At 39.8% G+C, this 58,321-nt stretch overlaps 1 protein-coding gene across 13 annotated transcripts; it reads right to left on the bottom strand.

Moving 5' to 3' along the window:
- Positions 1–11,502: 11,502 nt before the first annotated feature.
- Positions 11,503–49,034, bottom strand: LOC121138600 (pyruvate dehydrogenase (acetyl-transferring) kinase isozyme 3, mitochondrial-like). Of its 13 annotated transcripts, none has more exons than XR_005875536.1 (9): positions 48,722–49,031; positions 47,892–47,986; positions 46,107–46,190; positions 37,519–37,609; positions 25,512–25,627; positions 20,196–20,267; positions 13,987–14,171; positions 12,475–12,564; positions 11,503–11,798 (listed from the first exon to the last, which is right to left on the bottom strand). XR_005875536.1 is itself a non-coding variant. In XM_040741270.1 (8 exons), the coding sequence occupies exons 5-8, from the start codon at positions 20,261–20,263 to the stop codon at positions 11,653–11,655; spliced, it is 489 nt and encodes a 162-aa protein (XP_040597204.1). In that variant the 5' UTR covers positions 20,264–20,267; positions 25,512–25,627; positions 46,107–46,190; positions 47,892–47,986; positions 48,722–49,026; the 3' UTR covers positions 11,503–11,652. The 13 variants fall into 13 exon arrangements, 11 of the variants coding, with proteins under 11 accessions (XP_040597204.1, XP_040597210.1, XP_040597209.1 ...); XR_005875537.1 differs by lacking the exon at positions 46,107–46,190 and adding an exon at positions 39,215–39,285; XM_040741270.1 differs by lacking the exon at positions 37,519–37,609 and having other exon boundaries at positions 48,722–49,026.
- Between the last annotated feature and the right edge of the window lie 9,287 nt (positions 49,035–58,321).

Genomic DNA, 58,321 nt, shown 5'->3' with positions numbered 1-58,321 from the left:
TGGGGAACATTTAAGTGATCACATATGAAGACGAGCCATAGAAGTAAATTTTCCCAACCAGAAGAAGTTGATGCCTGTGAAACTCCAAGAAGCTTACCGAAAACCAAATAGAATGGACCAAAAATAGTCCCCTCATGACATAATTATCAAAACACCAAACATACAGAATAAAGAATGAATATTAAAAGCAGTAAAGGGAAAAGGCCAAGTAACATATAAAGACAAAAGTATCAGAATTACACCCAACTTCTCCATGGACATTATGAAAGCCAGAAAGTCCTGGTTAGATATTCTAGAAACATTATGAGACCACAGATTTCAGACAAGACTACTATACCCAGAAAAACTTTCAATTGCTATAGATGGATAAAACAAGATATTCAATGACAAATGCAGACTTATGCAATATATATCAACAAAGCCAGCCCTAATGAAAGTACTAGAAGGAAAAACTCTAACCCAATGAGGTTAACTACACTCAAAATAAGAAGTCAATAGATAATCTAACTTGACCAGAAATCAGAAATAGCACAAAAACACACACATAAAGCAACGACCAAAAACAGATCCAAAGCAAACAAGAATCAACAATCAATGGTCATTAATATTCCTGAATATCAATGGTTTTAACTCATACATAAAAAGACACAGGCTAACAGAATGGATATGAAGATAGAATCAATCCTTCTGCTGCATACAAGAAACACACCTCAATTTCAAAGACAGATGCTACCTCAATTTCAAAGACAGATTAAGGGTTGGGTTTCTCATCAAATGGACATAAGAAGCAAGAAGGTGTAGCTATCCTAATATCTAACAAAATTGGCTTCTACTAAAATTAATCAAAAGTTAGGAAGAAGGTCATTTCATATTCATCATAGGAAAAATGGATCAGGAAGTAGTCTCAATTCTGGACATATATGCCCCAAATATAAAGGCACCCATATTCATAAAAGAAACATTACTTCAATACAAATCACACATTAAATTCCACACAATCATGGTGGGAAACTTCAATACTCAACTCCCAATACTGGACAGGTCCAACAGACAGAAACTTAACAATGAAACAATGGAAAAAACAAAAGTTATCACACAATTGACTTTAACAGAAATCTGTTGAACATTCCACTCAAACAAGACAGAATGTATCTTCTTCTCAGCTCCACATAGAACCTTCTCTAAAATCGACCACATACATGGCATTAAAGCAAACATCAACAGATACAAAAAATTTAAATAACCCCCTGTTCCCTGTTGGAATATCATGGCTTAAAATTAGAATTCATTATCAACACAAATTGCAGAAACCCCCAAAATTATGGAAATTGAACAATGCTCAATGCATCACTCCTGGGTAAAGGAAGATATAAAGAAAGAAATAAAAGACTTCCTGGAATTGAATAAAAATTAAGGCACAACATAACCAAAACTTTGGGACACTTTTTAAGCAGTTGTAAGAGGAAAATTCATAGCACTAAGTGTCTACGTGAAGAAACTGGAGAATTGCCACACTAGACAATTAACAGAGCATCTGAAAGTTCTAGAACAAAAAGGAGCAAACTCATTCAGGAAGAGTAGATACTGGGAAATAATCAAAATGAGAGCGTAAACCAATAAAGTAGAAACAAAAAAAACAATGCAAATAATCAATGAAACAAAGATTTGGTTCTTTGAAAACATCAACAAGATAGACAAACCTTTATCAAACCTAACTAAAACAGGGAGGGAGAACATGCTAATTAACAAAATCATCAATGAAAAAGGGGACATAACAACAGACATTGGGGAAATCAAAAGAATCATCAGGACACACTTTGAAAATCTGTACACCACTAAATTGGAAAGTCTAAAGGAAACAGATAATTTTCTGGATAGATACCAATTTCAAAAATGAAGTCAAGAAGACATAATCAATTTAAACAGATCTATATCCTCTAAAGAAATAGAAGCATGGTAGATCTTTCCATTTTCTGGTATCTTCTTTGATTTCTTTCTTCAAAGACACAAAGTTCTTGATATACAGGTCTTTCACTTCGTTGGTTAACATTATCCCCAGATATTTGATGCTGTTTTTGGCTATTGTAAAAGGTGATGTATCTCTGATTTCTTTCTCAGTCACTTCATCATCTGTATATAATAGGGCCACTGATTCTTTTGAGTTTACCTTGTATCCTGCCACATTGCTGAAGGTGTTTATCAGCTCTAGGAGTAACCTTGCAGAGTTTTTTGGGTCACTTATGTAAACTATCATATCATCTGCAAATAGTGAAAGTTTGACTTCTTCTTTTCCTATTTGTATCCCTTTTATCTCCTTTTGTTGTCTTATTGCTGTAGCTAGAACTTCAAGTACAATATTGAAGAGATATGGAGAGAGTGGAGAGCCTTGTCTTGTTCCTGATTTTTTTTGCATCTATACACATTTATGCATTAATGCACATGTATGCATTTGTAACCAAATGCATAATTATACACATCAATGCATCTATATACATGTTTACATTTATGCACATGTATGCACTTATATCCATATATAAAGTTATATATATGTATGCATATACATGTTTACAGCTATACAAGTGTAAGCAACTTACTCATGTAGCATTTATACCTATATATAAATTTATATACTTGCTTACATTTGTACATGTATACACATATTTTATACACAAATGAGAATTTATGCAATGTATATATTTCTACACATACATATATCTATACACATACATGCATTCATACACATGTATATTTCTAAACACATATAAATTTAAATACATGTCCATTTATATTGTTGAACAGTTGATAATGGATAATGCCCAGGGAAAACTAATTTCTCCATCTCTCAATGCTTGCAAATTTTCAGTAGAGTCTAACAGCATAGCATCTTGTGGTAGAACTTAGTGTAACTCAGTGTTACCAAAGGCATTTCTTCCTGCTGTCCACAGGTCTCTAGGTAGAACATCTGCTTCAGCAGAACCCAGTGGACTTGAGGCCCATGAGTTCTCTTTTGTCTACAGTGGGGCTAAGCAGACTTTCATCTAACACAGGCTTTGAAAGTAGCTCCTGGGGACCAGTCCTCAACCACCAAATGCCATGAGTGAGACAGTTCAACCCATCCACTTGCTTCCAAAGTTTCCTTTCCTTTCATTTTTTTTTCAAATTTAAGGCTATTTTTATTAAAATACATACAATATATGCTTCTATTCTTTTTTTTCGTTAGTTTTTTTTTAATTTTAAATAGCTTGTTTTACATGTCAATCCCAGTTCCCTCTCCCTCCCCTCCTCCCGCACTCCCCTTCCACCCTCCCTCCCACCCTATTGCCACATACTTCCACATAGGGGATGTCTAGAGTCTATCATTTTACTCTTGGTAGGGTCAAGGCACTCCCCTAAGAGTCCAGGCTGAGAGAGCATCTCTCTTTGTGCTATAGGCACATGAAGACAGATTGTATACCAGGAATAGACACTGATCCACAGCTCAGAGCCCCATAGGTTGTCCAGGCCTTCTCACTGACACTCACATTTGGGGGTCCAGATCAGTCCCATTCTGGCCTCCCCACTGTCGGTCTGGGGTCTAAGAGCACTCCCCTGTTCAGATCAGCTGTCTCTGCTGGTTTTGCCAGCCCATTCTTTGCCAATTTGCTCATCATTCCTCTCTCTCTGTCACTGGGTTCCTTGGGTTCAGTTCAGTGCTTAGATGTGTGTTTGCCTCTGCTTCCATCAGTCCCAGGATGAAGGCTCCCGGATAGTTATAGACATCAAGTTCATTATCAGGAATGGGCATTCGAGGTGGTCCTTCCACTATTGCTTAGCTTGTCTTGTTCCTGATTTTAGAGGAATTGCTTTGAGTTTCTCTCCATTTAGTTTGATGTTAGCTGTTGGTTTACTGAATATTGCTTTTATTATATTCAGGTACGTTCCTGTTATCCCTGATCTCTCTAGGACCTTTATCATGAAGGGGTGCTGGATTTTGTCAAAGGCTTTTTCAGCATCTAGTGAGATGATCATGTGGTTTTTCTTTCGCAGATTGTTAATATGGTGGATTACATTGATAGATTTTCTAATGTTGAACCATCCCTGCATTCCTGGAATGAAGCCTACTTGATCATGGTGGATGATTTTTCTGATGTGTTCTTGAATCCGGTTTGCAAGTATTTTATTGAGTATTTTTGCATCAATGTTCATGAGGGAAATTGGTCTATAGTTCTCTTTCTTAGTTGTGTCTTTGTGTGGCTTGGGTATCAAGGTAATTGTAGCCTCGTAGAAAGAGTTTGGCAGTGAGCCTCCTGCTTCTATTGTGTGGAATACTTTGAGGAGTATTGGAATGAGCTCTTCTTTGAATTTCTGGTAGAATTCTGCACTGAAGCCATCTGGGCCTGGGCTTTTTTTGTTTGGGAGGCTTTTGATGACTGCTTCTATTTCATTAGGGGTTATAGGTCTGTTTAGATTGTTTATCTGTTCTTGATTTAGTTTTGGCAAGTGATATCTATCCAGGAAATTGTCCATTTCCTTTAAATTTTCAAATTTTGTGGAGTACAGATTTTCAAAGTATGCCCTGATGATTCTCTTGATTTCCTCAGAGTCCGTTGTTATGTCCCCTTTTTCATCCCTGATTTTGTTAATTAGCATGTTCTCTCTCTGTCTTTGGTTAGTTTGGACAGAGGTTTGCTATTTTGTTGATTTTCTCAAAGAACCAACTCTTTGTTTCATTGATTCTTCTCAGTGTTTTCCTGGTTTCTACTTGATTGATTTCAGCCCTCAATTTGATTATTTCCTGGCATCTGCTCCTCCTGGGGAGTTTTCTTCTTTTTGTTCTAGAACATTCAGCTGTGCTATTAATTCTCTAGTATGACTGTTCTCCAGTTTTTTCATGTAGGCACTTAGTGCTATAAACTTTCCTCTCAGCACTGCTTTCAAAGTGTCCCATAAGTTTGTGTATGTTGTGTCTTCATTCTCATTGAAATCGAGGAAGTCTTTAATTTCTTTTTTTATTTGTTCCTTTACCCAGGGATGGTGCAATTGTGCATTGTTCAATCTCCATGAGTTTGCAGGGTTTCTGCGATTTGTGTTATTGTTGAATTCTAATGTTAATGCATGGTGGTCTGATAAGATGCAGGGGTTATTCCAATTTTTTGTATCTGTGGAGATTTGCTATGTTTCCTATTATGTGGTCAATTTTAGAGAAGGTTCCATGTGGTGCCGAGAAGAAGGTATATCCCTTTGTATTTGGGTGGAGTGTTCTATAGATGTCTGTTAAACCCAGTTGGGTCATAACTTCTATTAATTCTTTTGTTTCTTTGTTAAGTTTCTGTCTGGAGGTCCTGTCTAGCGGTGAGAGCGGAGTGTTGAAGTCTCCTACTATTAGTGTGTGAGATTTTATGTGCATTTTGAGCTTTAGTAAAGTTTCTTTCACGAATGTAGGTGCCTTTGTATTTGGGGCGTAGATGTTTAAAATCGAGACTTCGTCTTGATGTATTTTTCCTTTGATGAATATGAAGTGCCCTTCTTCATCTCTTTTGATTGATTTTAATTTGAAGTCTAATTTGTTAGATATTAGGATTGCTACGCCCGCTTGTTTCTTGGGGCCGTTTGATTGGAAGATCTTTTCCCAGCCCTTTACTCTGAGATAACATCTGTATTTGGTGTTGAGATGTGTTTCTTGTATGCAGCAGAAGGAAGGGTTCTGTGTTCGTATCCATTCTGCTAGTCTGTGTCTTTTTATAGGCAAGTTGATGCCATTGACATTGAGGGATATTAATGACCATTGATTGGTGATCCTTGTTTGTGCTTGATTTATTGTTAGTGAAGTTATTTTGTGTAGTTTCTCCTCCCTTTTTCTTTTGGTGTTTTGTAAAGTATGATTATATATTGCCTGTGTCTTTGTGAATGTAGTTATCTTCCTTGGCTCTAGGTTTTCCTTCTAGCATTTTCTGTAGAGCTGGATTCATGGATACCTATTGTTTAAATCTTGCTTTGTAATGGAATATTTTGTTTTCTCCATCTATGATAATTGAGAACTTTGCTGGATATAGTAGTCTGGGCTGGCATCCTTGTTCCCTTAGCGTTTGTAGGACATCTGACCAGGATCTTCTGGCTTTCATCGTTTCCATTGAGAAGTCAGGTGTAATTCGGATAGGTCTGCCTTTGTATGTTACTTGGCCTTTTTCTTTAGCTGCTCTTAATATTTTCTCTTTACTCTGTAGGTTTGATGTTTTGATTATTATATGGCGAGGTGACTTCTTTTTCTGGTCAAGCCTATTTGGTGTTCTGTAAGATTCTTGTACTTTCATAGGCATATCTTGCTTTAGGTTAGGGAAGTTTTCTTCTATGATTTTGTTGAATATGTTTTCTGTACCTTTAAGTTGAAGTTCTTCACCTTCTTCTATACCTATTATTCTCAGGTTTGGGTTCTTCATGGTGTCCCATATTTCCTGGATATTTTGTGTTAAGGATTTGTTGGTTTTGAGATTTTCTTTGGTTGACGACTCTATATACTCTAATGAGTCTTCAACCCCCTGAGATTCTCTCTTCTATCTCTTGTATTCTATTGGTGATACTTGCATCTGTAGTTCCAGACCGTTTACCAAGCTTTTCTATTTCCAGCATCCCTTCATTCTGTGTTTTCTTTATCGTTTCTATTTCAGCTTTCAATCCTTCAACTGTTTGAGCTGTTTCCTTAGTTTTCTTGGTTGTTTTTTCTTGGTGCTCTTTAGATTCTTTGAGAGATTTGTTTATTTCTTGAATTTTTCCCCCATTTCATGGATTTTTTTGTTTTTTCTTCTAATTCTTTAAGGGATTTCCTCGTTTCTTCTTTGAGGGTCTCCATCATCTTCATGAAATAATTTTTAAGGTCTGTCTCCTCTTCTTCATCTATGTAGTGCTTTTAGCGTCTTGCTGCGTGTTGGATCCCTGGATTCTGGTGGGGTCATGTTGGTGGTTCTATTGCTGAGTGATCTCTTATTCTGTCTTCTTCCCATCTCTTCTTCCAGTGGGTGCTGGTGGGGTCTTTCTGTCTCCACTGGCCTCCTTCCTTACTGCATCTGAAGCTGGGGGTGCTGAAGCTGGACTCCCTGGGGTTGGGGTCTTGGAGGGGCTGATGTCTTTCCTGTGTGGGCAGCTCTTCTGGAAGCCGGGAGCGGCCCCGAAGATGGAGGGGATGGGTGATGGGAGGGTGGTCCCCGCTGGAGACCCAATCTCACCTGAAGCTGGGCTCCCTGGGGTTGGGGTCATGGAGGGGCTGATCTCTTTCCTGTGTGGGTGGCTCTTCTGGAAGCCGGGAGCGGCCCTGAAGATCGAGGGGATGGGTGATGGGGGGCGGTCCTCCCACAGGAGACCCAATCTCACTTGAACCTGGACTCCCTGGTGTTGGGGTCTTGGAGGAGCTGATCACTTTCCTGTGTGGGCAGCTCTTCTGGAAGCTGGGAGCAGCCCCGAAGATGGAGGGGGATAGGTAATGGGAGGGCAGTCCCCGCTGGAGACCCAATCTCACCTGAAGATGGGCTCCCTGGGGTTGGGGTCTTGGAGGGGCTGATGTCTGTCCTGTGTGGGCGGCTCTTCTGGAAGCCAGGAGTGGCCCCGAAGATGGAGGGGGATGGGTGATGGGAGGGCAGTCCCAGCTGGAGACCCAATCTCACCTGAAGATGGGCTCCCTGGGGTTGGGGTCTTGGAGGGGCTGATGTCTGTCCTGTGTGGGCGGGTCTTCTGGATGCAGGGAGCAACCCAGAAGATCGCGGGGGATGGGTGATGGGCGGGCAGTCCTCCCCGCAGGAGACCCAATCTCACCTGAAGCTGGACTCCCTGGGGTTTGGGAGAGAGGAGTGATGAGCAAATTGGCAAAGAATGGGCTGGCAAAACCAGCAGAGACAGCTGATCAGAACAGGGGAGTGCTCTTGGACCCCAGACTGACAGTGGGGAGGCCAGCATGGGACTGATCTGGACCCCCAAATGTGAGTGTCAGTGAGAAGGCCTGGGCAACCTATGGGGCCCTGAGCTTTGGATCAGTGTCTATCCCTGGTATACAAACTGTCTTCATGTGCCTATAGCACAAAGAGAGATGCTCTGTCAGCCTGGACTCTTAGTGGAGTGCCTTGACCCTACCAAGAGTAAAATGACAGACTCTAGATATCCCCTATGTGGAAAGATTTGGCAATAGGGTGGGGGGAAGGGAGTGCGGGAAGAGGGGAGGGAGAGGGAACTGGGATTGACATGTAAAACAAGCTATTTAAAATTAAATTAAAAAATGATAAAAAAAGAAATAGAAGCAGTCACAAAAAGTATTCCAATAAATAAAAGTCCAGGGCCAGGAGGTTTCAGTGCAGTATTCTACCAACATTGAAGAAAAAGCTAATACCAATACACTTCAAATTGATCCACACAATAGAAGCAGAAGGATCACTGCCAAAACCTTTTTATGATGCTACAATTACATAAGTAGCCAAACCACACAAAGACACAAACAAGACAGGGAATTACACACCAATCTCCCTCATGAATATTGATGCAAAAATACCCAATAAAATACTGGAAAATTGAATCCAATAACACATCAGAAAAATCATACACCATGATCAAGTATGCTTCAACCCAGGGATGCAGGGAAGTTTCAACATAAGAAAATCTATCAAGGTAATCCACCATATAAACAATCTGAAAAAGAAAAAAACCATGATCATCTCACTAGATGCTGAAAAATCCTTTGACAAAATCCAAAACCCCTTCATGATAAAGGTCTTGGAGAGATCAGGAATAACAGGAACATACCTAAACATAATAAAAGCAATATGTAGCAAACTAACAGCAAGCATCAAACTAAATGGAGAGAAACTAAAGGTGATTCCTCTAAAATCAGGAACAAGACAAAGATGTTTACTTTCTCCATATCTCTTCAATATTGTACTTAAAATTCTAGCTAGAGCAATAAGACAACCAAAGCAGATCAAGGGAATACGAATTGGAAAGGAAGAAGACAAACTTTCGTAATTTGCAGACTATATGATATTCTATGTAAGTTAACCAAAGAATTCTACCAGGAAACACTTATAGCTGAAAGACACCTTCAGCAAAGTGGCAGGACACAAAATTAACTAGCAAAATCAGTAGCGCTACTCTACATAGACAATAAAAGGGAAGAGAAAGAATTCAGAGAAACATCACCCTTTACAATACCCACAAACACCATAAAATATCTTGTGTAACTCTAACCAAACAGGTGAAAGACCTACATAACAAGAACTTTGAGTCTTTAAAGAAAGAAATTAAATAAGATACCAGAAAGGGAGAGAGATGGAACTGAACATGACATGGATAAAATGTTAAATAAAAATATGGGGAAAACTAAGAGAAAAAAGAAATCTATGTTCAGTTTGTTTGTATGTGTGGCATTTTTTTGTTTCAGGGAGTGGTTGTAGAGTTTGATCTGGTTTTTGTTTTTGTCCTTGTTTTATCCTACTCAAAGATTCTCTGAATAGCTCAGGAATGAATATTGGAAGCCCCGAACTGTCTCAATCTGCCTGTATTCTTTAAATGCTCTACCATCACAGAAGACAAAAAAATACATTTTGGTGGAAAACTTTAAATTTCTCAAAATTCAAGTTTTTCTCACAAACTCTGAGATTATGCATACTTTAAATACTAGGAAGTAGGACAATTAAGTAAAATACAGGGGGAAATATTGAACAGAATTTCTAAGAATTTCATCACTACTTCACATAAAACTATAGAACTCTGTTTTGATGGACAAAATAATTTCAGTAAATATGGAGAATATACATGCAAGTTATAGTGTTACAAAAAGCATAGGAGATTTACAAACAAACCTAAAGAGCTCCAGCCACAGAAACCTCTGTTTTCCACTTTCCATGACTAATCCATTTAAGGATAAATCAAAATGAGATTTGCAGTTGTAGGAAAAAATAAATTATGATATAATGTGAGTCCATGAGTGTGTAGGGTTGATTAAGAATTTTGGAGGTGAACTATAATGTGACAGAATGTTAGATCATAACTGTTGCCAGGCCACCCAGATGGAATTCTGACTTCTAAGATCATGGGACCAAGAGGCATAGAGCAGCTGAGATGAAGTGTTATCTTTGGATATTTAACCCTCTTAAGTTAAGTGTCATGTACATTCTTTATTGACAGCATATGTAGATAGTGATTCTCTTAATGAGGCCATGAGGAGTGTGTGGGGGGAGTAAGAGCTGGGAAGAAGAGAGGGGGAGAAGAGGAGGAGAGAGTAGGTCATGGGGGAACAGGACGGTTGAGTGGGGGTAGAATAGGGGAAGAACAGGATGATAAATACCATAACATTGGGGAAGTCATAGGTTTGAAGAGAGATCTGGCACCAGTGAGAACTCTAGTGATCTAAATGGATGACACCAACTGGCTAGCTAAGCCATAGTGGAGAGACCACCTCGAATGCCCATTACTGATAATGAACTCGATGTCGATATCCATCCTGGAGCCTTCATCCAGTGACTGATGGAAGCAGAGGAAAACACCCACAGTTAAACACTGAACTGAACCATAGGAACCCAGTGACACAGAGAGAGGAGTGGTGAGCAAATTGACAAAGAATGGGTTGGCAAAACCAGCAGAGACAGCTGATCTGAACAGGGGAGATCACTTGGAACGAAATGACAGACTCTAGATATCCCCCAAGGAGGGCTTTACCCTCCCTGGGGAATGGAGTGGGGGGCTGAGGGGGATGGTGGGGGGAGTGGGTGTGGAGGGGAGGGAGAGGGAGCTGGGACTGACATGGGAAGCAAGCTTGTTCCTAATTTAAATATATAATAAAAGTGTAAAAAATAAAAATAAAATGAAAAAATAAAAAAGAGCCAAGTCCTTGAATTCTCCAAAGCCTTTGAGGCACTGTAGCATTGCTTAATCTCTTTGTGTTATAGAAGTTGTTAAGTTTTATGAAAACTATCACTCATCAAATTCCACAGGTTCTCAGCTATAACCTCCCTAAAAATTAGTCAGACTTTATCTTGTAAAGATAATAAAAGAGTGTTTTCCAAGAAAAATGTCAAACATGTACCAGTGTAAACCACAGTATAATAAACCCCCATGTACTCATCAAAGCCTAATCTGTTCTTCAAAGAGGCCCAGTCTTTCTTCATTCCCCATCCTGTCTAATTTTGAAGCAAACCCTTTATTTCATACCACGTACAGACATTTATTATCTCCTGAAGCTGTACCTCTAAAGCTACGACTAAAAACATCACCACCATATCAAAGTCACACCTAAAAACTTGACTTTAGGACTAGTTAATTGCAGTGTGTGGTATTTTTTATTTGCAATTTCTTAAAAAAGATTTTTTTAGTGTTTTTCGTGTGTATGAGTGTTTTGCTAGCATGTATGTCTGTGTATCTGGTGCCTCCAGAGGTCAGAAGAGGGTATTGAAATAGACAGTTGTGAGCTACTATGTGAGTGCTGGGAAAAGAATCTGGGTCCTCTGCAAAAAAACCGAGTGCTCTTAACAGCTGAGCCATCTTTTCAGCTCACATTTTTAATAATAAAATTTATTTAACAAATTTAAGTGTCTAAAATTTATCAAGCAGAGAAAGAATATTTATAGATCATCTATCTCAGGCACTCCAAGGTTCTATACACATTATCAAACAAGTAAAAAAGCATTCCCTGGCCTTACATCAATACAGTTCAAGAGAAAAGACACAAGTGAAATAACATGAGTAAATATCTTCTGACCAAACAGCGACCTCAGCAGCCCCAGGAAAACATAGTGCACAGGCAGTCCTTAACAGTGGCTGCTGAAAAGCAGCTCCTTGATGGAAACCTGGAAGAGGTATAGACATGTAAACTTATCAGCTGAGTGTGAAGGGAGATGAGGAGCAGAGTAGGAAATGCAATCTGGGAAGGAACAGGTTGGGAATATGAATCTGCACAAAGTAACAACTTAAGTACTGGAACCTGGTGGGTTACAGCCAGTTGAGTTTTCCTGATACAGCATTTATTTTAAATGAATGATGTGGATGGAACCTGTTGTTCAAACTCCAAGTCCTCAGTTAACCAGTATCTGGCCTGTTCTACCCTGGGACTATTGGCATAGTGTCCATCTAGCTAAGCCCACTTGCTGTACAGCTTCTAACACCAGGAGTATACAACAGAAAGACATGCAGATTTGGCAAATGTGAACTCAGTCCCATTTTATAAAAAAGGAAATGGTTAAAAAATGATGGCAAGTCAAAATTTAGAACATCCTGAAATGTTCACTGTTTAAGAAAGAACCAAAACTACAATCCTGACCAATGAATACAAATTGGTATCTAAGCATTAGAAGTTAGTCATCCTTTCCTGATCTAGACATATTTCATATTTGGACTAAGTGGTTTAGACCTAACACGGCCTGATGAGCCACCGACTACAGCAACATAACTCTACAGTTGAGCTGCCTCAAACAAACCACAATGTTATTTCTGCCATGCTCAGTGACACTGGGTTGGTATCCTTACCTTTCACCACATCAGCTACATTGCAGGTGGGATCGATACTCCCTATGTGCTTAGGATGAGCAGGATTAGTGTCACCACCAAACAGAAGTGCTAAATGAACACAGAAAGACAAGGAAGGAGATTGAAACACAGCAAGCTGCGATGGTTGAGCACAGAAATAAATTTCTAATTGTCAAAAGGATCTTTTGTTTTAAGAATCATTTCAGCATCCACAATGATTTAAAGTAATGAAATGCAGTTTATGGGTGAGCAAATACAATAGCCAAAAGCGGGAAGGATATACTTTAGGTCCCATCAGTTGCAGTCAGTAGATCCTAAAGCAGTGACACCTCAGGTGCCCAATCTTTGCTCCCTCAGTGGATGGAAACTAGATCAGACATTTCCATGCTTGGCAGGTTATCTCCCTGCTCAAGACTACAGCAGTCATTTATTCCAATCACTAAATATTCACATGCAGTTTGGGCCATTTGTGAAGAACCTTCACAGGCAACACTGCAAATGCCCCCATCATGGAGGTTCTTTTCCAATTCTGTGTATACAAACAATATTTGTTCAAATATTTGCAAAAAAGTACTCCATTTTACTGCACACAATACTTGCAAACTTTTATTCCTAAATAAAAACCTAAAGAATCTAAAAAGAAAAAGGCAACTCAAGCCAAATTTTTATTAGTATACTTTATATTAAATCAACACTTGGAAAGTTGCCACAATCTCAGCAGATTAGCTTTTTGGTATTTAGGTTCCCCCCTTTTTTCTATAAATTTGTTCTCTAAAAATTACATGAATACATACTTAAAAGTTCTATAACATTTGTTTATCTAAATAAATCAAATGATTTTTAAAAAATGAACCAAAAAGTGAGTAAAACAAACAAAACATGCTTTGTCCATTCTCTGCTTTAGCAAGGATGACTCTAAATATATGGATCCTTTTTCTTAGAATTAAAAAACAATCAACCAAGGTGTCAACACTAGAAATCAGTCAAGAAGTTCTTTATGTTGAAAAGAATTTTAGATTTTTTCCTCATCTATCACCATGAGGAACAGACTAAATTCTCAATGTGGCATCGTGGACTGATAATCTTGCTTCCTCAAATTTTCCTATTACTGTGGAATAAAGGGAATTGCTTATATATCCAATATGCCAATTCATCATTCCCAGTTTTGATGTTTTTAAAACTAAAAAAGAAAATGCTCCCAGGTATATTAAATCATTGAAAAATTGATGTGGCTGCCATTAAAACCAGCTCCTTATCTCCACAGAAATAAGCAGCAGAGCCCTTGAAAGCCAGGCAGTGGTCCTGCCTCTATTGTCTTCCAGAGACAGCTTTGAATCAAGAATATTGATTAACAGATTTTTATAATAGGAAGGGTTCACTTAAGAAAAATTGAGCTAGAAATGAAATTTCTACAACCAGAAGTCTAAATTAAAAGTGAAGCAAGGGGAAAACTTTTCAGAAAAATCAATATGGTTAGCTTTTTAAAACAGGACCCAGCATAACCCAACTTACTGTGTTGGTTAATAAGCATGCAGAAAGAAATGCGGTTGGTATAAAAATGATCCAGGAAATATTGGATGTTACTGCTAACAAATGGATCAAACCCAAACTTTTCCTTGTATTCAATCATGCCTTGGGCCATTGTAGGAACAACATCATTGTGTCTGTTTCTGATATTAATCAGAACATGGAGAAAGCTGTGTAGGAAGGAAACAAAATGCGGTAAGTCTATTTCATAGGCGGAAACACACTTCCCACCTCTGTCTACTTATCTACTGACACTCTTTATAACTATAAACATTACTTTTACTAGGTAGCAAAAGGAAGTAGTCATAAACATTAAAACCTAACCCAAGCTTTGGTTTGAAACTTACTACCAAAAATTCTTTCAGAGATACACAAAATAGTAAAAAGTTCTAGTAAAGTCAAAGCCAGGCGGTGGTAGTGCATGCCTTTAACCCCAGCACTTGGGAGGCAGAGGCAGGTGGATCTCTGTGAGTTCCAGCCTGGTCTACAGAGCTAGTTCCAGGGCAGCCAGGACTATTACACAGAGAAACCCTATATTGAAAAATAAAAAGTTCAAATAAATTTTTAGAAATGCACTTACATTTTGGAGTTCTATAACTTTTTTTGACCAAAGAATTACAGAACATATCAATGTTTCTCCTGACGACCCAAGGACAGTCCTGGCAGAGTCTCTAAGGACTTACAAATGGGGTCCTAAAGCAAGAGCTTCTTCTCTGAATACTGAATGCCAAAGTTTTTATAAGCAAAAATTTGAAATAATCTACTTCCAGCAGTAAAACATGATGAAATGTATATATAAAAAAAACCTCATTGAAAACATCCGGGCAGTGGTGGTATACATCTTTAGTCCCAACACTCGGGAGGCAGAGGCAGGCAGATCTCTGTGAGTTCCTGGCCAGCCTGGTCTACAAGAGCGAGTGCCAGAACAGCTAGGGCTACATAGAGAAACCCTGTCTCAGAAAAACAAAAAGAAAGAAAGAAAATGAAAAAATCTCAATGAAAATAAACTTACTTGCTGGGAGTAGTGGCACATACCCACAGTTCTGAATACTCAGGAGGCAGAAGCAAGAGGGTACTTGAGCCAAGGGGTTTAAAACTAGCCTGGACAATACACAGAAGACACTCATCTTGAAACAAAACACACAAATCATTTTCAAGTATTCTGGCACATTATTGAAAAGATGTATAGTGAAGGGCTGAAGAGATGGCCCAGTGGTCAAGAGCACACTGGCTGATCTTCCAGAGGAACCAGTTTGCACATTGTGGTGGCTTGAATAAAAATGCCATGCAAAGACTCATGTTTGAATGCTTAGGGAATAGCGCTATTAGAAGGCGTGGCCTTGTTGGAGGAAGCGTGTCACTGGACATAGGCTTTGGGGTTTCAGATGTTCAAATCAGGCCTAGTGTCTCTCTCTTCCTGCTGCCTGCTGATCAGATGTAGAACTCTCAGTTCCGTCTCCAGCACCATGTCTGCTGGCACACTGCCATACTTCCTCCCATGACAATCATGGACTAAACCTCTGAAACTCTAAGCAAATCTCAATTACATCTTTTCCTTTATAAGAGTTGCTGTGCCGGGCGGTGGTGGTGCACACCTTTAATCCCAGCACTTGGGAGGCAGAGGCAGGCGGATCTCTGTGAGGTTCGAGGCCGGGCTGGACCGATAGCCTCTGAAACAATATAGAGAAACCCTGTCTCGTAAAAACCAAAAAAAAAAAGTTGCTGCAATCTGAGTGTTTCTTCACACCAACAGAACGTTAACTAAGACACACACGGTGGCTCACAACCCTTTTCAAGTCCAGTCGCAGGGCAGCTGACACCCTCTTCTGGATTCCCTGGATGCCAGTCACACATGTGGTACACATTTTGTAGACAAAACACCAATACACATAAAATTAAAAAATGTAAAAACATGCATAGAAAAATGTGCAATACAGTGACTTTAAGAACAGGAAAAGAGTTGAGCATTGGTGGCACATGTCTTTAATCCCAGCACTCAGGAGGCAGAGGCAGGCGATCTCTGTGAGTTCGACACCAGCCTGGTCTACAGAGTGAGTACCAGGACAGCCTCCAAAGCAATACAGAGAAATCCTGTCTTGAAATTCAAAAAGAAAAAAAAAACAGAAAAATTAAGTCAAGCAATTAAACCAAATAAAATTATGGATCCAGGCTCAGAGGTTAAGCAGCTGTTTACCAAAATTTAGCATATTAAGAATATAGCAATGTGGGGTCTGGAGAGATGGCTCAGCAGGTAAGAGAACTGATGGCTCTTCCAGAGGACCCAAACTCAATTTCCCAGCACCCACATGGCAGCTCACAACTGTCTGTGGCTCTAGTTCCACACAGACTCACATACAGGAAAAAACACCAATGCACATGGAGTAAGAATGAATTTTAAAAAGAATGCAGCAATGCAAGTTAGTAAGGAAATGATTAAACTGATTAGACCACAGGTCCAATCATATAGCACTTTCAAGCTTAAGCCCCAATTAAATGAAAAACCTTAGAGTGAGACTGGGGAGATGGCTTAAGGGTAAAGTGATGAGGGTCTACACCCTCATAAAGACAGGTGTAGCAGCGCATCTCAGTAAGCCAGAGCCAGAGGAGTGGAGGTCCTGGGGGATCGCTGGCCAGCCAGTCTAGTCCAAACATCAAGTCCCCTGTTGAGTGAGGGAGCCTGTCTGAAAAAATTAGGTGAGAGCAATCAAGGAAGACTCTTGATGCCAACCCCTGACCTCCACATGAAAATGCACACATATATGTACACATGTATACACATAAACCACACACACAATACTTTCTTTTTAAAAATGAAAATGATAGTGAAATCACAGAAACAATAAAAGAAGATCAGCTGAATTAAATACGCAACTTGGAAATAAAGAAGGTTATTCTAAGCTTATTAGCAAGGGCAGAAGCACAACACAAAGAAACAAAGATGACTGCAGAATTTCCGAAGCACACATAGGAATAAAAGAAGCTAAAAGAGTCCTTATACTTAGTGGAGATGAACATCCTATTGAGAAACTAAGAAAAGGATCTAATATTCGTGGGGAAATCTATGAAAAAGCAAGCACAAATGTCAATCAATTTAGTAGCAAAAAAGTGAAGTAACCTAAAACAATGTGAAACTGTTCTTTTTTTATTTGGATGACAAATAATAACCAGTGGAGGTTGTATGTGGGCGCTAAATAGAACATTTGCTAAGGGCAACTTAACCAAATATATCTAAGTCCAAAGAAGGTAATTCCACTTCTAGGATCAATGCTGCAGAAGCAACTGAACAAGGTGAACAGCTGTTTTTAAAAACTGCTTTCAAATACATACATGCATACACCATACATAAAGAACAAGGGGTGGAGACATGAGAGAAAGAAAAAAATCTATTTTTAGAGCACTGTTTGAGCCAGCAAGATAGCTCAGTGGATATATGCCCTTGCTGTATAAGCCTGGTGACTTGAGTTTGGATCCCTGGAACCCATGGAAAGGGAAGGCAAAGACCAACACCCAAGGCTATCCTCTGATCTACACACACACAACATGACAAATACCTATACACATGTACCATATACACATACATACATATATACATATGAATAAGTATTTTTAAAAACTACAAATGAGTCTAAAATTCAACACTAGTGGAGAAAATTGCATAACCTATCTGTAGAAGAATTAATAATATATGCCAGGCAGTGGTGGCATATGTCTTTAATCCCAGGACTCAGGAGGAAGAGGCAGGCAGATCTCTGTCAATTCAAGGCCAGCCTGGTCTACAGAGTGAGTGCCTGGACAGTCAAGGCTACAAAGAAAAAATTGTCTCAAAAAGCGTGTGTGTGTGTGTGTGTGTGTGTGTGTGTGTGTGTGTGCATAAGTAAGTGCTGGCTACGTGCTACATAACATTTCAACAACAGACTCTGTTCACAACAGTGTCCTCCAAAGATTATGCCCCCTGGTAAGGCTACAGTCCTCTTAAGTTAGTATAAGTATACTCCATAGTGTTCACACAAACAAATTTTCCTCATGAAGCATTTCTCTAAAGGTATCTGTCATTAAGTGATATATGACTGTATTGTGAAACTATTAATAATGGCCAAGAACTATTGTAGACACTTATTTTTGTAAAAATTGTTGTGTAGTAGTGGCACATGTTTTTATACCAGCACTCTGGAGGCAGAAGCAGGTGGATCTCTGTGAGTTTAAGGCCAGCCTGGTCTACAGAATGAGTTCCAGGACAGCTAGGGCTACACAGAGAAATTCCATCTCAAAAACAAACAAACAAACAAACTAAGCCGGCGGTGGTGCATGCCTTTAATCCCAGCACTCCAGAGGCAGAGGCAGAGACAGACGGATCTGGGTGAATTCGAGACCAGCCTGGTCTACAAGAGCTAGTTCCAGGACAGACTCAAAAGCCACAGAGAAACTCTGTCTTGAAAAACCAAAAAAAAAAGAACTAAACAAACAAAAACAATAGACTTCACACTCATGCAATATGAATGCTTAGGGTAGAAGGGTAGAAGAAATGATGCAGCTAACATCTTTAGTCCTAGCACTCAGGAGGCATAGAAAGGCAGATCTCTGAGTGCAAAACCAGCCTGAACCACACAGTGAGGCCCTGTCTCAAAAAACAAAACAAAACAAAAAGCCCAAGTTCACAATTATTCACAAGAAATATTACAATGGATAATTTTTCTTAATATACCTCTTTCCAATGTATCTATTTATAAATTAAAATAAAACAATTCATTATAGTGCAGAAACATCTTTACTTGAAGGGAAGAGGCTTACTTTAATGGATTAATTCTCAGAATACCTCCCTATCCTCCCAGGCTTTTCTATCTCCTTCATGATGATCAATGTGATTTACATAGATGACCCCCCCAGGTAGTGGGCCCATGTAACTTCTCTCTGAACAGGACACTATCTCACCTTTCACTTCTTCCTTTACTAACATTGAACTTTTCATATTTCACAGATCCATCACAGAAAATACAACTAAACCTTCTCCTGGCTAGAACTAGCTGTTTTGGCAGTGCGGTACAATGAAAGAACCAGTATACTAAGGAAAAGGAACCACAACTTATAGGTGCTCTCCTATGCAGTGTCACATCCTGGAGAACATGCTTCTAAACTTCTGAACTCCATATTTCCTTGTTTGTGAATTCGAGACCTGGTGGAAAAAAATGTTCCAAGGTTGTTTGTGTAGTATAGCGTTTCCCTAGTTCTTTTCATGGAACAGTCCAAGTCAAGTGTCTGTCTTACAATTATATGGATTAAGTCTATACTTACAATAAAAGAAAGTTCTCAGCACAACAGATTACCATGAGCATTCACTGTATATACCCAAAACAGGAAGAAATTATGGTGGAGATACTTAATTTCTCTTGAGGGAAAACCCCTACTCACAGCTATGGTTTGCTGGAAAACAGAAATACTTTCCAGTAACATGAGAATTCAGTAGTCTTTGTGCATAGTGACATCAACAGAATTTAGGTTTTGTATAAATACACACACACACACACACACACACACACACACACACATTCACTTACTTTTATGCTTCTCCAAAACAAAATCACTACAGTTTCCTGAGACGTACTCTTAGTACCCCATTATGAAGTATGTTTTAAATCAATGGATTAGGTAGATAATTCATGTATACTTCATGGATATAAGGACGCTATTGCATTCTTTAAACTACCACTAGATGGAACATTCACTACAATGCTTCTATTAAGCTGGTGTCCACTTCACCCTGACTAAATATATTAAGAATTATGTCATAGAATTATGTCATAAAGTATTAACTAAAGTTTTATTATTCTTTGTATACTGTGCCAAATTAATGAAACAAATCCAATAATGTCATCACCCCCAACAAAATTAAAACGTTTGTGTGAATTCTAGTTTTCTGTGTTCTCGGATGTATGTGTAGTATGTGTGGGTGTATGCATGCTAGAATGTGAGTACACAAATTCTCATGCACATACATGTTGAGGGTCAGGTTAGGTCAGTTGTCTACCTTATTTGTCAAAACAGGGCCTCTCACTTGTGCAGGTATGTTAGGTACTAACAAGTGAGCCATCTCCCCAGCCCTGAATTACAATTCTTGCGTCCCAAAGCACGAGTTCCATTAATTGAAATATTCTTTTGCCTAGATAGTTTTACTTTCAGGTAAACTGCACCATACTTACTTATCTAAAACCCGTGGATCTTCTGGGCTCTTGTTTTCATATTCTAAAAGTTCAAGGAAGCTCTGCATGTACCTAAAACAGAAGAGTCACCACATTAGCTGCCTGTCTACCATCCTTTCCCTTTTCATAAGAGTACCCCATGTTTTCACCCAAGCTTTACCCCATCCCATACACAGCTCAAGTGTGTCGGGCTAATTTGATCCCTCCAAAGCATGTAAGCAGCTCCATTTTTCTCTGGGAGATCTTTTTCTCTTGTCAGTAATGACTCATCAGTCCCAAGTTCCTATGAATTGTGTGCATCCCTGAACACAGAGACTGATTCAGGAATAGGCCTCATGCCTCGAGTCAGGCTGAAAGAAGTACACAGAAGACTTGCTGGAGGTCTCTGAGAAAGAAACTGACTTCTCTTGTTAAGTGTGCCATATGAACAGAAAATCTGTAATGCTAAAGGCAGTGTGCCACCTGGAGGGAAGCTCACCTGAAAACAAAGCCAACACTATAAAACCATAGCTTTGATAGCTTCATGGTCTCTGATTCAAACTAACAGGAAATGTTCATCCTATGACTGGCCTTTCTAGTTGTACAAGCAAGGTTCAGCTGCATCATCTGCTATTACAAATGCATCCTAACTAATATTCCAAGTGTACTGTTTGCTTACTCAAAAAGTACATTTATTTATTTATTTTTATTTTATGTACACTGATGTTTTGCCTGCATGTATGTCTGTGTGAGGGTGTCAGATCTTCAAATTACTGACAGCTGTGAGCTACCATGTGGGTGCTGGGTAAATTAGGTCCTTTGGAGAACAGCCAATGCTCTTAATCATGGAGCCAACTCTCCAGAAACTCATAATTTTTTTGAGACAAGATCTCCCTATGTAGCCTTGGCTGACATAGAACACAACATGTAGTCCAGGATGACTTTGAATTCATAGAAATCCACCTGCTACTGCCTCCTGAATTCAGGGATTAAAGGCATGCACCACCACACCTGGCAAAAAGAACCTAACATTTTAAGAAATGCCATTTTGATCCTGAAGTATACAGCAAGAATACAAAAAGGTTCCTTCTCAGAGTAAAATTAACTTCATCAATATGTATTAGAGAAATACATGTTAGGTCAGAAAAAGATTCTGGATTGATCATGATACTTCTCAAAAAGGGTCAATATAAGATAAAATGTGAAAAAAGAAAAAATGTGTACGTTATAATTCTTGAGGCTTAATAACCTGTGCCACACATGAGCAAAGTTGGGCTGGCCTCTAGTCCTTTCCAAAGGGAGCAATCCTCTAAAGAGTAAAGCTATACATGTAAACGAAGCCACCATTATACTAAGATTCCCAGTGTGAAAAGAGAGCAGAAAGACTACAGGGAGCAGTGGCATAGTCACTGTCCCACATACAGCACACCTATAAAGCAAATGACAGTAACACAAATATATGATCCTAAACTACATTCTTAAATCAAGACAGAATTTTTAAAAAACAGGAGCACTATTAAGACAATTAGTAAAATTATAACAAGTGTTACCTATTAGGAAGTATTATCAGTGATAAACAAGAGTTATCTACAGAGGGGCTGGAGAGATGGCTCAGTGGTTAAGAGCACTGGGTCCTCTTCCAAAGGACCTGGGTTCAATTCCCAGCAACCACATGGCAACTCACAACTGTCTGTAACTCCAGTTCCAGGGGATCTGACACCTTCACACCAATGCACCTAAAATAAAGTTAAATACATTATATAAAAAAGAATGGGAGTCATTAGTTCTTATTTTTTCTTTTAGTGATAACTGTTCTTTTCTTTTGGTTTTCGAGACAGAGTTTCTCTGTGTAGCTTTGGAACCTATCCTGGCACTCGCTCTGTAGACCAGGCTGGCCTTGAACTCACAGAGATCCACCTGCCTCTGCCTCCAGAGTGCTGGGATTAAAGGTGTGCGCCACCACTGCCTGGTTAGCAAGGGTGTTTTTCTTTTAGAGATTGTATTTATTATGTATATAGTGTTCTGTCTGTATCCCTGCAGGCCAGAAGAGGGCACCAGATCTCATTATAGATGGTTGTGAGCCACCATGTGGTTTCTAGGAATTGAACTCAGGACCTCTGGAAGAGCAGACAGCATTCTTAACCTCTGAGCCATCTCTCCAGCCCAGTAAGGGAGCTTTTAAAGAAAAAAAATGATCACATCAAATCTTTGAAAACAGTAACTGTGGGTTCTAAGGATTAAAAATAAGGGTGGAATTTATTGGAGGTTGAACAGTTACTGGCAAGATGGCCTTACAGAAGAACTTTCTTTGTAAGGCTGGAGTGACCTTTGTACAAGCTTGTAGACCCAGACTCTTGTGCTAGTCACTAACAGGCAACCATGCAAAGGAAATCCTCCTTAGTAACTCCCTGACAACTTTCACATTTCTTTCATGCATGTGTATGTCATATAATATACACACATACATGTATACATGTATTAATATTTCTCTTCCCCTTCAAGGTGGGAAAGAGAACATGAATTATAAAAGAGAAGGTTCCTAACCTTTCAAACTTACAGAGTGGCAGGAGTATCTTTTGTTAGTTAAAAGCAGCATCTATTGCTCGCATTTGAGTTATTCTAATGATGTCACTTAGGGTGGGGCCTTTACACAGTGTCATCATGATCCTGATCAAAATAACGAGCAAGTGACTGGGGAGATGGAACTTTGGGTCTAATCCCCAACCTCTCTGGAGGCATGAGGGCCTGGAATGAAACTCCATAAAAACTCCTGAATTAGGATATTCTGAAATCTTTGTGTTGAGCACCTGGAAGCACCAACAGAGCACACTCAAAGAAAGCATGGACGTTACAAAGCTTCAGCAGCATCTTGTCTGATACATATTTCTACCATTTTTGCTGGTTCTGAATTGTAGCCTTTGCAATCTACCTGTAAATATAAACAGTGCCTTCCTGAATTCTGTGACTCACTTGAGCAAATTATCAAACCTCAGAAGAGGGTCATGGAAACTCAATGTACAGTCAGTCAGTCAAAAGTATGGGCATGGCACCTGAGATGTAGTGTCAGTCCTGGAGAGCTGAGCCCCTAAACTGTGGGCTCTGTGCTGACTTCTCATACTTAGTATTAGGATTGAACAGAGTTTCTGAACACTCAGCTAATGTCTGGAGAAGCAGAGAATTGGCTAATGTTGGAAAACATTTCAGAGACAGCAATTCACTTTGTAGCTCCTGAAGTAACTGCTACATAACAATGGAAACTGCCTTATTCCTACCACCTCCTGGATCAAAGGACTTGACCTTGCCTACTTAGGATCTTCAACAGAGTGGTCCCTGACAGTGACTTCCACTTTCTACAGCAAAATTTTCAATGGTCCCTGACAGTGACTTGCACTTTCTACAGCAAAATTTCCAATGATGGTTTAGAAGCAATAAAGAAGTCTCATAAACAAATACTTGTTGTTCCTTCCTTCTAAAAAAAAAGTTGTGAGTTCAGAGCAGAATGTAACTATGGTATCAAATTCACAGTCATTCTTTCTCTGATATTTCCTGCAACCTAAAAACTGTATCCTCATAGTCAGGAGCTTTTTGCTTCTTTTCTGGACAGGGGGTCAGACATGAACTTCTAAGACCATCTAAAACTGTGGGTAGTGGAGGAAGTCCCCAGTAAATGTGTAAGTATCAGATGAAGTCCTGAATGAATACATGTTGTTGACACAAGTGTGGCCACGTCAAGGATGCCAATGCTTCAGACCCATGGAAATGGCAGTGTCATCCCCTGCTCCATGTGTGGATGTTTACAGTGTATACAGAAAATCCCCACTGAAGTTTCTTCATCCCAGATATTTACACCCTAAGACTGTTCCCCTACAGAGATCTCCTACCTAGAACAGCTAAACTTGAGCTAAACTCCTGTAAACAATAAATACAGCTCTTGATTCAGGGATGATAGTGATGCAACTCTATCAGAATGCACAGCTTACTTGATTCCAGCTTTTCTGTATGTGTGTCTATCATTTCTGCATTCCCAGTCACTAAGTTAGGTCAATCCCTAGAGCATGCAAGGCCATAGCATAAAATAGTGCCCAGAAGAACTTCCTATTTTTGACAAATGGCCATTGTATGTCCATTCTATATCAGTAGCCAGGCCACCACACTCTCTGAATTCAAGCTAGTTTCCCAGTTCCTGGGGTTTTCTTATGATGTTTTCCTGCTTCTCTGTACCATCAAGGACACCCATCAAGGAACAGTACAAGACCACAGCCAGCATTTCCTGCCCCTGCTCCTCCCGATTAGCAGCGTGTATGCCACATGGTCCCTACAGTCCTCCAGCTTTCTCCAGACACTTTCACCATGCTTTCATAGCAGAGTAGACCAAACATGCAAGCCCTGCCGAAAAACCCCCCACCTTTTCTTACAGCCGCCCGCTCAGTGATCTCACTCAGGGAGGAAAGTCAACACAAACTCCACGCCCTCTGCTAGAGAACACGTGCTTTACGATCAGACCTATAAGATCTTTCATAGGGCAGATGCAACAGCATAGCATGGAACTGATATTTTCCCATACGAGGTTCCCCTGTAAATGATTTGACTATTCAAACATTTCCTTCATGGAAGATACAAAAGAGGCAATTTCTCCCTATCCAAAGGAGAGCAAATGGGCTAGGCATGTAGCTCAATTGATGGAGTGCTTTCCTAGCACTCTATACTGCCAAAGCTGTGCTTCAATCCCCAGTAACTAGACATGGCATGGGATTCTAACACTCAGGAGGCAAGAGAATCTCAAATGCAAGGTCACCTAGGCTACAAACTGAATTCAAGGCCAGTCTGAGATACATGAAACACTGCCTCAATTTTTTTTGATGAAAGTGGATCCACTGATACCTGGCCACTGCAATGACATTCCTTTATATTATTTCCTAATTTTTTTCCAATGAAGCAACCATATCTATAACAAGAGAAAAAACCAAAAAGTTAAGACAATATCTTATGGTTTAAGATATTTTCATTAAACAGTTTTAAAATGAAACCTTTTTTTTGAAACAGGGTTTCTCTGTGTAACAGCTCTGGCTGTCCTGGAACTTGTTTTAGTAGACCAGACTGGCCTCACACTCACAGAGATCCAGCCTGCCTCTGCTTCCCAAGTGCTGGGATTATATGTGTGCACCACCAACTGGCCAGTTTTAAAATGAATAGTTAAAAGAAATCTTTTAAATGCAAGGAAAACTCAGCTATCCTGGATGACTCATTCTCAGAAAGGCAGTATCTACACTTGTGTGGAAAACGGTTCCAATGCCAAAATGCTCCAAGCATTGTTGGGTGATCACAACATTTACTTACCAACTCTGAACAAGTTATCTGGCAAAAGATTAACTTCTCTCATTGTGTTAGCCAGTAGTACAGGAAGCTCCTTGCGCAGAAACATATATGAAGTTTTTCCACATGCATTATCTCTCCTATTAAGAGATGAAAAAGTTCTATAAGATTAACCCAGAGAAACATAAAATGTTCTTGTGTTAACAGAATTACTACTGGTCAGGAAAATAAAATTAAGTAATGTAACAATTTCTAGATAAATTTTTATTCTCTGAAACAGCAAGTTTAAGAAAACCATTTAATTAGAAGATAAAAAGAGACATTTATTCCAAGAGGCAACTTTGAAAGCCATTTTTTTCTTAATACAAATATGTACCTAGTGTTAACTGGCCACAATATAAAAGTGACCTGGGATATAATGAGTTTGTTTTCAAATAAACACTGTGTAAAAATTTCCAAGTACAGAAAGAGTACAACATGTAAATCTGCTCCTGCTCATAGTGGTTTTCTGGGAGGCAACATGATTCATTCATTCTGTAAATATTCTTCCAATGTTTCTTTAGGAAACACACTGCTCTGCCATCCTGGAATCAGAATTTCTGTGATTCCACACAAAGGACTCTAAGGCACGGGACTACTATGTCTCAAAGAAATAGCTTACAATGTACTCCCAGGTGAATGATCCACTATGAAAAGTCCAAGAAGGAAAAACATATACAGAAGTTCAGTGAAGTAGCATGTGAACTCACTCCCATGTGGAATAGCAGAAATTGAGACTACAATGATGGCTTCTAGAGGTTGGGGACAACAGGGATGGAGTGAGATTTTATCAATAGTTACTAAGCTGAAGTTAGAAGAAATAAGTTCTGGTATAATGCTGTACAATATGGCTAACACTTGTGCACCATACCTTTCAAAAAACTGGAAGGATATTGAAAGTTTGTCAGGAGAAAGGATCCAATGTTAAAGGAGATAAATATGCTTAGCCCGATGTTAACATTATACATACTTCATTAATATAAATAGATCAGATATCAGATAAAGATAAAAGTAACAGGAAACACATGGTCAGAGAATATTCTGGAGCTGGTTGTGCATTCACATAAACAAGGCAGGGTGATAGAAGAGGCATCTGGTGTAGGAGGAAGTCTGATGCCGCCATTAAACATGTGACTTACTAAGTCTATGCCGCCATTAAACATGTGACTTACTAGAGGCGCATACAGATGAGGTAATAAAAGGGCGGTTTACCACACCGCTAACCACACCCACTTTAGGCAGGACTAAAGACGTATACGGCTGGACGTAAAGACGTATACGTACGTAGGCGGAACTACGTCACTAGCCAAGCCCACTTTTGGGCATGGCTAGGGGCGTTACGGGGGAAGGCATAAAAGACAGCGCACAGGAAGTCTCGCTCTCTTTTCCTGGAGTTCGGCTTCCGGTCCAGTCGCTAGCTGAGATCTGCTGGGCTTCTCGGGGTTTGGTATCTTGTGAGTAATTTTCTACATTAAATACTTAGCTTCACTTTCAGTAATTGTGTGTCGCGTATCGTTACAGCGTCCGTAAAGCCAACAGTTTGGTGTCGGAGCGGGATTGGAATCGGGACCCAGGCGGCTTCTCTCGGCCTGACCAGGCACACGTGGACTCTCCTTTCGCTAAGTTCCTCACCACTTCGCTCGGCAAGGCACGATTCCTGCCGCCAGGAACCAGCACCTTCTACCTGCCGGTAAGGTTAGGCGGAATTCCAAGGTTTCTCTCGCGGCCACGTGCTGTTTTACTGGCGGCCAGCTGACTCCGGCCACGTGCTCTTTCGCTGGCAGCCTGTTGATTTCGGCCTGAATTACTCCATTGGTAACAAACGTAACTGCTTTATACAATGTCAACAGCTAACACTATGATGCAGGATGTTAAGAATTTTCTTGTTTTTTGTATGGATGGGATTTTAGAAAGGGTTGAGGACCTACCTGAAAGGTGCTTCCTACCCATGATGGTGATTATTAGCTTCATAATCAATATAATTTTGTTAATGAAATGGCTCAAAAATAGGAATAAACTTATACAGGTCATACAGTCATCGCAGGATAGTTTTGAAATCTTAATACAAAGGATTCAGGAAATGCAAAATTCATTGCAGGAGAGTAAGAAAGGGTTGGTAGAAAATATTCAGGATATTAAAAATGATAATGTAGGTCTGACGAACAGGTTTAAAGAGACGGAACACAAAATTGAATTATTTTCAGGAAAAATGTGTTCCATAGATAGAATTGAAAAATTGGAACATAATGTGGAAACATTTAACGACAAACACGGTTCCATGTTTGATGATTTCACTAGCAAATTACAAAGACTGGAACATAAAATTGAAATGCTAGCAGAAAAGAATTGTTCCATGTCTGAGAGCAATGATAAACTAACTGATAGAATATCATTTGTAGAAGGCAGTTTACATGCTATTGAGGTACTTGCTAAGGATGAGAATATTAGAAATTTGGAATCACATGTAAATGATGAATGTAAAAAAATGAAAGATTCCATGACATCCTTAGAAAATCATTTGTCCCAAGAACTTCAAGAGCTCAGAGAAACAATGATGAATAGACTGCAGGATTTAGAAGACGCTCAATCTGATACTTCAGAATCAGAAATACAGGCAACAGGTCAGGACAGGAGTTTCCCAAAGCTTCTCAAATGCCGGAATGATTTCCCTAAGGTTGCTATGCGTTCCCCTATGGTTTTTCCAGTATCTGTATCAGAAAAACCAGCAACGAAAAAACAATCAAATGGTCCCATTGCTTATCACTGGGAGCCTATACAGATGAAGGATCTAAAAAATATTAAGGAGGCCATTGTCATGTATGGTCTTCATTCTCCCTTTGTCAGAGAGCTCCTAACCTCATGGGCTACTGTAAATAAAGTAACCCCAAAAGACTGGGCCCAATTAGCCTCTGCAGTGCTCGAAAATTCTTGCCAAATTCAATGGAGAGCTTTGTGGAGGCAAGAAGCAAAAGCAATTGAGATTCAGGAATTGCAGAACGGTCATGAAGTACCCCAAGACAAGATTCTTGGGGAGGGTCCTTACGCTGACACGCAGGTTCAATCTGCATATGACGAGCACATGTTGTCTTTGTGCCGTACAGCTGCTTTAAATGCCTTGGATAAGGTTTGTGAAACAGGAGAGATAATGCAACCCTACACCAAGGTATTACAGGGCCCAAGGGAAAGGTTCACTGAATTTTTAGAGAGATTATCCAGAGCAGTAGAGGTACAGGTAGCGAACCCAGAATCCAGGCGTCTTCTTATAGAATCTTTGGCGTATGAGAACGCGAATCCTCAATGCAGGCAGGTAATTTGGCCATTAAAAATAAGATCAGCGCCATTGGAGGAATGGGTCCTGCATACAGCGAACCTGGAATGTAAAAGTCAGGATACAGGAGCTTGGGTAGGTGAAGCTATTTCTACAGGCTTGAGGAGGCACCAGGATGCCAAATACCCTACCTGTGATGATATAGAGGCATGGGTAGGGAAGGCAATCTCAAAGAATTTAAATAGGCGTAAAGATGCAAAATGCTTTAACTGTGGTAGAATAGGACATCTTAGTAGGAACTGTAGACAACGCATTCCTAGAAATAATGCTTTTACCAGGAATGTATCAAACAGAAGGCCTAAGCCTCCTGGTCTATGCAGGAGGTGTGGGAAGGGGCGCCATTGGACTGATGAATGCTTTTCCACAATAGACAGACAAGGTAGATCTTTACAGCAGGGAAACGGGCTTCCGGGGCTCCATGGAGCCCCGAAGAGGAAGATTATCCGGTCATTCCCAGTGACAGTGGAGGACAGCCTCTCCCAGGACAATTAGAAGATCCACTGCCCATTGTAAATAATACGGCACTGGATAATACATTAGCTCCAGAGGATGAATCAATTACATCAGGAGGAGATACAAAACATATATTTTGGCAAACTTCTATACAATATCATAGACCCAAACTTCCGGTTAAGGTAAATAATAGGGTGATTTACGGATTACTGGACACCGGAAGTGACGTCACTATCCTTAATCAGCAGTCCTGGCCACAAAACTGGGCTTTAAAAGAGGTTAATGTTCAATTCTTAGGGATCGGAACCCTATCTGAAGTTAAACAGAGCGTTAGATGGATTGACTTTATTGGGCCAGAAGGACAGAGAGGAAGGTTAAAGCCATATGTTGCAGATATTGCTATAAACCTCTGGGGTCGTGATCTACTCCAGCAATGGAATACGCAGATTAAAATTCCTCCTGTATCAGCTAGGAATTATAGACAAGCTCTTAGTGGTAGTAAGAATATAGTAAGACAGTACAGAAAACAGATGCCAAATGTACAGGCTGTGCAGAAGCAAGATGCTAGTGCCAAACCTACAGAGCAACCAAAAGCTCTACCATTAAAATGGCTGACAGATGAACCCGTCTGGGTGGGTCAATGGCCTATGACATCTGAGAAGTTAGAGGCTTTGGAGAAGTTAGTTCAGGAACAGCTAGATGCTGGACATATTGAGGAATCAACTAGTGCGTGGAATTCGCCTGTTTTTGTTGTCAAGAAGAAGTCTGGTAAGTGGAGAATGGTTACTGATCTTAGAGCCATCAACAAGGTAATTCAGCCTATGGGGTCTCTACAACCTGGGATGCCGTTACCTTCTCTAATTCCTAAGGATTGGCCAATTATAGTTATAGACTTAAAAGATTGTTTCTTCACCATACCGTTACAAGAAAACGACAGAGAAAAGTTTGCCTTCACAGTACCTACCTATAATAATTCCCGTCCGGTACAGAGATTCCAGTGGAAGGTACTACCTCAAGGTATGTTAAACAGTCCAACTTTGTGTCAATATTTTGTGAATAAACCTCTAGAAATAATTCGTAAAAAATTTCCACATTCGTTAATATATCATTATATGGATGACATATTATTGTCTGATTCAAATAAGGATACTTTGGAAAAGATGTTTGAGGCAGTAAAGGAAATTTTGCCTCGCTGGGGATTACAAATTGCCCCAGAAAAAATACAAAGAGGAGATTCTATTAACTATTTAGGTTATAAAATAGATGCTCAGAAAATTAGACCACAGAAAGTACAGATCAGAAGAGATCGTTACCGGACTCTTAATGATCTTCAAAAACTATTAGGAGAAATCTCTCAATTACAGACGATTATTGGTGTAGAAGGGCATGATTTAAAACACCTGAAAATGGCTTTAAAAGGAGATAAAGACCTAAACAGCCCACGAGTACTATCAGCTGAGGCTGAAAAAGAATTAGAATGGGTAGAAAAGAGAATATTAGAAGCACATGTGGACCGTGTGGATCCAAATCTGGACTGTATTCTGGTTATTTTACCATCTAGAGAATACCCCTCAGGAATATTAATGCAGAGGGACGACATCATTCTAGAATGGGTATTTCTGCCACATAAACAGAATAAAAAATTGAAAACATATATAGAAAAGATCTCTGATTTGATATTAAAAGGTAAATTAAGGCTTCGTCAACTGACTGGGAAAGACCCAGCTGAAATTATTGTACCTTTAACGAATGAGGAAATTTCCTCCTTATGGAAGGATAATGAGTATTGGCAAATAGCTTGCAGTGACTTTTTGGGAAGTATTAGTAATAACTATCCCAAAACAGAGAGAATCAAATTCATAAAGAAAACAATTTGGATTCTTCCACGTATCGTGAGGCAAACACCTATTTCTGGAGTTCTTACCTTCTACACGGATGCAAACAAATCAGGTAAAGCAGGGTATAAATCAGGAAATATAAGTAAAGTAGTTCAAAGCCCTTACAACTCCGTACAAAAGGCAGAGTTATATGCCATTCTCATGGTACTTAAAGACTTTACAGAGCCTCTCAATATAGTCACGGATTCTCAGTATGCAGAAAGAGTTGTCCTGCACATTGAGACTGCAGAATTTGTTCCTGATAATACAGAATTAACCTCATTGTTTTTACAATTGCAGGAAATCATCAGAAACAGGACTCATCCTATATATATAACACACATCAGATCCCATACAGGTCTGCCAGGTCCTCTGGCACAAGGCAATGATGAAATTGATCGTTTATTAGTAGGTAATGTGTTGGAAGCTTCAGAATTTCATAAGAAACACCATGTTAACAGCAAAGGTTTAAAGAAGGATTTTTCTATCACCTGGCAACAAGCCAAAGAAATAGTAAGAAATTGTCCCAGTTGCTCATTGTACAATCAAACTCCATTACCAGCAGGTTGTAATCCTAAAGGTGTTCACAGAAATGAACTTTTGCAAATGGATGTATTTCACTTCCCAGAATTTGGCAGTTTGAAATATGTACACCATACTATAGACACGTTCTCAGGCTTCCAATGGGCTACTGCCCTCAGCTCTGAAAAAGCTGACTCTGTTATTACACACCTCTTAGAGGTAATGGCTGTTATGGGTATACCTAAAACAATAAAAACTGACAATGGTCCAGCATATGTCTCCAGTAAATTGGAACAATTCTTCAAATATTATAATATAAAACATGTAACTGGTATACCTTACAATCCCACAGGACAAGCAATAATTGAAAGGTCTAACCGAACCTTAAAAGAGATGCTTCATAAACAGCCAGGGAAAACAAAGACACCTAGACACAGGTTACACAATGCTTTACTAACGTTGAATTTTCTTAATGCTGATGAAAAAGGACAAACTGCAGCAGAAAGACACTGGACTACAGAGAAGACTTCTGAACTGAACCAACCGGTGTATTTTAAGGATGTTATGACCTCAGTCTGGAAACCAGGATATGTGTTACGTTGGGGAAGGGGTTATGCTTTTGTTTCCACAGGAGAAGAAAAGGTTTGGGTTCCATCAAAATTAATTAAAATTCGATCAGAACAGAAAACATCTCAGGAGGAGGAAGATAACAGCCCATCTACAAATTCATAGTCCACCATGGGTAAAGTGACCTCCTAAAAGGAAAGAGAAGTGTTTTGTTTTTGTATTCACAGGTAAACTCAGCAAAGAATACTGGACATATGGATTCCTGTAGAAGAATGAATAGCTACCCTGAGGACCATCAAACAAACAGTATCTCACTGTGTGGTATCAAAGTCTAAATCTCTCTATATTGCTTTTTCATAGTACCCTTTTATCTTTATTTCTTCACATACCTCAGTTCCCATTCATTTAACTGAAGCTGGCTTTGGAGTTGGATTGGCTCTCCTACTCTAAACCCAAGCATATTATTTAAATACAATTCAGAATTTCTGTATTATATCAAAGAGCCATTGATATAAGACAGAAGAAATAAAATGAGGGACTGTTATCTGTGGATTTCTTTTTCTGAACAGTCTAATTTCCTCCAGGTTTTCCATCTTCCCTATTGTCACCTCTTCTGTATGCATACATATGAAAGTTAAAATATTTCTTTGTTAACAGTAATGTTTGAGTTTTCCAGAGAACAAGGGATTTCCTGACAGCAATCTTCAACTGCTTCCGAAAGAGAATGAGGATCCACTTCCTTGACTTCACCTGATTCGACTGGAGGCATCTGAATTGCCCCACATCATTGACTCCACCTGACAAGCACTATCCTGAAACTGGCTTGAAACTACATCACTCGACACAACTCCAGACCAAGGAACGGAAATAGCACATCTTCTACAATCTGACCAGAGCTTCAAGATAAGAGCTTCAATCAACACTAGAACCCCAGTCAGGAACTTCAATCAAGCATCTCCTGCCATACTGAGACTGTCTGATCTACTCAGATTTTGTTATACTAACATTTTCTTTTCACAGGTCCCCATGAGATTATCATCGTCCCATCTCAGCAGGAAGTAGTTTTGAGAATTCCACGCCCCCTCTCCCTACTATTGATATTATAAGATTACACCTGTTAGTGTTAGTTTTCAATTATTTTAGAGTTGGGATTGGAAGGAGGTGTTCATATTTGGGTGTTTCTTTAAGATAAGTTTAGGTTTAGATAGAATAGATGTTTGATACATTTTGTTCATGGACACAAGTTAGTTGTCCTTTTTTAGACTAAAAGGGGAATTGTAGGAGGAAGTCTGATGCCGCCATTAAACATGTGACTTACTAAGTCTATGCCGCCATTAAACATGTGACTTACTAGAGGCGCATACAGATGAGGTAATAAAAGGGCGGTTTACCACACCACTAACCACACCCACTTTAGGCAGGACTAAAGACGTATACGGCTGGACGTAAAGACGTATACGTACGTAGGCGGAACTACGTCACTAGCCAAGCCCACTTTTGGGCATGGCTAGGGGCGTTACGGGGAAGGCATAAAAGACAGCGCACAGGAAGTCTCGCTCTCTTTTCCTGGAGTTCGGCTTCCGGTCCAGTCGCTAGCTGAGATCTGCTGGGCTTCTCTGGGTTTGGTATCTTGTGAGTAATTTTCTACATTAAATACTTAGCTTCACTTTCAGCAATTGTGTGTCACGTATTGTTACAGCGTCCAGTAAAGCCTAAAATCTGGCATCTAAAAGAGGGAACCTGAGCCCTTTCCAAACTGTCTTGTGGTCAGAGCAGACCCCTAACCCTGTTACAAACTTACGACTGGGAACAGGTGTGAAATAAAGGATATGAGTTTTGGAGACAGAAATACCCTCTGGTCCCAAGTCAGCCACCTTGGGGTAGTGAAACATTGGCTAGGCTTTACCATGCCTTTGAGCTTTAGCTGCCCTAATCTGTAAGGCAGGGGTCAGGCTTTGTGAAAGCAACATTAATAGCATGTAACCCTGGTCCTCCACCCTGTGACACTTGAGAGCCTATCCCATCTCCCTGGCACTTGATGTTCCTCACTCCCTGGAAGCTGTTCTGGCATGAGCCAAGACCAAGCCCAAGAAAGGGAAACACTGCTTCCCTCCAAGCTTTTCTCTTCCAAACTCTCCTAATTTTTCCCCTATATAAAAAGGGCAGCAACTGAGAGGTTCATGCATAATATTTTCTAATGCTTTCACTGGCCTTCTGGTTTCTCCCTTTCTACAAAATAAAGCTGGAAACAAAAATACCCACTCTTGAAAGTCATCTGTGGATCTTTTCTTCCTCCAATCTGGATCCTGTTTCCATATTTAAACAAGTTAGAATGAAGATTGCTCTTAAATCATTATTTTCTTCATTCTAAGAGAGTATATTAAAGGTCTTTGGTAGGTAAATCTTTAATGGATGATTCTTTCACTTTCCCCTTAGCACTCTGATGCATATGTTAGTCCCCAAACACCCACCCAAAATGAGAAGGGAAGGCATGTAATACTCCAGAAATGAGCATCCAACAACTACTTTCTAGAGGTGAATCTGGTAGTTTTGCTTCAAATATACATTATTCCTATTAATCTATATAATTTAATTTTAATCTCCTTTGAGGTATTATCTAAGTTAAAATATAAATCTGGGTCTTCACAGGCCAGAAATAATAGTCTAGAATCTGGTAAAATACACTGTCAACAGCACTTGTTAAAGCACACAGAAAATGTCACTGTGGGCTGACAAAGACGAGCCTTCACTCAAGCTTCTTCTGAAACCTCTCTCTCAACAGCCCAGACTTTACACTATGCTGACCTGCTTTGAACAACTGAAACAAGAACCTTGCTATGCCATTTTAGCAAAAGTCCTCTGCCCTTGGTGTCTGGTTTCCTTTGGTATTGATCAAATTCCTCACCCCCTATTTTAGGTATCTAAACATTCCAGGCAGTTTTGAGAATGAGACTAGTTGATCTAGTAAGAATCTTCCCAGACACTGACCCTCTGCCCACACATACATACAGGCAGACACTGTTCCTGAGCTGTAAATCTCCACTTGTCTGTGGTGCATTTGGAGCTGAGCCCAATCTCTCTCCTCTACTATAAAACCTCACTGCAGTGGTTACTCTGGAATAAAGTTTTCCCTATTACCTGTCTTACTTTTCTATTACTGTGAAAATAAACATCATGACCAATGCAACTTATAAAAAACAGCATTTCATTCAGTGCTTGTGGTTTAAAATGGTTAGAGTCCATGACCATCATAGCAGTGAATATGGCAGCAGGTAGGCAGGCAGGCATGGCTTTGGGGCAATAGCTGAGAGCTCACATCTGGATCTACAAGCTCAAGGCAGAATGAGAGAGCCACTGAGAATAGCATGGGCTTTTAAAACTTCAAAGCCTGTCCCCAGTGACACACCACTTCCAACAAGGGCCATTCTCATTCAAACCTCCACACCACCTTTAACAAAGATTATTAATAATTTCTTAACAGGGAAAAGAAAGTTCTGGAACAGGGAAGAAGTAAAATACCCTTGATGAGGAAACTGAGAGTATCAGTATGAACTAAAAACTTCAAAAACCTGAGATTTATTTTAGGGGGTGGTAACTAGTAAAAATTTACTGCTTAAACTTCCCAGTCTAAGCTGGGCGGTGGTGGTGCACGCCTTTAATCCCAGCACTCGGGAGGCAGAGGCAGGCGGATCTCTGTGAGTTCGAGGCCAGGCTAGACTGACAGCCTCCAAAACAATACAGAGAACCCCTGTCTCGTAAAACCAAAAAAAAATCTTCCCAGTCTACAGCTGTTTAAGAGCAAGAGATTAGAAGCACAGGCGTAGGATACAGAAAAGTCTGTGATATGCAAGAGCTAGCTTCATACAGAAAATGTTGCGCCATGAATTTATGACAGAGCCATAAACAACATCTACTGAGTACCTACCATATACCAGGCCTTGTGTGGCACATTTGAGCAACCTAATGATTAAATGCCATCATTTCTATTTTGTAGAAAAGGGCATTAAGTGTGTTAGGATTAAGCAGTTCTCCCAAGTCCACATGGTTGACAGATTCCCCCAAATCAAGACCTGGGTGTAAATCTAAATACTATTTCTCCTATTACCAGAGACAATTCAACAAACTAACAAGTGGGATCAGAAGAACTATTTCAACTTAAAAAATGGCAGAGGCACTAACCTGACAGTTCTGAAATGATAAAGAAATTTCTAGAATTATTCCATTTTCTAACTGTTTATCAGAACAAATTTAGAGAAACCTAAATTACTTACGGAGACAATGTTTGCTATAAAGAATTACATGTGGAAAAATGGCACATTATGTTCAACTGAAAAAGAGCAGAGGTTTTTGATTTTTTGGTTTGTTTTTATTTTTTTAAGACAAGGTTTCTGTGTCTTGGAACTCACTCTGTGGACCAGGCTGTCCTCAAACTCAGAGACCTGCCTGCCTCTGCCTCCAAAGTGTTGGGATTAAAGGCATGTGCCACTACCACCCAGCATAAAAGAAACAATAAGCAGATGTTTAAAAGCTCAATTTCTTTCATTTTATCCATGGGTTTGTCCCTAAGTTTGCTTAGCTAAGAGATGTAAACCATCTAGGCTTCATACAAGAAATGGGAGTATCTACTTCATATGATGTTGAAAATCATAGCTACCCCTGTCACTAACTATAGTTAGTCTGACAGTGTACAGAAATGTAAGTTCACTTGCCCTTCTAAGAAAAAAACATTTCATAGTTTGAAAGAAGCCATCAAAATATTATGTCAATAACTGACTGAGGATTGGGACAATCCCTCCATTACTCAGGACTTCTACAATCTCATGTGTAACACATGGGAGACTATAGATTAGTGTTTCTCAACCTGTGGGTCATGCCTCCTTTGGGGTCAAGCAACCCTTTCATTGGGGTCACCTAAGACTATCAGAAAACACAGACATTTACATTACAATTCATAACAGTAGCAAAATTAAAGTTATGAAGTAGCAATGAAAATAATGTTATGGTTGGGAGGGGGTCATCACAACATGAGGATCTGTATTACAGGGTTGCAGCATTAGGAAGGATGGGAACCACTGCTATAGATGGTCTTTAAGCTCAAGTTTCCACTGAATATAAAAGGGGAAGATTTAAGTTTGTTTCCCTATGGTTTCCCATTATAGCATACACTCAGTTTGACTACTAATGGAAATTCTTAGATAACCCTGGAAAGAAAATAAAGTCGAAGAGAGAAGGTGTAAGTACACACGTCCATATGTGTTCTTCTGTGTCTTCTCCATCCAGAACATGTCTGATGACACTTTAAATAAAGGGCAATTGGAGGAATACCTCGTACATTCCTAAAAGAGAACCTTTATTTTAAAACCTTTAAAAAAGAGGCAGGGACAGCAGAAAAAATATTATAAAGTCACACAATTCACAAATTTTACATAAATATGTATTTGTTCTAACTTCTTGTTTATATATGACTCCCTCAAAGGAAATAACTATCCTTAGCAATTTTCTAATGCTTTTCAATTCTTGTTTCATTCCAAACCCCAAATCATCAACTATGCTGAAAAGACTCCACAGTAACTTAAGTGTTAACATTCAGCGCCCATGGGCTCTGTCCCCTTAAGTTAATTTTTAAACCCCTGGGCTTGAGCAAAAAAACTCCTGGAGCACATTGTAATCACCCATTTTACTCAAAAGAGACAGAGCAGTTTAAAGGCTCTCCCAAGTTGATTCCTCTTGACCAGCTATGACTGAGAACCATGAACCACAAACTAGCATCTAATTATATACAACTAAATGAATTCCTCAGGCTCAAATAACCACTATTATGCATTCAAAATTATTCTAACTACCTATACATTTTAGTCTATCTTCATGTTTGAGTTTTATTTTTCCAGCTTCATACAAAACTGACCACAGAAATCTTTAGTCTGCATGCCTCTCCTCTCTCCCCTTTCTCTTTTAGATGACCCCAAATGGAAAGCATAAAAACTGAACAAATTTTCATTAAGAAAATCGGCCATACTTTACAATGAGTATGGCTGCTTTTCTTAATGTGTGACAAGTGATGGCGATGCACTTGTTGAAGTTTTTGCCACACTTTCACTCATACCCAATCCAGAACCATCATTCTAAGCTATGAAGAAAAGGTAGGATGACTAGACAAACAGAAACCCAGTTCTACCCCTACTGCACATGATATTCTACCTGCTCAGAAATTGTTTCCTAATTTGTAAAGTGGGCTTGGCTTTTGTGAGACTCAAATGGCACCACATTTTATACCACGTGTTGGTGGCATCTACTGAATCTTTTCCAGTTATCATATAAGCCTACTTTAATTTTCTACTGGAACGTTTCAGTGAAGCCAAGCTCAGACTTCAAACAGAAAGAAGACTAAGTACACTGGCCAGAGACAGCTACAGTGGGTAAATAGCACTAGCCAAAGATGGGTAGTGTCCAGAAAGGACAATTTCTAGAGAATAAGGGATTCAGTGTGTGGCAAGCAGCCTTCTCCAAGTAGGGGTTGCTCCAAAAAGTTATCGCCTTGAGTACATTATTGACAAGTAGAGGAATAGCAACAGAACAATGGACACTTCTCTTTCTATTTAACTGACAGAATCAGGAAAAAATTAACTCAACCAGTATAAAACCAGTAGGGTTATCAAGAAATACCTGCTACCAAACTAAAGCACACATTTCTCCATTCCTAGAGCATATCCAAGAAAAATTCAGAGAGAAGCCTGAGATGCCTACAATCATACAGGAGCTCACACATGCTCATATCCATCAAAATATTTAACAGTTGTTGGAAAAAGATAGATATGCCACAAATTTCAAAGGGCTCTATTGTTTTCTGACTAGCACATGAGGCAATATCAAACTTCATGGTGTGGGTAAATGTAAAAGAGGTGATCATTTATTCCCAAACAGTAAGACGATTGTATACTAACCTCCAAGCAGAAATAAGAAACAAGACATCACAGGTGTAAAGCAAATGTTATGGTAGAATCCCAGATTAACTCTGAATGGAAGTAAAATCATAGCTGTCAGAAATAAAGCACCAAAGTGTTCAATTAAAGAGAATATATCAATATTCACCTGAGTAAAATAATTTGTTTACTACAATTTTATGCCATTCATTATGACACAAGGTACAACCTTAGAGAAAAGATGAACCAATGATCAAGACCAAGGTTCTCATTAAGACATAAGAAGGAGTCTGGCATGGTGGCACACCCATCTTTAATCCCAGCACTCAGAAGGGCAGGAAGATCTCAGTGAGTTCCAGGACAGCCAGAGCTATACAATGAAACCCTATCTTGGAAAAACAAGAGAAAGGAAGGATACCTAACATGGCCCAACTCAGCTCTGCTAGGAAAAGACATATAAAGGGAGATTAGCCCTAAAAGCATATAAAAAGATAGCTCAATGCTAGTTTCAATGTCAATTTACATGACAAAGATGGAAAGCATGAGAATAACAGGTGGCCTACCCCCAGTCTCATTGGCATATTTTTGATGCTGTGCTAGTCATCATGTTCTTTATTGACTACCAACACAAAAACATATAAGGAATTCATTCATGCAAATGATGGAAAACCCAGATTCAAGTTATTTAATGTTGAAACACTTTCTGCAGAACAAAAATGCAGGTAATATGCCCAATCAGGCAAAAAAAAAAAACCTTGTAGTTCCTACGTTAGGCATTACAATTAAAATCACAAAACCTCATTTTGGCAACCCTGTAGAGAAACAAGTACACGTAAATTTTACTGACAGTTTTGTAAATTAAACCTATAAAATCTTTCCAAGTCATTCATATGGAAATCCTATTCAGTAACAAGACACTCCATAAGTAAACTACAGGATTATCTAGAAAAGTTTGGGCCACCCAAAATGTCACATTCCAGATAAGGAGTGTTAGCAGGATACAGGACAAACAGCTTTATCACTTAAACACAGCTTAAGAGCAATGTTGCTCACTCTTTAAAGAGGAAGCTGAATTGCCTTAGACCAGGGGCTGTCAAACCTGTTTTAAAGAACCAAACAATAAGCACTTTTGACTTTGTAAACCATACACACAGCCATAGGCAACAACTCAACTCTGTTGTTGTCAAGGAAACCAAAGATACAGACTTAATAAATGAGCATATCTATGCTCCAGTAAAGCTTTATTTAGAAAAAGGGGGCAAGACTCAGAGTTAACACAAAGAACAATTTCTAGTGTAAACAATGGGCTCTTAGTGATGATGATGGCTTATTAGTTGTAACAATGGATATTGGTAGCTCCTCAAGGCCCCATACTGGTACAGGACTTTGAAGGCAGCAAAGGCTGTGTGTTTGGGAGATACAAGGGCACTCTCTAGACTTTCTGTATTTGCAGAATTTTGCTGTGACTCTAAAGATACTCTACTAACTAAAAAACAATGAGAAAAAAACAGGCTCTGATCAAAGAAATTCTTAGACAAATGTATTCCAAAATTTTTTACCCAACTCTGAGATAGAATTATCACTAAAGCAAAATAATTTAATACACATATAATATAAAGAAAAGTGAAAGTGGTTATATTTTAATCAGCCATAAAGAAAAGTGAGATCATGATATTTGTAGGAAATGGATACAACTGGAAATTACATTAAGAGAAAGAAAAAATAATGTTTTCCCTGTATGCAGATGCTAGGGGTGTGTGTAAGTCATGAAACTATAAAGGGGACCATGAGGAGGAGAGAGAAAAAGATGGGTGATAGATAGAACACATGTGACATGAAAGATGGAGAAGGGACAGAGGCTAGCAGGGTTAAGGTAGTGGGAAGAAGAACAGTACAACAGGATATATATGAAAATGGTACAAAAAATTTGTTACCTTTGATAATGATAATAATAAACTAATAGGGCACATGAAATATACTCAAGTACTGTAAAAGGAGCAAAGTCGGAACAACAATTTTAGATGCTTTAAGATGTCCCAAAGCCTAATAAATTAGGTCCTATGGAAACCTAGCCTTATCAGATCACAAAGGCCTAAAGGCTAGTTCTTTAAACAATGACCAGCGTGCAACAAGCTAAGTACAATATCCAGACCCTAAACTATCTTCTTCCCTTCCCTTTTAATTCTAAATAGTTGTCTTCTGTCTCTAAACAAGTTCGTCTAATTCTTGGCAATCCCTCATAGCATCAGACCTTTTGTACTTACATAAAAGATCTGCTGTGCACTTGTAAAGGAGCAGAATAAACACATTCAGAAAGGATGAAATTGTTTCCCCATTTCCTAACACAATCTTTGACTAACACCTTTCAGCTTTTCCAGGAGTGAAATCACTGTTCTGTCCACTGGTAATCAAACTTTGAAGAGCAAGATGACTTAAAAACCTGAAACTTGGCAGAGAGTAGGCATTTGGCACCGAAGTCAATGTCCCAGTGGGTAACAGTCTTAAAATACTTTCAAAAGCCAACAGAAGGCACCTGGGCCCTTAAACCTCAAGAATAGCAAGAACATGGGAACTGGCTGCTGCCTTCCAGCAGCTAACCCTGCAGGATTCGCAGAGCCGATGTGTTTAGGGTAGATATCAAAGCATGCAGTTCTATGAAAAGCTAGAGGAGGTTTGTACAACTGCTTTCTGGTGGTCTTATTTGGGAGATGCTGTATTTTTATGTGGAGAAATTATAGGCAAGTGATGGAATGTGTAATGACCTCCATGTCATTTACGGAGCTTCCATGCTTTCTGTGTAGAGAGGAAACTGAGCTGAGGAAGCCGAGAAGTTACACAGAAGAAAGCATCCACACTCTGGAAAGGGGGGAGTTAAGACAAGATAAAGGGAAAAGGAACAAAAATACCTTTATTACAAGTGAAGCTACGTAAACGTAACTGAGAAATAAACAGAAGTGTGCAGGGAGAGGACAAAAGTGGCTAATGAGAGGACCAGAAATAGACAGAGTGAGACTAAAGATGAAAAACAAGTCCTAATGAAAATGTAAACTGTTTCCTACCAACTCACTCAGCATTCAGAAGAATGTATCTTTAATTACTGCATGACAGTCCAAATTGGCCTTTTTTAAATCACAAGACAAAAAAGTCGTAAGGCAAAATCACTAAGAGGATTTTGACTCAAAGAAACAATACTTAAGGGACAGAACTGAAGGATTGTACAAATGGTCTAAGAACCACCATAATATTAACAGCCATTCAGACAATACATTAGTCCAAAATACAGAGACTTTACAAAAAAAGAAAATAGGATAAAAACGTGTAAGAGTTATATTAAGCCAGGTGTGGTGGCACATGCCTTTAATTCCAGCACTTGGTAGACAGGGGCAGGGGGATCTCTATGAGTTCGAGGCCAGCCTGATCTAAAAAATGAGTTCCAGGACAGCCAGAAGTGTTACACAGAGAAACCCTGTCTCAAACTCCCTTCCCCAAAAGCTATATTAAGAAGTAAAACCAATAAATGTTCTTTTGTATATAAAATATGGTATTACAGTGTTCTTACTAAGAAATTAACATCCTATTTGACGTCACACTGTCCAATGAAATATGAACTACACATATAATTTGAAATTTCTTCACAGCTATGTTAGTATAAAATAGTTAAGACTATTAATATTGTTTATCCTGACATGTGTAAGTATTTTAATATATAATCAATATGAATGCTGTAGAGTATATCTCAGTGGTAGAGCACTGGCCTAGTATACACAAAGCTCCAGATTCAATCTTCAGCACCTCAAAAAAGAGATATTTCACTGGTTTCATGTTAATTACTTGATATCTGTTATGTATCATACATGTATAGCATATCACAATTTAGAAGCTATATAACTAGATGCCATAAAGTTTATACTTGTCAAGGTAAATTCTTATTTCCAAATTATTTTAAACATACTTGAAATTAACTGAGGGCTGCAATAAGCCAGTCAGTAAAACACTTACCTCACAACTATGAGAACCAGAGTTCCATCCCCAGAAACACACACCTTTAATCTCGCACTTGGGAGGCAGAGGCAGGCCCTGTGAATTTGAGGCCAGCCTGGTCTACAGAGCTAGCTCCAGGACAGGCAGGGCAGTACAGAGAAACCCTGTCTTGAAAACAAAAGCAACAACAAAAAAGTCAGGCATGGTGGCTTACACTTGTAATTCTCATGCTGGAGGGAGAGAGACAGTCAGATTACTGGCTCTCTGCCATACCTGGTGAATTGCAGGCAAGTGAAAGACCCTGTCTCAAAGAACAAAGTTGTTAATTCCTAAGGAAGGAGAGCTAAAGTTGTCCTTTGGCCTCCACACCATATACACACATGCATCTAAACACTCCCACACAACACAATTTTAAAGTGAACTTAATCAAGTCTGTTAAAGTGCAATTAGGTCGATTAAGTTTCTCAGCCACTCTAGCCACATTTCAACTGCTCAAGAGGTCCATGTGGCTAGCAGGCAGTGACCATAATTGGACAAAGGAAAATTTAGTCTAAAGATATGAGGTGGAGGCTGGATGGCTTGGCAGTTAAGAGCACTTGTTGCTCTTGCAAAGGACCCAGGTTCTATTTCAAGCACCCACACAGTGGTTCACAACCATCCTTAACTCCAGTTTCAGAGGATCTGACCCCTCATTTGACCTCTGAGGGTACCAAGCACATTGTAAGCAAGCAAAATACTTACACACATAAAATAATCTTTAAAAATTACAGAAATTAAGTAACTAAGTATTAGTTAAAATAATATGGTAAAATAAAGTAATAAATTATGTGACAGGGAGAAAAATAAAGGCATTAAAAACAATAGGGAAAAATCACAGATACGACCATTATGTATGACAGATCTATTGATTTGTACCAATAAGTATATTCCTGATAAAACTACCATATAAATAAAAAGTTATTACAAAGAAAAACCAACTTTAGAGAAATACTTAAAGCAAAATAATTCAGAAAAACAAAATAAGAATGCAAACAGGAAGATAGGGAACTAGATCTCAACATCAAATAAGGCTGGAATCCAGACCAAAAAGCATTGAACTAGATGCTAAAAGCAAAAATTTACCATGAGGACATGACAGTTAATAAGCACTAAGGATCACATTAACAACATATGACAAAAACCTAAGACATATATGGGAAAATAGAATCAAATTTGAAGACTTTAACTTTTCTTATTTGATCAACAACAATTTCTGTGAGTTTTTAACAATGTATAAAAATCCTAAATAACAATATGGTATATATATATAATAATTCTGTAACCTGGGAAGAGAAAACAGCCTTATTTCTGCTGCTCAAGGAACACTCACAAGAAATGACCACACACAGTGCAAACATCAGAAAGTCAGAGAACCTAGAAAACATTCTACAATCATTCAACAAACTGAAAACAATTAATATACAGAATAAACCTACAATGGAAGTTTCAACACTCTCAAGCTAACCTTCATTAATAAAAGAATAAACATCTTCCAGGATACAGAAAAGATGGGGGTAAGGTTCAAATACACATATCAGCAGCTAAAGCACTGATTAGCCAGCCTTAAGCTTTAAGAACTGAAATAAAGTGGCTGGAGAAATTGCTCAGCAGTTAAGAGCATTGGCTGCTCTTCCAGAGGACCTAGGTTCAATTCCCAGCACCTACATAGTGGTTCACAACAGTCTGTAACTGCCATTCCAAGTGATCTGAATTCCCTTTCTGGCCTCTGTGTTCACCAGGCAAGCAAGGGGTGAACAAGCATACATGCAGGTAAAACATCTACATAAAATTAAAATAGAATTAAAAATAGAAAAAACCTGAAACAAAAGGCAATGACAAAAAGAAACTAGTACTCGACTTGTTTTAAAAAAGAAAAGAAAAAGTACAAACCGATACAAGGATGTCAGAGACATATTAAAGGCTAGGTAAGCATGAACTGGAAGATCAAAGCCATGAAACTATTAAATAAATTTAACCAAATAAACCAGAAGAGGGTGGAAGCCAGACATGGTACCTCATGCCAGTAATTTCAGCACTCAAAAACTGGAAACAAAGGAATCACTAAGCATCCAAGGCCAGTTTGACCTACATGGTGAGTTCTAGCAAAATAAAATTCTATCTAAAATAAAGGTTTGGGGAAGGGTGGAGAATAAAAATGAAAATCAAGAAATAAAGGAAAACCATTAAGACACTACTATCAAAGCTGCATGTAATCGTCACCTGCAATCCCAGCACTCAGAAGACCACGGAGGAGGACTGTGAGTTCAAGACTCGCCTGGAGTACAAAGTGAGACTGTGTCCAAAATAAATAAATAAACAAACAAACAAACAAATAGTCTGGGCATGGTGGCACATATCTTTAGTCCTAGCACTTAAAAGGCAAAGGCAGGCAAACCTGAGTTTAAGTCAGCCTTGTCTACACAGAGGTTTCCAGACTCTGTCTCAATAAATAAATAAGGTACTACTAAGCTCCAATTCAATGGTCACACAGACAGCTCTGGTTCAATTAAATGGAACATAAAAGCAAACCAAAAGTCATGAATCTAGGAAAGGGACTGTGGTGTGGGGGTTGATAGGGATGGGAGAAGGCAATAAGAATGTGTTATATACAGAGACCAATACCATAGATTCCCATGGAAGGTTTAATAGGAATATACCAAATCTTGAAAGAAAGTTAACTCAAAAGAATAGTGTTACTGGATAAAAAGTAAAAATTGTCTTTCTGAAACAAACCTAACTTTGATAAGTAAAGTAAACCTAACAGCCTGCATATGCAAACATATACAAATATAAATGACCCAAGAGTTCATCAAACTATCCCTTCTACTTTTATTTTTACAATCTTCCATAATGAAAAGCCAAGAAAAAGTTTCTATGTAAACATGATTCTCACCTATTAAGTGTGACAACCATGTAGCAAAACCTGTACAGGAAAACAGGCACTCTGTCTCAGAAACTTCCAGTAGGTAGACATCTCCTATGAAAAGGAATTTGCTCACAATTATCAAAAACTGCAAATGTGCATCCTTCCTGATGTAGCAAGGTCACCTTTAGGAATTTGTCTTCTATCTCTACTCAGACATGCGTGAAATTACAATGAACACAATTCACTGTAGTTCTTGTCATAGCAAACACTAGAAACATCCCACAAGCCATCAACTGTGAGTTGTCTAATTATACTATGCCCATGTGAATTCTCAAAAGTCACAGAAAGGAAAAGAAAGTTTACATGTACATATAAGGTAAGTTCTTTTGTATTAAGTTTAAAAAGCAATACAAATTAAAGTATAAGCTGCAACTTATACAAAGATTGCAAGACTAGTTAACAGAAGTTTTTTTTAAAGCCTTTTCTGCCTTGGTCCTTTTGCATTTTTTAAATCTGGAACCATGTAACTGTCACTGTGAGCTGAAAAAGAACATATAATGATATCTGTTGTCTGTTTTTTTAAAATCCTGCACTTGGAAACGATACTCCATTTAGAATACTTGTTATTCTTGCAGACTGAATTTCCAGTAAAGATATAAGTCAAGAAATTCTTACTTTAAAAAGTTTAAACAAATACTCCACACAGATGAAAGGGGGACAGCAGATCAGTCAGAAGTGCAACTCGGTTAAGTTTTTAACCCAGATGATACTTTACAATGACCCTGGGGTCTTCTAAAAATACCAGTGCCCTCCATCCCACCCGTACACAACTAACACCAGAAATTCAGAGCATGAGGCCCTGGCCCCAAACCACTGACCTCAATGCTTTTAAAATGGTGAACATTTATTTCTAGATACGCCCACTACAAATTATCCACCACAACACTATTCCCTACTGTAACTTACCTACTCAAATAACATCCTTGCCAAGATGCCTATTAACATGGGAGATACTAGTTGCCAGAGAAGTAAATTAACTGCAATTTCAGGCACACTATACCAACTATCACAAACACTGAATGTGGGAGTGACCAAGATACCTTGTGTTCTTTTTACTGAGAATTTGTCTCAATTTACCCTAACAAAGGTTTCCTATGTTCACAATAATCTCTATACCCTAAGTTAGAATAACATACCTACTTATAACAATAGCAACATTTTCATTCTAAGCTGTTAAGTCAGGACCTGCCTCAAACCTCTAAAACTTTACAAGCAGGGTGGGGCTAGAAAGTGCAGCGAGTAAAGGCATTTTCTGCCAAGCCTGACCACCAGAGTTTGATCTCTGGGACCCACACAGTAGGAGAGAACTAACTCCAAGTTGTCCTCTGACCTCTACAGCCACACCATGACACGTGTAACCACACAAACCCAAATATATACACAAATAAATGTTTAAGAATAAAATTTACAAGTAGCAAGAAAGAGGCAGAGAGAGTAGGGTTCAACTACTGAAAAGCTTTTGAAAATGAAACTTAGGATTTAAAGACCAACTTCTGCCTCATCTTAGACCATCATCTAACTTTGGCAGCTTGATTTCTAAAATGTAATTTGGCATCGCCTTAAATGTTTAACCTAAACCTCTCTTTCTATCCTGTATGTTTCCCCCAATTATAGACAACATCACATTCTGTATAGCTGGTCTTCCCAGAAGGTTCTACCAATTTTTCACTTTTTATACACAACTGACACCATCCCATGACATTTTTAAGTCAAAAGATTTAAACAGAGCTTGGCTTTGAGAGCCTAAGTCACCTTGATTTTCCTTCGGCAATGCTGAGTTCCATTTTTGTTTTATTTTCAGGTGTTTCACAACCGCATTCAGCCTGCTGGCGTTGGAATGGCATCCTCTGGGGAAACAGGATTGATTAGTTAATGGAAGGTGGTGGAATCTATTCCCATCTAAGTTAGGCCTCAGACTTTATTTGGGTCCTCTCCCTTCTCACCCCAACCCATGTAAACCAAGTACTATCTAAGCTGCCAACAGAGTGCCAGGGACACCAAGCAAAGGTGCTCACCCTTAGGCTGGAGCTGTCCTAGAACCCCTGCTCTGTGGCCAGGAGCCCACAGGTCAGCTCTTGCCCAACATCTAAGGCATTTGCAGGCCACGACTGAGACTGTTCTAAGTCCTGCCACTCCAGGCAACCCAACACCTCACAGCAGAAAAGGAACAAAACGCCACTGCAGGATTTACTCAACCTCAAGGTGTTTCTAAACACGTCTTACCCAACCATTAAAAACTCTAAAAATAAAAAACGTTTAAGAGATCTTTCGAAGTTTTCAGGACAGGGCGGTTTGAGTCAAGTTAGATCTAACGAAAGGTTGGACGGCTGAGGAGTTTCAACTGGGATGAGAGTCCTTGGAGGAAGCTGGGTGCCTGGGTGTCAGGCCCTGCCCTCCACCTCCTGAAACCCGAAACCTCAGCTCCAGGAGCATCCCAAGCTTGAATCCCCATCACCCACCAGGCGGTTCCCATGGACTTTGCATTGAGGCTGAAGAGCCCAGCAGGCGGGATGGAGGGGGAATGGCGACTCCCTCACTCCCTCGGGCCTTGGGGGCAGCTGGCCCCAAGGCGTCACACTCACCGAAGTCCAGGAACTGTTTGATTGACAGCGGCGATGGAGAGAAGCGGGAGTAGCGCTCGATGTGTTTGGGGACCGGCTGCTTGAGCAGCCGAAAGAAGAGCCGCATCCTCACCCCGGCAATGCGCAGAACCGCCGAGACGTCCCAGACTGCTGCAGGGAGGCAGCGCCGGCGGAGGTTCACCTCCACCTGGGGCTCGGCCTTGGAGCCACCAGCGCAGTCGCCGCCTCAGCACCTAAACAAGCACCAGAGGCAGTAAGGCGGCTGTGGCCCGCTGCCCGCGGGTTCTTGAGCTCCGCCCAGAAGAGGCGGGGCCTGCCGCCGCACGTACGCGGCGCTCGTGGGCTGTGAGGGGCGCGAGGGGCACGCGCACGCCGCTGATTGGCTGCCGCCGCCGCCAAAGCTTTCTTAAAGCCCCGGTAACACGCCCAAACCTCCCGCCCTCGCTCGTGGGTCTTACCCTGTTCTCCGCAAACCTGGCTGTTGTCTTTCCCTCCCCGGATCTGGTCTTCCAAGACCAAAATGTACTTGGAGACCTGGAGGACGCCGGGAGCCCACGCCCTGAAACACGATATTTAGCAAAGCCCTAGACCTTTCCAACCCCAGGCCCCTCTCCCGGAAGGCCCTCCTAGGATCAGCTGACTGCTTGGCTTTAAGTTGTTCCTTGCAGTCCAATGCTTTTTCAAATTCTTTTCCTCTTAACTACATGGTTTGTTTCATTCCCTCCAACAATACTGGTACCTTAGCACAGAATTAAATGGAAGTAACTCTTTGCTCCCTGCTCCCCAGTCTCCCCACCCCCAGCTACTGGTCAGGACCTCTGGTCCCTGTCTGCCCACCTTCACACTAGTGAATATATTTGGACCGATTGTTACCAAAACAAGGATTGTTAGGTCACTGGCTGCAGTTCCCTGCCCTATACGTCTAATTACCACTTTAAGCCAATAACTGAGCAAGATTCTTAGGTCACTAACTCTATTCATGCCACTCTCCCTACTACCACCATTGGAGGAATCCATTACAAATAAAGGTCATTAACACTCGATGTCCATGTTTCCTAAATCCTCTCACCCCAAAACGGTTTGATGGGATTAATCATATTTCATTGCCCCGTCCCACCCCCACATACACATCCATTGGAAAGGTTCAAATTAGAGATACTAATGATTCTTTCACAATTTCTCACCACCATAGAACCCTGACACAGTTTCACCACTATTTGGGGGCAGGTATCTGCTATGTTTACACTGCTGGATTTTCTTTGCATGATAGTGAACTTGAATTCATGGCTCAGCATATAAAATCTGTATTTCCTAGTGGCTATATGAAATACTGCTGGCTTTAACCATTACCACCAAACATTGGCTTAATTTTTGATAACGTGTAAACATCAGCTACAAAAAAAGATTTAAAAAACTTTCTTCTTAATCTGATTATTAGTGTTGTGGTTGAAGTTCTACCCAAGCCCCCATCCCTGTAAACCCTGCTGCATCTCAGAAAATCTGCCAAATGATGACCCCTTCCCCAGAGACGCTCAAGACCACTCCCACAGCGTATTTAAACTGCCCTTCAGAAACCAGACTCGTAGTTTTCCAGTCTCCCTTTCCTGTCTCCTCTGTAAAGAGTGTCCGAGTCCTGAAAATTGGAAAAATGTGAAAGAAGCCTGTATGATGGAAACTGGTGCTGGTTCATGGCTCAGTGACTCAGCCCTTAACTTGACCCTATCATAAGCATGCTGTGTGACCTAAGACTGGTCTCCTAGCCTTTCTGTCTCTCGGTTATTTTAAAGTCAGGTGGAGATGTATGTATTCTCTCCCTAGTATTTGTGACAATTAAATAAAACAAATCACATCTAATACAAATATAAGACACTTTTGTACATGATAACAGTTAATCTAGAAACTAAACCAGTTGATTTCAGTGGTGGTTAGATCTCTTAAGTTTGAATCATCTCAAAGTTTTTCCAGCTTGTTGTGCACAATAAGGTCTTACACAAGCTCTCCGTGGTTCTTAATGAAATCTCTATCCCATTCACAGCAACAGCACCTGGAAGCTTGTTAAAAATGCAAATTTTTGGATTCTATCACTGTATTACTGAAACCATCACCTTGTAGGTGAGGCTTAAGGACTCTCCCACAAATTCTTTGATACTCCTGTCTTCAACAGATACAGATCAATCCTCCTTCCCTGAAGTGGGCTAGATTTTGCAGTAGCTTCTAACAAGTAGATTATGGTCAGAAGTGATGAGATTACACTTCGTGGTTAGGTTAGAAAACTACTAGGTCCCACAAAATACCTGACCAGCATGCCTCAAAACTTCAAGGTCATTAAAAGCAAGGAAAATTGGAGAAACTCTAGGAGATTATGACTACTAAATATAATATACTCTCCTGGATGGAATTCTGGGGTTAAAAAATAACAGGTTTAAAAACTAAGGTATCCTGGACTCTAGACCAAATATGTTTAATAATCATATATTTTGGTTCATGAGTTGTAATCAAGGTACCAGCACATCCAACATCCTTTTCCCTCTCCTCTTTTTCTTCTCCCATCCCCTGCCCTCCTCCTTTCCTCATTTCTCATTTTTCCTACTCCCACTCCCCTATCTTCTGCTCTGCCTCACAGTTTGGAAGCAGATGGTCCTACTGGAAAACCAAGATATGGAATAGCTCTGGCCAGAGACTATACATCTCTCCTAACAAATGTCTTAGATTACAGTTAATCACTTAAACCTAAAGGGAAGTCTTCCCTGTCTGAGAAGTCCATCCCTTCCCCCTGCTACGTGGTTTCCTTATGAACAATACTTCCCATTCTAACCTTCACAACACTGTGCTATACCATTATTAATGCTACCTTCCATACTAGACAGTGTTTTGCCCAAGCACCTGCCATTATTTAAAGTCACAACAAGTATTCATCAAACAAAAATGAACAAAACTGGAGCTAGAGAAATGGCTCAGTGGTTAAGAGCACTTTCGTATCTTCCCAAGGACTCAAGTTCTGATCCCAGCACCCACATCAGATGACCCACCTATAACTCTATCTCTAGAAGACCAGATGCCCTCTTGTGGCCTCTGCAGGTACCTGCACACACATTTTTATAATCTCTATAAAATTCATTGTCTCTTTCATTGGTAACTACAATCACTCTTGTACCCTTCTCCATGAATTGTATTTATGCTTTGGAGATAAAAAATACTTCATGCTAGTTGCAATAATGAGAGATACAGGTCAACTTGAAAACTAATGAGCTTGATTCTGATTCCTAGTTATAGTTCTTGGTTCAAGACAAGACACTGTTATGGGGTGCCAACATAGAGTATACAGACACAGTCTTTTGCCAATTGGGTTTTTGTTTTGTTCATGGGTTTTGTTTTGTTTGTTTTTCAAGACCGGTTTCTCCGTAACCCTGGTTGTCCCAGAACTCACTGTGTAGACCAGGCTAGCCTTGAACTCAGAAATCCACCTGACTCTGCCTCCTGAATGCTGGGACTAAAGGCGTTTGCCACCACACCCGGCTAGAGAAAAGGAATTTTTTAGATCATTTTTTATTTTAATTTTAAATAGCTTGTTTTACATGTCAATCCCAGTTCCCTCTCCCTCCCCTCCTCCTGCACTCCCCTTCCTCCCCACCCTCCCACCCTATTGCCAAATCCTTCCACATAGGGGATATCTAGAGTCTGTCATTTTACTCTGGGTAGGGTCCAGGCACTCCCCTAAGAGTCCAGGCTGAGAGAGCATCCCTCTTTGTGCTATAGGCACACGAAGACTGTTTGTATACCAGGGATAGACACTGATCCACAGCTCAGGGCCCCATAGGTTGCCCAGGCCTTCTCACTGACACTCACATTTGGGGGGTCCAGATCAGTCCCATGCTGGCCTCCCCACTGTCGGTCTGGGGTCCAAGAGCTCTCCCCTGTTCAGATCAGCTGTCTCTGCTGGTTTTGCCAGCCCATTCTTTGCCAATTTGCTCATCACTCCTCTCTCTCTGTCACTGGGCTCCTTGGGTTCAGTTCAGTGATTAATTGTGTGTTTGCCTCTGCTTCCATCAGTCACAGGATGAAGGCTCCCGGATGGTTATAGACATCAAGTTCATTATCAGGAATGGGCATTCGAGGTGGTCCCTCCACTATCGCTTAGCTTGCCAATTGGTGTTATCCCTTTAGATCACTCGAGGTCACTCTCGTGCCTGATCTGGCTTCAATCCTATGATTCCCTCTTCCCCCTATTCTACCCGCACCCCCTCAACTTCCTGTTCCCCCATGACCAACTCTCTTCCTCTACACCCCTCTCTTCTTCCCAGGTCCCACTCCCCCCAACCCCTCGCCGTGTTCCCCATCCATTCAGAGGATCTTGTCTCCATCCTCTTCTCTTGGGTACTATGCATATATGCATATCTTTTAGGTTCTTTCCTGTTTCCCTGACTCTTAATCTGTGGAAGTGCAGACTGGCACTATCCTGATCCATGTCTAAAATCCATATATGAGTGAGTACATACCGTGTTTGTCTTTTTGTGACTGGGTTACCTCACTCAGGATGGTTTCTTCCAGTGCTATCCATTTCCCTGCGAATTTCAAGATTCCATTGTTTTTTTCTGCTGAGTAATACTCCATTGTGTAAATGTACCACATTTTCTCTATCCACTCTTCAGTTGAGGGGCATCTAGGTTGCTTCCAGGTTCTGGCTATTACAAACAATGCTGCTATGAACATAGTGGAGCAGATGCCCTTGTTGTATGAACCTGCCTCATTTGGATAAATGCCTAAGAGTGGAATTGCTGGGTCTAGTGGTAGATTAATTCCCATTTTCCTGAGGAATCTCCATACTGATTTCTAAAGAGGCTGTATGAGTCAGCACTCCCACCAGCAGTGGAGGAGTGTTCCTCTCTCTCCACATCCTCTCCAGCATAAATTGTCTTTGGTGTTTTTGATTCTAGCCATTCTGACAGGAGTAAGATGGTATCTCAGAGTTGTTTTGATTTGCATTTCCCTGATGGCTAAGGATGTTGAGCACTTTCTTAAGTGTCTCTTGGCCATTTTAGCCTCCTCTACTGAGAATTCTCTATTTAGCTCTGTACCCCACATTTAATTGGATCCTTTGGTGTTTTGGAGACTTGTTTCTTGAGTTCTTTGTAAATTTCGCAGATTAGCCCTCTGTCAGATGTACGGTTAGTGAATATCTTTTCCCATTCTGTGGCCTGCCTTTTTGTCTTTTTGACTGTGTCCTTTGCCTTACAGAAGCTTTTTAGTTTCAGAAGGTCCCATTTGTTAATTGTCGATCTCAGTGCCTGTGCCACTGGTGTTATGTTTAGGAAGTGGTCTCCTGTACCAACTCGTTGAAGAGTATCTCCCACATTCTTTTCTAAAAGTTTCAGTGTGGCTGGATTTATGTTGAGATTTTTGATCCATTTGGACTTAAGTTTTGTACAAGGCGATAAACATGGATCTATCTGCAGTCTTCTGCATACCAGTACCCAGTTATGCCAGCACCATTTGTTGAAGATGCTTTGTTTTTTCCATTGTACAGTTTTAGCTTCTTTGTCAAAAATCAAGTGTTCATAGGTGTGTGGGTTAAAATTAGGGCTTTCGATTCGGTTCCATTGGTCTACCTGCCTATTTTTGTGCCAATACCAAGCTGTTTTCAGGACTATAGCTCTATAATAGAGCTTGAAGTCAGGTATGGTGATGCCTCCTGAAGTTCCTTTATTGTATAGGGATGTTTTGGCTATCCTGGGCTTTTTGTTTTTCCATATAAAGTTGATTAATGTTCTTTCCAGGTCCTTGAAGAATTGTGATGGAATTTTGATAGGGATTGCATTGAATCTGTAGACTGCTTTTGGCAAGATTGCCATTTTTATTATGTTGATCCTACCAATCCAAGAGCATGGGAGATCTTTCCATTTTCTGGTATCTTCTTGGATTTCTTTCTTTAAAGACACAATGTTCTTGATATACAGGTCTTTAACTTCCTTGGTTAACATTATCCCCAGATATTTGATGCTGTTTTTGGCTATTGTAAAGGGTGATGTTTCTCTGATTTCTTTCTCAGTCACTTCATCATCTGTATATAATAGGGCCACTGATTTTTTTGAGTTTACCTTGTATCCTGTCACATTGCTGAAGGCGTTTATCAGTTCTAGGAGTAATCTTGCGGAGTTTTTTAGGTCACTTATGTAAACTATCATATCATCTGCAAATAGTGAAAGTTTGACTTCTTCTTTTCCTATTTGTATCCCCTTTATCTCCTTTTGTTGTCTTATTGCTGTAGCTAGAACTTCAAGTACAATATTGAAGAGATATGGAGAGAGTGGACAGCCATGTCTTGTTCCTGATTTTAGAGGAATTGCTTTGAGTTTCTCTCCATTTAGTTTGATGTTAGCTGTTGGTTTACTGTATATTGCTTTTATTATATTCAGGTACGTTCCTGTTATCCCTGATCTCTCTAGGACCTTTATCATGAAGGGGTGCTGGATTTTGTCAAAGGCTTTTTCAGCATCTAGTGAGATGATCATGTGGTTTTTCTTTCGCAGATTGTTAATATGGTGGATTACATTGATAGATTTTCTAATGTTGAACCATCCCTGCATTCCTGGGATGAAGCCTACTTGTTCATGGTGGATGATTTTTCTGATGTGTTCTTGAATCCGGTTTGCAAGTATTTTATTGAGTATTTTTGCATCAATGTTCATGAGGGAAATTGGTCTATAGTTCTCTTCTTAGTTGTGTCTTTGTGTGGCTTGGGTATCAAGGTAATTGTAGCCTCGTAGAAAGAGTTTGGCAGTGAGCCTCCTGCTTCTATTGTGTGGCATACTTTGAGGAGTATTGGAATTAGCTCTTCTTTGAATTTCTGGTAGAATTCTGCACTGAAGCCATCTGGGCCTGGGCTTTTTTTGTTTGGGAGACTTTTGATGACTGCTTCTATTTCATTAGGGGTTATAGGTCTGTTTAGATTGTTTATCTGTTCTTGATTTAGTTTTGGCAAGTGATATCTATCCAGGAAATTGTCCATTTCCTTTAAATTTTCAAATTTTGTGGAGTACAGATTTTCAAAGTATGCCCTGATGATTCTCTGGATTTCCTCAGAGTCTGTTGTTATGTCCCATTTTTCATCCCTGATTTTGTTAATTTGCATGCTCTCCCTCTGTCTTTTGGTTAGTTTGGACAGAGGTTTATCTATTTTGTTGATTTTCTCAAAGAACCATCTCTTTGTTTCATTGATTCTTCTCAGTGTTTTTCTGGTTTCTACTTGATTGATTTCAGCCCTCAATTTGATTATTTCCTGGCGTCTGCTCCTCCTGGGGCAGTTTGCTTCTTTTTGTTCTAGAACATTCAGCTGTGCTATTAATTCTCTAGTATGACTGTTCTCCAGTTTTTTCATGTGGGCACTTAGTGCTATAAACTTTCCTCTCAGCACTGCTTTCAAAGTGTCCCATAAGTTTGTGTATGTTGTGTCTTCATTCTCATTGAAATCGAGGAAGTCTTTAATTTCTTTTTTTATTTGTTCCTTTACCCAAGGATGGTGCAATTGTGCATTGTTCAATCTCCATGAGTTTGTAGGGTTTCTGAGATTTGTGTTATTGTTGAATTCTAATGTTAATGCATGGTGGTCTGATAAGATGCAGGGGGTTATTCCAATTTTTTTGTATCTGTGGAGATTTGCTATGTTTTCTATTATGTGGTCAAATTTAGAGAAGGTTCCATGTGGTGCCGAGAAGAAGGTATATCCCTTTGTATTTGGGTGGAATGTTCTATAGATGTCTGTTAAATCCAGTTGGGTCAAAACTTCTATTAGTTCTTTTGTTTCTTTGTTAAGTTTCTGTCTGGAGGTCCTGTCTAGCGGTGAGAGCGGAGTGTTGAAGTCTCCTATTAGTGTGTGAGATTTTATGTGCATTTTGAGCTTTAGTAATGTTTCTTTCACGAATGTAGCTGCCTTTGTATTTGGGGCGTAGATGTTTAAAATTGAGACTTCGTCTTGATGTAGTTTTCCTTTGATGAATATGAAGTGTCCTTCTTCATCTCTTTTGATTGATTTTAATTTGAAGTCTAATTTGTTAGATATTAGGATTGCTACATCCGCTTGTTTCTTGGGACCGTTTGATTGGAAGATCTTTTCCCAACCCTTTACTCTGAGATAACGTCTGTCTTTGATGTTGAGATGTGTTTCTTGTATGCAGCAGAAGGAAGGGTTCTGTCTTCGTATCCATTCTGCTAGTCTGTGTCTTTTTATAGGCAAGTTGAGGCCGTTGACATTGAGGGATATTAATGACCATTGATTGGTGATCCTTGTTTGTGCTTGATTTATTGTTAGTGAAGTTATTTTGTGTAGTTTCTCCTCCCTTTTTCTTTTGGTGTTTTGTAAAGTGTGATTATATATTGCCTGTGTCTATGTGAATGTAGTTATCTTCCTTGGCTCTAGGTTTTCCTTCTAGCATTTTCTGTAGAGCTGGATTCATGGATACGTATTGTTTAAATCTGGCCTTGTCATGGAATATTTTGTTTTCTCCATCTATGGTAATTGAGAGCTTTGCTGGATATAGTAGTCTGGGCTGGCATCCTTGTTCCCTTAGCATTTGTATGACATCTGACCAGGATCTTCTGGATTTCATCATTTCCATTGAGAAGTCAGGTGTAATTCGGATAGGTCTGCCTTTGCATGTTACTTGGCCTTTTTCTTTAGCTGCTCTTAATATTTTCTCTTTACTCTGTAGGTTTGATGTTTTGATTATTATATGGCGAGGTGACTTCTTTTTCTGGTTGAGCCTATTTGGTGTTCTGTAAGATTCTTGTACTTTCATAGGCATATCTTTCTTTAGGTTAGGGAAGTTTTCTTCTATGATTTTGTTGAATATGTTTTCTGTACCTTTAAGTTGAATTTCTTCACCTTCTTCTATACCTATTATTCTCAGGTTTGGCTTCTTCACAGTGTCCCATATTTCCTGGCTATTTTGTGTTAAGGATTTGTTGGTTTTGAGATTTTCTTTGGTTGACGACTCTATCCTCTAATGAGTCTTCAACACCTGAGATTCTCTCTTCTATTTCTTGTATTTCAAGATTCACTCTTTACATATGCTATTGTTATGACCTCTAGCAATGAGCACCAGAATAGCTAGAGTGCTTCACCCTAATGCAGAGAGTTCAAAGTATTTGTCTTCATTCTGAGAGACTGGTTGTCTATGCGGAATCCCCCATTAAACCTCCACATCAGGCTCCACTGGTGAAATGGCCATGGAAACACAGAACACTGACCTGTGAGTGCACCTTTCTAATGCAGCAGAGAACACTGATCACAAGCCCACCTCTGGAATGCCAGCAGAGAACAGTGATCATGTGCACAACCCTGGAATGCCAGCAGAATATACTGCTCATGATAATAACTCTGGAACTCTGCTCACTTCCTTAAGTCAACTGCCATTCCAGTTTGCACAGATCTTGAGAAGAAAAGCCTCACAGATCATCAGTATTAGTTAACCTCTTTCTGCATTTAGTTGCCATTGGAAGTCAGGATCCACTGGTGAACTCCCCTAGCCATCAGAGATCACTGATCAGGAGCCCATTTTTCAAACCTTGATCACTTCTTGAAGCCAACTGTCACTCCAGTTCTTT

This window comes from Mesocricetus auratus, unplaced genomic scaffold, assembly GCF_017639785.1.
Source record: "Mesocricetus auratus isolate SY011 unplaced genomic scaffold, BCM_Maur_2.0 contig_5122_pilon_obj, whole genome shotgun sequence".
In the NCBI taxonomy this organism is placed as follows: Eukaryota; Metazoa; Chordata; class Mammalia; order Rodentia; family Cricetidae; genus Mesocricetus; species Mesocricetus auratus.
The sequence above is the reverse complement of the archived record's forward strand: the minus strand, read 5'-3'. Positions and strand labels throughout refer to the sequence as shown.

Coding starts and splice junctions, on each gene's coding strand:
- LOC121138600 (XM_040741266.1), bottom strand. CDS start 47,983: ATGCCATTCCAACGCCAGCAGGCTGAATGCGGTTGTGAAACACCTGAA. Junction 12,565..13,986: donor CATGCTTATTAACCAACACA/GTAAGTTGGGTT, acceptor GTGTTCATTTAG/CACTTCTGTTTGGTGGTGAC. Junction 11,799..12,474: donor TGTAGCTGATGTGGTGAAAG/GTAAGGATACCA, acceptor TACCTCTTCCAG/GTTTCCATCAAGGAGCTGCT.